Source organism: Diadema setosum, chromosome 18 (genome assembly GCF_964275005.1).
Source record: "Diadema setosum chromosome 18, eeDiaSeto1, whole genome shotgun sequence".
NCBI classification, from domain to species: domain Eukaryota; kingdom Metazoa; phylum Echinodermata; class Echinoidea; order Diadematoida; family Diadematidae; genus Diadema; species Diadema setosum.
Genome location: NC_092702.1, coordinates 6,504,853 through 6,570,789, shown reverse-complemented (window position 1 = coordinate 6,570,789; position 65,937 = coordinate 6,504,853). Strand labels below are relative to the sequence as shown.

General features: G+C 37.7%; 1 protein-coding gene across 1 annotated transcript; it reads right to left on the bottom strand.

Moving 5' to 3' along the window:
* Positions 1 to 10,955: 10,955 nt before the first annotated feature.
* On the bottom strand, positions 10,956 to 37,879 carry LOC140242077 (potassium channel subfamily K member 18-like). The gene is made up of 2 exons (XM_072321837.1): positions 37,279 to 37,879; positions 10,956 to 11,680 (listed from the first exon to the last, which is right to left on the bottom strand). Exons 1-2 carry the CDS (start codon positions 37,877 to 37,879, stop codon positions 10,956 to 10,958), a joined length of 1,326 nt encoding a protein of 441 aa, XP_072177938.1.
* Between the last annotated feature and the right edge of the window lie 28,058 nt (positions 37,880 to 65,937).

Below are 65,937 nucleotides of genomic sequence, written 5' to 3'. Positions count from 1 at the left end.
ATTCATTGTCGATGTTGCTGAAACATAAATAATTGCGTAATGTGTTATTTTAAAGCAGGCCCCTCGGCTTTGAAAAAGATTACCTTATGCATTTTTAAAGAGGTCTAAATGAATAAATGAATAAATAAATAGATAAATAAAAAATTGAATGAATAGAAAAATGAATGAAAAAATAAATAAGTTTGAAATTAATCAAATCTTACACGTGAAAAAAAAGAACTAAATATGTGTGTGACGTGCGATGGTACTTCGGTTCATGTATACTTACCCAATACTTACCCATTGCCTTTACACTGTTCGGCGAGTAGACACATGCCACAGCAACGTTGATAACACTCCGCTACACCCACATTTCATTTCCTTTTCACATGCCCTTGTTTTTGTTTATGGGTGTATTTTAATACCTTGTTGAAACTGTTTTTGTTTTTTTTGTGTCTAAAAATTAGTTTACCACGTTATGGTATTTTTCGTCTTGTATTTATCTTTGTATGTGTATTTATCTTGTATGTATGTGTATGTACTGTATCTATGTTTGTATTTTCAGTCTGTGTAGACCCCTCTGAAACCGACCAGCACTTGGCTGACGGGAGTGTTCTTCCCCATGTTAAAGAAAAAAAAAATAGAAATTGAATTGAACATGTTAAATTGGATTCATATCTGTATTATCTGACGCATCTCATCAAAATGATAAAACTAATCTTGCTAACAATCGTAACGCAAAGTATTTGCGCCTTTTAACATGCTTAAAGGAATTTTAAAAAGGGGTAAAACTGATCAAAATCATCATAAAGGGAAAAGGTCTTTTGAACAGGTTAACGGTAATGTTGAATAATTGAAAATATTCACGCTATGAAGAAAATAAAATCGTGAGTCCAAACTGGCCGATTTTTTTCACTGATTTTCGCTCAGGAGCGCGCTGCCTTTAGCGAGCCGAGACTATTGTTACGTCACTCTTGAGACCCAAATCTCTGCACAAGTGCAATGCAGGAGGTCATTATGCCTATCTTTGCCAAAGTTTGAATCTCTGCGCTGCGTTTCTTATCCATGGCTTTCTCTGAAGAACCATCAAACTGTCCAATTCTGACGTTGATGTACATTTCGACTTTGAGTTTAATGTCGTGGATTCATTCGACGACGACAGTGACGACGGAGGCAAAGTCGGGAGATATTTTGGTGTGATCCCGAGAACCTATCAGCCCGGACGCTAAATTATCTTTCCCACATAAGTTCCGGACCCCGTGAGAGAATGTATGAATATTCATTAGACCGTATGACGTAATCATTAACAAGACGCTCTAAGAATGAAAAAAGAACGTCTGCTTGCAGCGAGATCTCGTGTGGCAAATGGTGTACATTCAGACTCATACAGTCGAGGTCCCAGGTTCGAGTCCCACATTTTGCTTCAAATCCCACTTTTTGCTTTTTTTTTTTTTTTTTTTTTTGGGGGGGGGGGGTACTACGCACATTTCTTAATCAAATTATTGAACTTTTAACATTTTCAACACACCGAAAGTATTGCATGTAATACAAATAGTATCTCACATTATATTGCCGTTCATTCCGTCAATAAATTGAAGTTTTGAGACTTGGGGTCCGGAACTTATGCGGGAAAAATAATTTCGCAGCCCGGACTGTATGCCGGAGATACCGACAGGTTTTCAGGATCGCGCTCACTCGATTTGCGGGTACAGTGAGGTTTATCAGTCTTATAAAAAGTCATATAAAGAGTTAAAAAAAAAAATCTAGAATAAGAAAACCGTCGCTAGTGCGCTGTCACGGTTTTCCCTCTAACATGAAGCAGTAGTAGTAGTAGTAATAGTGGTAGAAGAAGAAGAAGACGACGAAGAAGGAGGAGGAGGAGAAGAAGAAGAAGAAGAAGAAAAAGTTACTCAGGTGAAAGATAACGCCCTGCACTACTAACCCCCGGTTGAATACATCGTAGTGTATGTACACTTATCAGTGGCGGATCGGGGGGGGGGGGGGCGGCGGGGGCGCACCGGGCGCGCGCCCCTCTTTATTTTTTGTTATTAAAAACAAAAGAAATAAAAAGAAAAATAAAGGGGCGTGCGCAACATTTAATTTTGTAAAGGTGCCTCCCCTTTATGAAATTCCTGGATCCGCCCCTGCTTATATTGTCACGTTTTATGTTGTCGTATGATCAAAGAAGTGAAATTCAACGTATTACAATTCCTCTATAACGAAACAGAGATCATACTACACATGATCCAAACTTTGATTTTGAACACGACGGCACACACAACAGAACTACACACACAGGAAACATGCACTGAAAGGCATCCTCTTTATTGTTTGTCAATGAGACGAAACAGTTCACGTATCTACTTACATGCACTTTCCTATAAGTGTTGGGTATAAATGAGACAAGTATAAGCAATTGACCAGCAGACTTCCACCACAATCATAACACAAAATCAATCGCTTTCAATCACATTTTTACTAAAACACATTATCTGTCTTGCTACATTTTGGACTCGTGTAAGCAATAAATGTGGACTTGAACCGTCAAGTCCACATTAATTCAACGAGATGTGATGAAATTTTGATAGGCCTCAATATCATGCAGTTTTGATCAATTTCGCAAATTCAGCGTTGTCGGTTTTCTGATGTTCATAACTTTCTTTTTTTTTTCTTTTTTCGGAGTTTAGAATCGACACTTATACCAGTACAGAAATGGGACATAAGTGCTCTTTAAAAAAATCAATCAATCAACAACAAAAAACAACAACAACAATCAATATGGCTCCTGTTTATAAACACTTCCTTCACCAACACTTTGAACCCATTGGTGACGAACTTGCTACAACACACATATTTCCCATAGACACCGACCCGAGTATAGTCGGGACTCGTCTTCAAAGAACTAACGTGACGTAAAAATGTGGATGGATTGTTGATTGCGTTATCTAAGGGCAAGGAGCACCTCACCCTGATCGACAGTACATCACCTTTTCCTGAACAAAGAACAAAAAAATGAAGGACGGCTAGTGTAGAAAACTGAGAGCAACTGTACTGTTACTGGAAAATAGTTATAAACATTTCTTTAAATTGCAACTTTCCAGACATCTATACCTTATCATCCTACTGTCGTGACAAGCACACAGTCTCTCTGTACTCATGTGAACTATAATCATGAGACATGCCATAGTAGTAACAACTTTGAAGTCGGTTATCATTTTCGACACTTTATTCAGATTATGGTAAGCACAGTGCTGATGTTTCTGAATCGTCGCAAGTTTTGGTGACAATAAGGATTGACAACATTATTCAAACCAACACCAGTGATCTTGATGTGAGTTTTTATCGAAGATTTCGCTTATGTCAACACGTTAAATATTCATTTGCTTTAACAACACTTTATAACCTAACGTTAATAGGCATTTTGCTGATGCAGAGCATTCGGACCACAGTTCATTGAGTTCGTTATTTTTTGCAGATGAAAAAGTTGATGATGATTCTGAACTTCCCCTATTTCTTCGCTTCTCTATATCGAGGGTAAAACAGAAAGAGAGAGAGAAGACGGAGAAATACTGACATACTTAAAAAAAGATAAGAAAAATACCAGTGATGGCACTGCAAAAGTTCAAGCTAAGGAGTTTTCAAAAAGATGTGTGGAGTAATGTTCTATATTCCTTTCTGGGTCCCGTTGCATAAAACTTTTTTAGCAACCTTAAAAAATTCAGGTTGGGATTTGCCCAACCTAAATTTTTTAAGGTTGCTAACTTAAGAATGTAAAATCCGTTGCATAAAAACTCTGGTTGGGAGCTTCCAACCGGAATTTTGTGATTTCAACCGGAAAAAAATCTGGTTGGAGTTTTATGCAACGGGCCCCTGGTATCAGCATGAAGGGGGAAAACATGCGAAAATCGTTGTTCTTAACGGTTTGTGCTATATCACCGATGAACGCAGGGCATGATCCTAAATATTGCGTAATTTTGTGCTAAAAGGGGGTATAAAGATTGCTCGAGACCTAATCCTTAAATGTCGCCAAAATATCTTTAATAAGGCTGTTACTGACAAACAGTATACACGTGACCATAAAATAATGTTCATTTGCCTTAATGAAGGAGAGATTGTATAAAGAAGGAGAGATTATTTATGACCAATCAGTACAAAGAGTTGGTGGTAGAGATGTATGAAACAGAAATGTTCGGTAAGCCCTTAAGTGAATGTCGCGTTATTTTGTTACATTCCGCTTCAGCAGAATTTTTTCACATAATATTGCATCATCTGCTACGAAGGAGCGAAAAATGATGAATATTGTTATATAAAACAAATAGAGTGCACCCGCGTACAATCGGGTGCTACCGTTATAGTCGTACCTGTTTGGGTATACTATGGAACCACACATGGCCAAACAGTTACAAATCCCGACGAAAATCTGCTAAAGATATTGTAGAGTACGATGGCAATTTATGTTACAGGCCTACAATGCCCTCTGTACCGGTAAACAGCTAGGTGGGGAATACTGTGTGTACGATGATGGCTACTGGCCCTGATGTATTTAAATGCGAGTGCAAAAAGCTTCTACGCGGTTATTTGCCAATCAGTTATAATTTCACTAGCACGTTTGCGAACGTATTCCCGATAGGTAAAAAAAAAACAAAAAAACAAGCAAAACAAAACATGATGTCTTCAAAGCATAGGAAGATGTCATGTATCATCGTTATTTCACCATCGATTGCTATTATGTGCTTGGCAGAAATGTTCCTACTTAAATCCATTACGATTTCTTCATATATATATATATATTTTCACACTGTTCATTCATACTAAGAGGGAATAATATTAACAACCTTTTGAATCACAGCAAGCTAACGTGTGTATAAAGTTGTGATAAAATTGCACATGTTCATTAAAGACCGTTCACTTTCAATTGACTAGAACCGCCTCAGCAATGCTTACTTTAGACGAGGGCTATAGATGGGAACAGTTTCATATTTTGCCAAAGCACGTTTACTTCTCCAGGAACCCGCCCCTCTCCCTCCCCCTCTTTTTTTTTTAACCTATGAGTTCGGGTGAAGGGTAAAAGTTTGCATGCACACTTTCATAGCACTCTTAGAAAAAAAAAATGGTTCATCTAATAACTTTGATTACATTGTTTAAACTGGAGGCAGGCACAAAATGTCTCTTTTTTTTCTATTAAGGTAAATTTAATATAAAGGTAACATTGTGAACGGATGAATCGAAGCAACGCAATCACGTGCGATTTGGAGTCTTGGATGCATTATGTTAAAAGAAAAAAAAAAGAAAAAATGAAACTGGACTCATGTTAGCCCGTAAAGTCCAGTTGGGGCATTTCATGAAGCGTTTTGGTCGGATATTTTTCTGACAAACTGTTACAAGCTACTGAAATCCTTGCATCTGATTGGCTCAGAGCAAATTTGTCCGACAACTTTGTCGGACAAAATGCTTCATGAAATCCCCCCCCCCCCCCCGAGCTGCTTATCATTATGACCCACGGAAGAGGCAATGGAAAGGAATGGCAAAAGCACCATGGGGCAAGGTACTCCAAAAAACACGTTTGTTTGCTTGTTTGTTTGTTTGTATACATGTTTGTTTGTTTTTGCTTCGTTTTCTATTCGACATCTATCGTATTTACCCTTATGTATTATATGCACACTACATCCAATACAATGTTGACTCATACAGATTAGTATACTTCTTTGATGTTATATATTTATGACAATGATAGTGATATTGTATCGATGTATATCTTTTGTATGTGAATCTACGTTACAATGTATACGTGTGCTTTGTAAATGTATAATGTATCGATGTAACCGGATATGCATGCAAACAAAACAAATTTCCGGAAACGGACAATAAATTTGAACTGAATTGAATCGAAATTGAATCTATCCCCAATAAGTGTTCTGGCATCCATTACTACAGCTATATACTGCAAACACATCATTTCATCGTATTGCACATTGCCTCTTCTCGGAAGAGTTATAAACCCGAATAATAATCCTTTAACACAATTCACGTATGTATATACAACCTGAATAGACAGTGCATGAATTGCGTGCAAGCTTTGCAGCGTATTTTGCCTCAACTCATCAATCCGCAGTGCACGATTATACAAGATAACAATATATAAACGTGCCGGGCCTGAGAGGTTCTGGTTGAAACTATATGCATGGGGTGACTTCAATAGCACTATTTTCTGAGGGGCGTATCCCCGGAGAAACTAGTGCTAGTTTAGTCATGCACCGAAGGCACGGTAGTTGAACCAGAAGCTCGAACAATGGCCTGGTATATTTGTTTTGTATCCCTCCCTATGAATTTTTGAGAGTAACAGTGAAGCGAAGTGGGTGGTTTACTGATCTAAAGTTATGTTGTTGTTTTTCACCCACAAAGTTACAATGTGAAAGTGGATGCATTGACCGCGCGGTGTCCTTCATCTCTCTGTAGAGAAGACACCCTATATGGTATATACCTTTGGTAGTAAACGCCATGGCTGCGTGATATTTTTTTTTTCAGTATTTCCCTAGGGAAATAGTTGGACTTGGATTTTCATGGTAGAAATATATTTTGTCACTTTCGATACCCTCGGCCAGTCAAGGGACAAGAAATTATTTGTGAGGGATGAAATGGACATTACCTCAGGGCCCATATAACGGGCTTAGCTGAGAGGTTCTGGTTAAAATTATATGCATGAGGTGACTTCAATTTTCCGAGGAGCGCAGCCTCCTATTTTCTGAGGAGCGCAGCCTCGAATAAAATACAGTAGTACTGTTGAAATCGCCGGAAGCACATAGTTTAACCGGTGCCTCAAACAGTGGCCTGTTATATTCGTTTTATATCTCTCAAAATTGTTTCAAAAGTAACAACAAAATAAGTGGACCTCTCACTGTGAACAGTTCGCGGTTGACCGAATACCCCAATTCAATTCTACGCACAAAATTTCACGTACGAGTGCATTATAATGATGCATTTGGGTGCGGTGGGCGATACCCATTTATTTGTACATGAATACTTAGGAATTCTTGTTGCGAAGCAAAGACGCCGTGTTGGTAGAAAACCATACAGACCAGTTCGTAATTCCACTCTGAGCATGAGTAGAAAAAGGTAATTAGTACCAACAGGCACGTTGGTTTGTTAATTCACTAAGATAAGTATCTGTGATGTGATGATTATTCATGTGATCCTTATCTACATGGTGCTTGGCAGCGCATCCATCGACAGGAAGCCCGGTATTGGCAATATCAAAAAAAAAAAAAAAAAAAAAAAAAAAAAAAAAAAAAAAAAAAAAGGTTGTTGCTGCATTCAATACAAAACAATGAAATGAATGCCTGCTATAATGTCAACTGACAGACCATTTTTGTCACCTGGTATAAACGCAAGTTCATTCTTTGTTTGAACACGAATTCCATAGATTGTTACGATGGGAAGCTTATGTATTATTCCACCCTGATAACGAGTGAAGTGCCTAACCAACTGAGGAAAAAGAAAGGTCATTTGTACCAATGTGTACATGAGCTAATTACGAACTGGCTGAGAGGGGTGCGATACAGTGAAATGCGAGCCTCTGATGCATTAGTGGTACGTTTAGCAAATCACCAGCGTGATATAGTTTTTCATTCTTTCCCTAAGGAAATAGTTGGACTCTAAAAAGATAAGGATTTCATAGTTGAGCTATGTTTTGTCACTTTCAATTCCCTCGACCAGTCAGAGGACAAGAAATAATTTATGAGGGATATAATAATGATTATCTACCCGATAGTAACTTTAGAACAGACTGTTCTAAAGTTACGGAGGGTGGATAACTTTACAAAAGCCCGACCAAGCAATGTGCCTTATTCGCTTTTTAAGATGATCACATGATAAATATTATTTCTACTGCGCGGCAGCCATTTTCGTAGGATTTCCAGGCCAGCATCAGCTCCAAGCTAACTGAACCGCGCACACACATTAATCGGTGTTGTGACCGTGCATCACAAAATCAACAAAAAGTCACACGCCAAGATTTTGCTTGCAATGAGGACTCAAAATAGGTGAAAGGAGTGAAGCTAGTCAATGTTTAGTTTTTGGTATTTTTGAAAGAACCATCCTTCTTCTACATAATTCTTAATCGTGGGATCATAAAACGAACGGGAGGCTCTATGTTTTTGTAGTTTTTCTAGAACACTTTTTTATTTATTTATTTTTTTTTTGCAGAAGTGTGAGTACATTTCGACCTCGATTATCCGGCCTCCTTTTATCCGGAAATCACTACTCAGTATTATCCGGACGCGTTCACGCAGTGAAGGACTTTTTTTTTTTTTCATCCAAAACTTGGGAAAAAACAGTGACTTTAACATCTTTTCATGGATCTATTTCACTAATTTCATAAGATGTGCATGATAGGTTTCTCAATATCTAATGAAGTAAAATAAAGATATACTTTATTTTTGTGAAGAAGGGACTACAATTTTGCGCAGGCTAGCATAGATTACACCACCGTTGCGGGGTACGCTACCTGCCTAGCTGCCAGTGCACTGGGACGGCAGCTTGGACGGCAGCTATATACATTAACATTGTGTCTCCCATATCCGGCCGGATGAGCGCCGGTCCCGACATGGCCGGATAATCGAGGTCGAACTGTAGTCATTGTCTCAGAGGCTCCGTTTCATTTCTATGGAAACCCTTTACACGCTCTTCATTTTCAGCTCTAACTTTTGAAAGGTTATTGCTACTCCTTTGAAAGTTGGTATCAATCATGGACAGAATGTGCTAATGGTACATGCTTAAATTCAGTTTAATTTGATAATTCCTTCTTTGTTTTCCTTTGTGGTTTACGTTCCTTTCTTTTTTTCTCACTCATTGCATAGCTAGCACGGCTTGGCTTCAGAGCCTTTTCTTAATTCACACTTTTCAAGAGTGTGAGCTTTCTTTCCAATATTTAGATGGGTTAGGAGAGTGCATTTGAATTGAATTATACATCATTTCAAAGCTTAAAGTCTGCTCTTTCAGAATCTGTCCTTAATCAGAATTCATGCAAGGTAACAACTACGATGCATTTGGACTACACAGGCAATGCGGCTTAGTGCGGACGAGCGGTGGTTATTATTGGTCATAAGAAGCTAACAGCTTTATACAGTCAGAATGAAAAACTGATCACGTGGTCAGCCAAGGATCCATATCACCATTACATTAAAAAAAAAAGAAAAAATGCGCACTGAAACCGAGCGCGCCCAATTTTAAATAATGGCTCATCATTGTAAACTATTTTCTAATTCTCTTCTGTTTGATTACGTTTCATTTCCCCTGCCATCAGTGTAATAATGTATTATTTTTCTTCTGAGCCACAATTACGCACGAAGATCCGCTACAAACATGCATGAGGTACGTCTGTTTATGATTGCACGTTGAACTGTGTGTGTGTGTGTTTGTGTGTGTGTGTGAGTGTGTTTCTGTCTTTGATTTTGCTTACAATATCTGAGCCCGTGCATGTCGATGAGGTGGATGATTCGTAGATTGAACGTTTGCATGCCCGTATTAATGATTTTCACCAAAGTGCTACAAAGAAGTGCTCACAATGTGATGAGTGAGACCACTTACCATTCTGTCTCTCACATTCTATGACGTGCAATATGGAATATGAATGTTTTTTGACCATTCCTAAATGAAATACGTCACAGACTGTTCATAAAAAGAACATTGCTGTAATTCAAGTTTTCATACAACTTTAATTATCACTTATTGAGACGGCAATGTATACATCACACATGTAGGATATCGTGCATTTCACGCGCAATGTGTCAGTGTCGTCCAGTCGTTATTATGAAAGCGCCACTGCAGATATGTGATATCAAAACGTATAAATATCGATACAAATAAGATAAAATTAAGCACACACTGTCTTTGGAGGAAAATGTCTTCGTTCCACAGTCAGCCTTCCACAACGAAATACATTACAGGGCAATACTTCCGGCCAACATGAATGAAAAGATGAATAAATTGAGAACAGAATAATCAAGAAAAAAGAAAGAAAGATAGAATAAAAATTTCAGAGCAGCTTAAACCTAACTGGCAAACGTGTTGAAGTCACGGCAAGTCATGCATTTGTGTTTTCAAAAAGAAAAGAGATCAAGTTTAATTGATTGATAGTCCAATAACGTTTGTAATGCAGTTTGGAGATGGTTCATCTGCGTATTAAAACATAACCTCGTTTCGTAAGTCCACAGTAAGTGTAATTGTACGGATGGCGACGTTGGAGTCTTCTGCGAGGAGGAATACCCTCGTGTAAAAAAAGGTCAAAGTTCAGCCTGACTACAGCCTTTGAAGATGATACGACTTCCACACGTGCAATGTCTCTTATATGTCAAAGCGAAACACCTTGACCAAGTAGATAATTATATGGAGCGTATGACTATTGCGGAGAATATTTTCCGTGTAAATCTCTCGCTTTGATACACCACCAATATTCAGCTGAACCCGACATGAGCAGGTGACACTGTTATAGTCAGGCACTTTAAAAGTCATCACTTGTTTTTGTTTTTGTGTTTTGTCATTTGCAGATGAACCAATGGTAAAGTACTAAGTCACACTAAATGTGCATCCGAACACAACACATCCACGGCGTCAAACTATTTCGTCTCCTGCTTTGCAGCTCCAGGGCGTAAAACGTTCCTGCGCGATATGTTCCGTTGATGCTCTGCCCTACCACCATGGGATTATTGTGGCTCGGTCACTGGACATCTAGTTGCAGAGAATGCAAACAGACTCGTTCGCAAACTCATTCTGACCACACGTCTTAGTCTGAATCCGTGTCCAATCAATAATCGTTAACGTAAACAAATATGAAGCTGCGTTCAGTTTCGAAGGCCAGCGATTGCACGGTTTACGCGAAACTTGACGTTCGTTGCGTGTCCTCTCAGCCCCGTGGATTCGAAGAGCGCGTAGAATGACCGAACGCGCACAACCGGAGCTTGCTCTGATCTCCACGCGCGTTAGGAGCTCTCCTCGTCGGCGGAGCCTTTCCGCTTGTTTGCAAACGCAACCCCGATCTTTTTACTGAGCCACGAGACCTTTTGAATAATCAACTCCTGGGCCAGAGCTATGCACATGGACATGATAGCCATACCTAGCAGGATGAAGAAAGTACACCCGAGGAGGTTCTTTTGATGAATGGGAACTAGGTCTCCGAAACCGATGGTGGTTAGCGTGATGAAAGAGAAGTAGAAGGCTTCGAAGTAGTCCCACTGGTCTTCCCATACTCTCAGGAGCAGGGCCAAGAAGCAGATGTACAGGAAGGCGAACACGAGGACGATAAAGAGCGGAATCTGTGGTTCTTCCGGTGCTGGGGGTTCGTCTTCCTCCTCCTTCGTCCGTCGTTTCCGCGCCGTGCCTCCACTCTCGCCGTTCTTCCCTTTGCCTTCTAGTTCGACCACGTGAATGGGCGCGTCTCCGTCGGCTTGCTTGTCCGCCGGTGGCTTCCAAATCTCGTCGATGATCTCCTGCGAGCGGCGATCTCGCTGGTAGGTCTTTTCCTCGGGACCTTCTCCCCGTGCCGCCTGGATCATAGTATGCATTCGGCGGTAGGTCAGTGTCGCCCCTCGGGCTAGTAGCGTACCTATGCTGGCTAAGACGAGGAGCAACAGGGCTATTCCAAAGACAGCGTACACCATACAAAACACACGCCCTCCCGGGGTGACCGGTGCTATATTTCCGTAACCTGTGCATGAAGAAAGAAAGAAAAGAAAACAACAAATATATCGTTACCACTCTAATGACAATAAATGTATGCATGACTTGAAAAGACGTGAGCAAATTCATAATACATCACTGTTTTTTCCATGCGTTTTGATGCCGTGCCCCAGCCAGATGATACTCATTCCAACATATCATTTTGTGTTATCAATGGTAAAGCTCCCATGTTAATAAACACGGCACTACTCTGCAGGAATAAATAACAAAATTTAATACCTGAAAAAAAAGGAAAGTACTTATGTAATCTTAATATTGTTTAGAACGTGCCATTTTTTTAATCACATTACAAAGGCACCAGAGAGAACGCGTTTGATCAAGACATATTTCCCGATGTCACTTTTCTTCCAGACATCAATACATGACTTGCAAATAAATCCATCATTGTTTTTTTAGGGTGCTTCATTATATCGACAAGAGAGGGCAGTATTTCACCTTGTTGCCTTCGTTTATGGGTATACACTGCGACTGTTCGGAAGATATTCTTATAAGTAATTAGTACCCAAAATGCTCATTGCGTTGATGAATAATCACACTCCGACTATTTCATCACTTTATCTATTTGTTTATTTATCTAAAGTGTTCATGAATTTATGTAGCTATATATCTATTCATGTATTTATTCATTTATCTATATATTTGTTTATTATACATTTTATCCATTTATCAAGACCTTACGAGTCCCCGAGCGTTGCTTTTCTGATTTATGTTCGAACAATTTCCAGTGATATATATTGTCCCCTTTTTGAACGTCAAAAGCAATAACAATAGCAACTAGTTCATAGCACAACGGTAAGCAATCCAGTCCCAAGCAGTCAGAACCGACCTAGCATATTCAGACGCAGATAAGAGTACAAAGGTTCATCGCAAAATATCAACTCAAAACATAACATATTTCTTTAAAAAAAAAACAACTTTAAATAGTATTTGAAATTCTTGGACTTTGATATTCGAAAATCGGAAAACTTTTAGTTATCCAAAAATGTCATTTTCTATCAGTGGATCTGAAAATTGGTATAACATTTCATTATTTATGCAAATACCTATATAACACTAAAGAATGCATTTTTTTTCAAAAAGTATTACAGTGTAATTGGAATTATTGGGGGTGTTCGATGTGAAACGATCATTGCAAAATATTGGACAGAAATAATGATTATCCACTTGTGCTCAAGCAAAATAGGGAATAAATCACTATCAACACCCAAGTTGTCTGCATTTATGACGATGTGTCTCAACTTTGATGTATATCACTGGCTCGATGGCTCGTTGACAATCCTGTTAAATGTCTAATGTATCTGCTTTCGTTGCTCAGCGATTCCTTCCATAACGGCTGTGGTACATGCGATGTATTTAGCGAGAGATGAATCTATATAATGATCACTGCTGATTATACAAAATTCGCTGAAGTTTCAGATTATCAAGACAAGCTCTCAGCTAGCTTGCGTATTCGCTTTTATTTGTGTATTATTGTATCAATGGTATTTTCCTTTTTTTGTAAGAAATAATGTGGTATTAATTACTTTTATGAGCTTTTATCAATGATTATATTTTAGGGTATGTGTCACAACAATTATAACAAGTCTATTTTGGTTTTCTACACACGAAATACTTTCCGATTGCTGCACACAGAACTTTGATATCAAGCTTATGTTCTCTTGTTTGCCTACTGTCAGCTTATACTATCTGTTTTTCCCGTTCTTTTTTTTTCCCCATAATCTCTCCATGTCTTCACTGTCTTATGTCTGTACTTCGGTATATGATTGCTAATGTTAACATATATTTTATACGCTAATGAGTTGAAAATGAAGATTGAATTATAAAATAAAGTGCATTGCCTTGCACTATAACAGTAATTTGCGAAAGATCAAGTAGGTCGTAGCATGCACAGGGTGGACGGGATGAATAAGATCAGTTTAAGCGCACGAAAATGAATTTTAAAGAGACTGGATTTTTAGAAAGTCAACATTTAATGATATCTTCTATGTCTAAAATTACTCGCACAAATTCATCATGTTGATAATAATCAGTGGAGGAGACACAGCTTCATAGTGCAACTGTATGCCATCGACCTATACTCGAACTTCTAATGTTTACGTAACCACTTTGTACTTATATAAATGATATATCATATCATGTTTTCCCTATGCCTCCATGGCATCATGATATGCGTAAAAACTTCATAAAATTGCACCAGATGTAAATTATGATCGTCTGAGATTAGCATTAAGTCTGCACTTTTTTGTGTCTAATACTAAAGACAAGAAAAACCACAAAATAGAAAAGTTATTAACAAAATGCTGGCATGAACATGAGAACGAGAGCAGAAATATGTATTTTAAGGGTTGCATTTACCAAATAAGGATAATGATAATGACATATAGTAATGATAATAATAGATTTTGTATTATGATCATCATTATTGTACTGTTAATACTGTTTCATACAAAACACATTTCGCAACTGATTGAAAAATGGCCCTACATCGACGTAAATATACGTTAATTTCTCAGTCAGTTGCAATGAAAACATCTCGACGGAAGAATGTCATGAATTTGAAAAACCCATATTACCTAATCCATTTCGAACATTGTTAACATTCACAACATTGTTAATACACACCTTACATTAATTTTGTTATTGCGTTGATTAATGATTCTTGTTAAATTAGACAAATTTGCTAATCAGTACGAAGATGAAATGCCTCTTCTATTTCTATATAGACTAAAATAACAGAAGTAAGATAATCCTACGGGTAAATCTCGGGAAAGAAGAAAAAAAAAGTTTAAGAAAGACTTATGACGACATTTCTTTGAATAAAAAATTTTATTATTTTTGATGCAGAACAAAGGATATGGTTAATTTCCTGGCAGGAGCCCGCGCAGACACACACACACACACACACACACACACAGAATCAAGTCCTCACATCAGCGCAATTTTCTCAAAGATCATTGTCCAGGAACTCAAAATGAAATCAGCGAGGTTTGTAGTGCACATGCACGTCGCAAACTGTTTATCATTAATGGTGCGTAAACAAAATGATAAATGAATTAAATTGAAGTGACGCAAGCATTCATTTCCATTGTTGATAGTCTCGGACTGAGTCCAGAAAAAAAAAAAAGAATCGCCGTGTAAATATTATACATATTTTAGTCTCCAAAATCAATGACTAAATCTATTTCTTTTATAAGTAAACCTGTTCAAGGGGAAAGAGTATTGGCAGCATTTCACGCGAAATTAATGCTTTTATCCTTGATTACTTATGAGCGTGAAAATCAGCTTAAATTTGCTCGATTATATCGCATTTGCTTTTGATATAATTTTCTTGTATGGACGAATTATCTCCATATGCGGTTGATATGGGTCCACACACAGCATCCCTGATAACATTATTGACTTTTTCAAACAAACACTGCATGAGCTATGTGTATAATTACATGTGTATGATTAAGAGATTCAAGTGATTGGATAATCAATCACAAATACCGCAAGAACACTGATTATTTGTATTTAAGGAAGAAGAACAAGCTTCAAATGAAATATATATAAGGTTGTTTTGTTGAAATATGCTGAAACCCGAAACAACAAGTCGACAGAGACACTGATAGCAAAATATTATATCCACTTCCTTCGTACTTCCATGTATTTTGATGATATGACGGGGAAAAATGAAATTAAGTCGAGAGAAAAAAAAAATTATTGTATCCTTTGAGTTTGTACCCTGATGGGACCTCAGTACTGATCACGTATACTAACGGTGACACATATAAAGCCCCATATGCATTCGCAAAATGCAAACAAATGTAATCATTTTGATAATCTTGATATTGGTCCTAGAACGATGTTCTGATTTAATGAGGGTTTAGTCACAATTTACATAAGTAAGGAGTATAACTTACACAATGTCAAAGTCGCGTGATCATTACCGTATAATGATAGTTAATCATCTGAATAAAAAAAAAAAAAATATATTGCCACTTCACTTACTTAGATGCCTTACTGACTAGCAGACATAGTTGTCCGTATCTTCCTGCCTTGTCAAAATTTGTTTTACTGCGCTCCTTCAACTCAAATTTCTACCTGGTGTAAATTTGCGGCTAATGACGCGTGAGGGCGCTCAACCAGGAAGGCTTTACGATGTTTTTCTACGCACTGGGCCCTAACAAGACATCGGCTTCTGTGTGTCGTATCAGGCGACGGTTCTAGTCTATGGTCTATGGTTTTAAGTTATGCAGCCAAGAAGTCAGGCGGTTATCAATCATATTAGGTTTATTTGCTGAGGGAGAGAGAAGCGAATCAAATTTACCCCGTCGACCTAATAACTATTTCAGCCGTATGGACTGAATTATTATTTCTGCGGCTGTCTGGCACAATGCGCTGCATCACCATCAGAAATGACAGTGGTCGTCTTTACCCATTAGAGAAAGAGTGCCATCATATCACGTATTTTGATGTGCTTGTTGCATGTCATTTTGAAGTATTATTAAACCGATGAGATGCTACAGCATGATGTCAAAGCTGTCGTTCGTGTTTTGCTGAGAAAGAGCTTGTTAAAGTTGTATTTGCTTAGCTCATCACATCGTGACAAGGACTAAAAAGCAAATAAAACAAATAAGCAAACCACAATACAAAACATGACAATGTCGCCTGTGCGAAATCAACGTTACAACATAAAACTAGCATGTAAATGTATCTTCATATGCTTTTTATTTATGCCTCAGACGGAATTTATTCCCAATGATTTTGGTAACATTTGTTTCACCAGATGGATGAAATACTATAATATAGCTAACTCTGTCAAATTCGTCTAAATAGGAACGATGAAGTTAATTGGAATTCCCTTCTAAACACACACACACACACACACGCACACATACACACGAACTTAATGATGACAATACATCTATAAGGAAATTCAGACTGATAGATAAAAAGATAATATTGCACAAAGGCATAGAGTGTCTGTTGGAAAGAAAACAAAATATACCCCTTCGTCAGCGAGAGGAGCTAGTGAATTCTAATCATAACTATATCACCAATTTATTCTCTTACCTTTACTCTCTTACTCAATTCTCTTACTAATACATCTACACCGCTATTTTCTGTTATAACAGCCTCCATTCCCTCACATGAAAACTACTGATATGAGTAATAATTATGTGCACTTTATTTCTCCTTACGTGTGGAATTCATTGGCCTTTAAAACTATTATACATTTATTTTTTTAAGTGTGCAAGGAGGCAATATTAGTTTGAAGGAGGAACCTCAAATATAAACTTTTGCATTTGCTTCATGCACTCTTGTACGGCGCCGCTCGGTTTCCCCTCAAACAGGATACATTACTAAATATTACATGAATAAGGTCTTTTGACACAAGCGGAACACACCATCATCCCTCTGACTTATCGCCAGTCTTAATGCTATTAACGCTTCTCTACAGCAGCTGGTATGACACTGAAATACATCTCCTTCCCCCCCCCCCCCCCCTCCCCTCTCCGCTCGCGCGCGAGCGTGCGTGCCAATGATGTTTATTGACTGCCGTTGAGGAGGCGGAAGAAGCATACCCCGCAGGTGTGTCAGACGAGAGAGCATAGCGTATACGTACGGGGGGCTCGACCTATCCCCGGCTGGTGGGTCCATCTCTCGAAGATGGCATTTCCGTCTAGCTTGTCAAGAGACGTTACGTCTGCCGTAAGATATGTGACATGATCATTTTTGCCTCCGGGGCCCTTTTCACTGACTTAATGCACTTGTCTTGAGGAGGTAATCAACTTTCACCGTCCTCGCTCATGTTTTTGTGGGGGGTTTTTTCTTCACCAAGTCACGCTGGCTGCCTGATTATTCCAGCTCCGTCAGACTGGAATACTGTATTGCAGTGTATACACGAGAGCTGCATTTGCTTAAGTAATGCAATCAGCTGCGAAATAGGATTTTGACGCCAACCCCCAAATGAATCAAATGAATTAGCTGCATGAGAAAGAGAAAATTAGTGAATAAAGGAAGATAGCGAAGACGGGACAGATCAACGAACTGGGAGTGAGGAATTAAGACAGAATGAGAGAGGGGAGGGGAGACGGGTAAAGACAGATGATGAGAAAAATACGAATTGAATGGAGAAAGAATGATTATGACGAAACAATGTCACGAGGAGAAAGGATAACGAAGAGAGAAATAGATAGAAAGTATCATTACAGATATAAAGAGGAGAGAGAGAGAGAGAGAGAATATTAAATAGATGAAAAGAGAGGAAGAGAAAGAATATGATAAATAGAAAACAGAGGTAGAGAGAGAGAGAGAGACGTTACAAACAAGAAGACATAAAAACATGCAGGCAGAAAATCATGAGATCAGCGGAGGATACAGTGAAATCTCGACCGAATCTCAAATAATTTTTCGAGAAAAAAAAAAATGTTGACGTAGCTAGATGCCCCATACATTGAAACTAGATTGAGTAGTGTAATGAAAGGAAACACAATGCAAAGTAATGTTGTTGTTGTTGTTGTTGTTGTTGTTGTTGTTGTTTGAGTTTTTCAAAACAGAACATGATTACATCTACCATGCGCAGGATATGTTAAACCTCAATATATTAACATATTCAAACTATTCTTGAACAGAATAGTTATTAATCCGTGTAGGTGTACATGTATGGATATATTCAGATCATTATTCATATACATATAGAAAGGCAGATAGATAGATAAATAGATAGATAGATGGATAGATGGATAGATAGATAGGTAGATAGGTAGATAGATATTGTATATTATTCACATGGACATACCGCTATTCTATGATTACACAGAATTAAATGCTGATAGACTTGAAGCCCAGAGTTGGGAAAGATGTAAGAGAGTTTGGTGGGGATGGAAAGAGACCAACCATCCGAACAGTATCCTTCAAACATTGTCAAATGTATGACATACATACAGTGTGACGTCATCGATAAAGAACGTCCCATGGTTCGATGTTGTGATGATCGTCCTAATAAGAGTAACTTAACACATTTCTTTTATTTTATAATTTTGCATTAACAAAGGACTGTTGCTATTCTATAGTGATTAAGGGTAATCGTACTTTGAACTGAATAAAGACAGAAAGATGTTAAAATACTGATCCGTTGGACTTTTCGTGCTCTAGACAGTTGTAATTAATTCTATGATTACCATTGCCCATCCTGGAGCGCATAGCTTAATAAAAATAGTACAAGCAATGTCTATTCCAGCAGGTATTATCTTTTGTGTGTGTGTGTGATTGATGTTGAGCAATCTCCCTCGGAGGAATCAGAAACATTGAATACCAGACTTCATTACACGAACTTGCTGATCTGCAATTGCAATTCGCGATTGTTCGCGTTGGGTTTCTTAATTTCGCCCTCTCATCACAACGATTCATCAGCGCTCCAGTATCGGGTGAAGCAACATGCAAGACGGTAAGGTCGTTACCGCCCTCAACGGGCGACGACGTTCCATTAGATGTTAAAAACGAATGTTCCCCTGAGCGGGATGCTATTTCCATGTTCGAATTTGATAAGGGCTATTACAAACGGCTAGATCGTTTCTGACCACAGAGATGATATCTCTAATGACTGGATATCCAACGCATTGCACAAAACTGTCCCACCATCTGATCGAGAAGCATTATTTTGATGACGACGTTTTTGGTGCAAATCACTCAGCACTACTCCACTTAAATTGCTCACCTAACAATGAGGGAGCGAACTCATTTTATCTCCTGATATACGTTGCGCATTAAAGGCTCTCTGAAATACAAATGCATGTTGATTTGTGTTGATTTATGATACCCTCAACAACACAAACAGTGGAATGCACTTTCCCCTCGACTCAGCACAACTTGCATGTTTCTGTGATATAAATGTGACTAACAAAAGTCATGGCGAGGGAACATGCATGTTTATGTAGGTCACACTACATGATGTGAAATTAAGAAAAATCGTCTGGAGTTCCCCTTTAATACAACGATGTATCTGAAAGGAGGAATGAGACGATAGCAAACAAAATCACAGTAGAAATAAAAGTCAAATAACGTAAAAGTTAGCACCATCAATGTTTATGTCGGAAAATCATTTGACATAATAAACCATTATGGAGAACCCATGAGAAATGCCTTGGCCATGTGATTATGACGTCACTATACTGAGCAGTACACTGACTCTACATGCTAACGCACTTCGTTTAATTCACCACTTTCTCGGAAAGATGATTTCTTTCTCTCCTCTAATGTTCTTTCAACAGACATGGAGATGACTTGGAGATGACGTGGGAAGGGTCCTTCGAAATTGTTTCATTCATTTCTGATTATAGTTGCTGTCCTAATACCCTGATTTTTTTCTTTTTTTTTCTTTTTTTTTTTTGGCGCAAAGATGCAGAGATTATCCAATGCTTCAGCTTTCATTCGGAGCAGGTGTTGAATTGAGATATTCGTGGTTTGGGTCATTGGTAGTGAGAGTCGCAAAGCTTAGGTGTGATATTTTCTCTTTAACATACTTCAGAGATGTAATGTCTCATTCATATTATCATAACTTAGCTGGCGATGTTTGATATTTCCCCGCCACACACAAGACAAATTACATCTGCTGTAATGAACGAGAACGAATGCGATGGGATTGTTAAGTAACTTATGTCTGCCCGGCTAGAAAATCATCGACATAATTGCTGAGCGGGAAATAATTTCGGCTCCCTTCTTTCGGTCGGTTTGGGAAAGAAACATAATGCGGCAAGGTCATGGTTTATTGTCGTCGCTTTCACAGTTGATTACTCTTCAAAAATCGAGACTAAACATAGCAGACACACTAGACGCTTGTTTACGGAGGCTGCCACGAACTCTTTGATTATATACTGAGAATAAAGGCATACGACCCGGCGGACCATAAACACTGTGAAGACAAGCAGTACAAACTAACATCCTTCACTTAATGATATGCCGTCAAAATAATACAGACATTGTCATTTTTCTTTATCTTTTTCATTGTCATTTTCATTTCGTTTTCATTCCTTTCCTCTACTTGGCTCACCATTCTGCCCCTTCATTATTCAAGACTGAATTGCATTCTCACTTTACAGGTTCAAAACGGATGATATCGAATGCATCAGCATATTAACAATGACTTATATGTAGTGTACATGCCTTGCATGCGAGAGCACAAAACAAAGAATATTTTTATCTCGATAATATTGACACTGTCTATTAAAACACAAGGATTGCGACTGCAATCGTTGATTCTTAATCAGGTATGGCATTCCATCACGAATTTGACAAATTGATTTCTGCCTCGCTTCGGGTACTCAAATATAATTACTGTTCTCTGAGGCGACAATTAGTGTCACAGCATTTCCAGAAGACATTTCTCGGCTCATGATATCAGCTCCTTTGGAGAGAAAAAAAATCTCTTACGTGTTGAAATACTTTTTTGTTCAGGGTTTTCTTATTATCAAATAAAATAAAAAGTATAAACAATTATGTAAATCAATAAAGAAAGGTAGCAGTCAAATTAGTCACACTGAATTACAAACTATATAGCTATTATGGCTATTCTCTCGAAATCTCTTTAAGCGATGTTATCAGGAAAGAATTTGCCAAATTAGATCCTAACTCTAAAAGAAAAAGAAAATAAACAAAAATGTATATAATCTAAATTAGATGATATGAGTCCAACAACGAAATGTGAGTGTTTTAAAATCACCTTTCATCAACGATTGGTGCTGCTACAATCGCCTGCATACTAACGTGTGGCATTTATTTAATAGCATAATCAAAATTTTGTTATAAAACCTTACACAATTATATTACTACAATTACAAGCTCAAGCACATGAACAGAGAGAGAGAGAGAGAGAGAGAGAGATAAATATGTATTATGTATGATACATACACGTATGTATCTACAACATATCACTATTTCAAGCAAAAAGTTGTCAATACATGTTTAAAACCCACACACACACGCACAAATTCGTTTTGACAGATTGGGGCTATACTGCTGTAAAAGCATCAGCAAACATTTCATAACCAATATTATATCTGTAGTGGCCATGAATTTTATCTCATTCATTTCGCAAAGTTCCATAAATGCTCGTTCTCGTTGACAGACAGGCAAAAATCAAAATGAATCCACAATAAAATGACGACAAATTGATACAATACGAAGGCCATGGGTACTCTGATATTAAAAACAACAACAATCTAACATTGTGGACCTGGTTGAAGATAACAGTTACATGTAAGAATTTGACTAGGCTTTTAATGCATTTATACGTGTTCAACATTAACTTACTTTCTAAGCCCGAGATTAGTTTCGCCAGCTTTTTGTAATACATTATCAATGTATGTTCTCTTTTGAAGATGACTGAATGAAAACAAATAACAAATGACGAAGATATTTTCAAGGCTTCCTCGCTTGACTCTTGACGGTGACAAAACAGGGATTTAGAATCAATATTGTAATACTGTAAGAGATCAAAGCATACAATGTTTTTTATGCTTCTATTTGATTTCGTAAGCACATATCATATCAAACATCTTAAGGAATAAACTGGGAACCGTGCATCCCACCCAATAAAAGAAGAGTTCGTCTCTCTCGTGCAGTCTCTATCTTTCTCCCCCATTGATGTATATTTACATATATATATATATAATATATATATATATATATATATATAATATATATATATATATATATATATATATACATATGCGTGTGTGAGTGTGTGTGTGTGTGTGTGTTCATGCATGTATGGCTATGTGTTTACATCTATACTCTAAATCGTTGTGCATGAGAAGCACCTATAATGATGATTCAGACTACATCAGTGCTTGCAAAATTTCACGTACATTTTTTTTTCTCTCTCTAGCCACTGAAACCAAAGAGGTGCTCGCCTACTGCCCCCTTGCTGAAACCAACCACCAGAGACATATTTCCTTGTTTACGATGCGCTGACACTGTCGTCTGTATTTGCTCAGCTTCAGATAACCATAAAGTTATTGATCACCCTCGTGGCCCGTCCGAGTTATTGGGCGCACTGTACGTGTATGTCGTGTTCGCTTCTGTAGATATGAAAACACTGTTTGTACTACCAAGTGGGGTCAATACGAGGGGATGCTACATGAAAGCGCGCGGGAACATACACTTTATAGACAACAGATCCACCGAGTAGAAGATTCAGAAAAACAACGCGACTCAAGTAGCCGTTATGATTGAAACTTTCTGGACTATGATGATGGATATTCAAGTGAGTAAAAACAGAGAAAGGAGGTAGGGGGCAGAGTGGGTAGGGGTTATACAATTGGGGCTTGCGTCGTACTTCGCTGCGAAGTGCTACACTATAACAATTTTATTTGTGTTGAAAACGCCAAATCATTCATTTGCCTGAATTGACCGATATCCCTTGCTTCTTTCAAATCTACTGAAAAAAAAAACTAAAATCTGCAGTGTTTTCTTCTTATATAACAAAATGAAGACTCGCATCATAAATGGCGTACAATGGTAAGATAATAGGATTTATTTTTTTAGCCTTTGTATATTTGTACAATCTTTTTCAAAAATGCTAATATTTTAAAGTTTCTGTGTACCTAACGATCATCTCTCCTATTCACGCATAGTATCAGTAATTCTGTTCGTCAGCAGACTTAATGTTATGTACATTTTGCTCCGAGGAACAAGCGATGAGCTATACCACCACTTTGCACACACACACACACACACACACACACACACACACACACTCATGCCCGTACCTGAAATACAGTACATTTGTTTCTTGTTTCTTTTACCATTTCGGCCATTGACCAACTCGACCAATCACTGACCGAGAGGACACTGGAGCCACAGCGAATTAGGAACAAACGCTGTCCGGAGCGATTCCCTAGCTAGTGATAACTGAGGGTACGTTTATGCTCAATTTGCCAAGGCAGAATCAACGTTTTGAAACGCTGATCCACAACTCCGTACGCAGGGGTACTGTGTATGCTCAGTTTTCACTTTCTCGGAGGTTCTAAATTGAGACTGAGTGCATCGTTCACGTTTCAACTGGCTACATGTTAACAACATGTCTATTATTAATACAGTTTGATATCATTTTCATTTTTCGCTATAGAACACCCGTGTGGGCTCAGACAATTAATGTAGGTAATACGGGTATATATCTTGTCGACCACTGTTGACGAAATCGTATTGTATTGTAGCGAGCTGTTCAAGCATTCACCTGTTTGTAAATTATATACTAACATATACCAACAGGGAGCTCGAGCTAAAAAGAAAACATGTACGAATTTTCGAAAAAGTTCGAAAGCAAGTTCGAAAGGGCGGCTGCCATGGCCGGGCGCGCGCATTTTCACGCGAACCGGGGAGACGTTATGATGATGTCATTACAAACGTCACATGCGTTTTGCGTTTATGATTCTCTGTAAACGTGATTAGAGAGAAACTCCGATTCTGGTCCCGAAAAGTTGAGCATAAACGCACCCTCAGTTTATTATCTGTCTCTGACCGGGCCAGTAATGCAGTTACCTTATCTAAGTCAAAATAGTACAATACGTCCTGTCAGTCAAGCCAGTTAGATGTACCTCCCTTATGGTCAAGCTAAAGTCTGGGCGCTGCGTCCCGTTTTCATGGGGTGCAGGGAGCAACTGGGCCGTCTGCGTAGATAGTCTAGCCGCGTGCGCATTCCAGAGACAAGCTTGCCAGTGGGTGGCTGCTGTTAATACGCCTTGACCTGGTATCACCGCAAGCTCTGGGGGAGCGGGAGGGGGAGGGCGTGCTCACGATCAAACGGTCAGATACCGGACAATTCATATCGTGTCTGGCAATACACTCACACTGGTTAATGAACCTAATCAAATCATTACGTTCAGATACAATAAGCTGTTTTCACAATCAACGACAAGGAAGGGGCTGACACTCGCTAGCTATCCGTAAAAGCGCTTCCAAAGAGCAAAGTCTTCCACATAGCCCTTAATCATTATCAAACATTTACGCATACATGTACAAAATATGGGAATACATGACCACTGTGACATCTTACGGCACGCACAAAGAATGAAGTCGTGGTATAACTAATGTGAAATACAACAAAATGTTAGACGTCAGAGTTGTTCTTAAAAGGATAATGAAACTACAATAGTACGTCTACAAGGAAGCGCTCAACTCAACGTTGAGAGATGTACACATTATCTGTAGAGTACTGTAATGCCAATATTTGGATTTTGAAAAAATAAGCAAGAAATTCCCAAATGGGAGTATACAATTCGCTCTGACGCGCGCCGTGGATGAAGACGATTCAGTGTTTGACTGGTTTTTACATCATAAGAGCAGAGGATAAATTTGTTGTTCCGATTTAAGGCTTGTCATTTGAATGACCGGTGTGCAGATGTGTTGTAATTTCCATGGAGTCATATTGTAACATATAGTAAGGACCTTATACTCAGTAATATGTTTTTTTTTGGGGGGGGGGGTTTTTTTGGAATTTTTCTTTCCTGGAGGCGCACACAGTCAGTTATTGATTATTGTATCATCATTGTATCATATGTATTTTTTTTCTTCTTCTTTTTCTTCTTCTTTTGTTACTGATAATATGCTGGTTTTGTTAATGTTATTGTGTTTTCTAGTTTTCTAGTCTTTTTGTATGAATAGCACAAGTGCGCTTAGAAACACCAGTATGAAGCGCCATATAAATGCAATTATTATTATTATTATTATTATTATTATTCTACCATAGTTTGCATCTTCATATTACTGATAGGTTCAAATGAGTTTGAGCTGGATCTGGTGTAAACTATATAGCTACGAAAAAGGGCGCAATAAATTCGATTATATACACTTCGCCAAGATTGGCCGAGGAGTCATGTTGGTGTAAACAGTTATTCCACAATTCAATCCAGAGAGTGCTGGTATCATAGTTTTGCCACGCACTATACACAAAAAGAGGAGACTGTTTGAATTTTTTCCAGGGCATCCAACAGATCAATCAGTACAGAATATGCTGAAAATGTGAAGGAATTTCCTTCTCTTTTATTGTGGAAGCCTAACATCGAAGTCCAACAGAATTTAAAAGGACGGATATGGCACAATATGAGCTACACCTAAAAAACAACAACAACAACTACAACAACAACAAACATCTTTGCATAGTAGTGGTGGAGGTTGTTAGATTTGCAGTAAGTTAAGCTTCAAAAGATTTTTGGAAATAAATATCAAGAACAAGAGTGTCACCGTGACTGAAATGCAGCTCAAAGTAGTATCTTTAGTGCTCTCATAATTCTTGCAAAGAAGCTCATTTTCGTCAATCACACGTAGCTGTGTATAGATGCATCGCTTTTGTGTTTTCTTTTCCTATGCATTCATCTTTCCATCGACGTTCTTTTCCAGAGGGGCCCACATACATGTACTACAAGCTCTGTCTTTTTAGTGGGTCCCTCCATTTTTCGCACTTTAAGCAACGGTATACATGTACTACACTTTGCTCACTTCTGTTTGTTTTTTACTATACAATGTATGATTACTATCAGTAGGTTCTCATTTATTGTTGTACAGTCTTTTCATTTCACTATGTTCTATTTACCTTATTCTCTGTTATCAAAGGAAGTGAAACATATGTTTTGTCAAAAAATGAAATAAACTTTGAATTGAATTGACTTGAATTCATTTCCTTTACTTTACAACTGTGTAGTTATTGATGCAAAATATCAACAAATCGCAATCTTTGATGTCCATTTCCACACAACAAAAATCGAATTCATCAAGACAAATTTATGGATTTACAGATGCAAATCGCATCCTCTCGTTAAGACAACGGAAAAATATAAATGCACAATTAAGACAAGTCTTCATTCGTCAAAACCGTTAGTATGTTACAATGATCTTCCAGCTCAGTCACTAATGTTGATGTCCCTTGTCATCGCGATAAAGATTGGCCGATATAGCTCGCTGTCGTATAGTTTCTCGAAGTATTTATGTTATGTTATCACTTCTTTTTCCATAGCGGGGATCTCAAATGTCTTCTCTCGATAAAAGAAAAGAAAACATAAATAAGAAAAAAAATCTTCGCGCTGCTCTCAGTCCTGGAGATATGATCAATTCCTCGCATTGTTGGGATCTTTTCAATGTCTGTCGTGGTCTTTGAACTTGTTTAAGGGATAAAGACTTTCGGCGTAAGAAGAGAGGGAAAGGGGCCTTCAAAAGCATCTGCAAGTAAGAATTGTTTTAAAGGACAAGTTCATCTTCATTAACATAAGGATGAGAGAATGTAGCAATACTAGTAGAACACATCAGTGAAAGTTTGAGGAAAATCGCACAATCCGTTCAAAAGTTATGAATTTTTGAAGTTTTTGTGCAGTCACCGCTGGAAGAGAAGACTACTGCAGTGTATGATGTCACATGCGTACAACAATATCAGGAAAAATATAAAGAGAATTTCATAAAATTTCATCTTTTGAAAAAAGTACACATTCCCTTGACTCATTACTGACATAATGTTATGGGTAATATATCATTCCCATTGCCTTTAGAAAGAGGCAAGTCAAGTGCTCTTTTATTATGCGAAAAAAAGTGAAAATATGTTGAATTTTCTTTACATTTTCTTTATACTGTTGTACTCATATGACATCACGAGCCTTAGTAGTCTCCTCATCCAGCGGTTCCAACACAAAAATTTTGAAAATTCATATCTTTTGCATCGATTGTCCAATTTTCCTCAAACTTTCACTGATGTGTTCAACTAATATTGCTGCCTTCTCTCAATGATCCTTATGTTTATGAATGTGAACTTGTCCTCTAATGAGCGCGCGGAAATTTGTGGGTAGGGGCTGTTCCTACTGAGAGACTCTTCATCGTATTTTATATGTATGAAAGGGGCAACGATTGAGGAAGGAGCTTGCACACAACGGATGTGGCATCTCAAGCAGAACAGTTTAGTGGGGGAAGTACATCATGGTTTCGTGTGCGGTAGAGTTTCGTGTGAAGTGGGCAGCGATTGGCTACCATCACGCGGGCTGATGTATCGCTCGAATAATCAAATCAACTTTGCCGAGTTTGTAGAAAAATTGGAGCATCACTCATTTTCTTTCTCTTGTTTGAGTGTTTTCTCCCGCTGTCTCCCCATAAAACCTACCCATTGATTCATTAGATGTCTACCAAGTTTTCCGTTTCACAATTTGACGTAAAGTAACATTCTATGAACATGTGGGTATAGGGGAAACAACCCGGACAAAAGCATCTCTTCTTTTCGAGGATACGTTTATCATAATTCAAGGATCAGCCACAGTATTGCAACGAAGATCAAAGGAAAGAATAATTTGATGAGTTGGGTCGCTCTGGGTTCCACAGCGACATGAGGATTTCTCAAAAGCCATGGATAAGAAATCTTCAAGGCAATGTCGTTTGACGTATACGGTCCAATAGCACTGCGATCAATCTGTGCAGAGCAGAGCGGTATGTGTGTGGTACTCTGGTAGATAGTAATACTGAGAGGCATGGGCTACATGGGGTCAGCTTACAATATCTTAAAGTGCAAGTCCACTCTGTGATCAAGTTGACCTCAACACCCAGAGTACAATCATCCGAGCGAAACAGTAAAAAGTTCGTGGAAATCAGGAGAAAGATCATAAGAAAGTTATGGGATAGTTGAAGTTTGATGTGTTCCCTCCCCCCCCCCCCCAAAAAAAGAAGAAAATCAGATAGTAATATCTGTAACCATGGTGACAAGCAAAATATGAAGTTAGTAAGGTGGTGATGTCACGGCACGAAACTGTCTTTGCTCTCTTTTGTTAGATTTTCCCAACTTTCTTAAATTTTGCTGAACAGGGATTGGTATATACCATGCACTTAAACAGTCATTTAGTCTATACGATCTAAGAGTGCATGATGTAAGGAGGACATCTGTATGTTTCTGGTTTGCTTCCTTTCATTTAAGGAATTAAAGACTTAATCATTTGCACTTTCTGCATGTATAACCCAATAAGTTACTACAAGACAATGACATAAACTTATAATTAACAGTAGGAAAATGAAGGACTTACATAAAATCATACAAAATAAATCTTAATTTTGCTTGCATTATGAAAAACAAAAACAAAAATACCAGTGCATATTACAGCTAGAGAATGCAGATGACGTCATGTTCAGCATTAACCTGTGATGTTCAAGCAATCACTTTCACATTATGTAATCTAATGTTTATATGCTTATGATATATTGTTAATTAAGTTGTCTCCAAGACGTTGAAGACAATGTGCAATTTCTAAATTGCTCCCTGCAGTTTCGTTAATGAATAAAGTAATGCTTTGGGGTGTTTTTTTTTTTAGTCTTTATATTTACGAAAAAGAAACCCACATATTCCGGTCAGGGCAACTGACAACGGTTCTCTTAGTTTACAAAGCTATCCTCACGTGTTCAAATCATTGCAATCTAAGAACCACACTAATTTAAAATGTCTATATGAGCTCGTCTTAGAAAGTGGTGTGCATGAACAGGATATGGGTCTTTGTCTTTGATGAATAACGGCTTTTGTAAAACGTTCACCTTAAAGGGGATGGCTAGTAACTGATCAGTGGGAATGCTTGGGGATGATTGTTCCAATCCTTGTGGGATTCATTTAAGAGTACATTACATATCTATTGTTGTGTGAAAATTATTTGCTTCAGAATGGTTTCATATTCAAGTAATGTGCAGTTTAATGTTTCCATGTTAGCATGCCTATACAGTGACGGGGCATTAAACTGCACATTACTTGAATATGAGACCGTTCTGAAGCAAATAATTTTCACACAAAAATGAATACATAATGTACTCTTAAATGAATCCCACAAGAATCTTAACAATCATCCCCCAGCATTCCCACTGATTCCCACTGATCAGTTACTAGCCATCCCATTTAACATTCAAGGTAATATTATATACATATAACTTTTTTTTTCGCAGACTACAATGAAGCAGGGAATTTGCAGCAATGCACTGATTTGTTCCAGACTATTATCATGCTAAGCAAACCAAAGAAAATGTCCCGCGTTCTGTTAGTATCGGATTGTCCGTTTGAAATGGCAAGTAAGGCCGCTGTGTAGACATTACAAAAACACATCGCATATCTTGAAAGGCACGCAGACGACATGCTGTCATTACTCTTTATCTTCGCCAGCTTTGCGAATATGCTATGGATGATGTCGTAATGTTGATCTCGATACACAGATACCACATGGCCGTGATTGACAGTAAGAGGTGCCCTCCTTCTGATTAGTCACCTGGGCGAAAAGCATGCATGGGGTTAATGGAATTCAAATAAGAGACCAGCAACCTCTTGGGGGGAACGCCAGCGAAATGTCAGCCGCCTTCCGCCCCGTTCAGGCCCCGTTGCATACCTTCCAGGGCAGGGCTTAACGACACGGGCGGGCCCTGTACGTGCTCGAAGAACAAGTTTCCTCATATTATACCCTGGCATCACTATACCACCAACTAATCTCCAAATTCAATGATGCAATATACACAAACAGGTTATTTTCTTTCAAAAGCAGATGCCCATCAATAGTGCCAAATGCAGTTGCACGTCGATATAGCCAAATATGGTGCAGCTGGTCCTTTACTCGAAATTAAGTCTTTTTTTATTTAAAGTGAATGTGGCAACGTCTGAGGCCTTTATGTATATGAATCATATATATATATATATATATATATATATATATATATATATATATTGTTAATAGAGTGTTCAATGTTGAGATGGCAGAGCGTTCAACGTTTGCACATGAAAGGTTCATCAGTGCTTTATTGCAATAAAACACTGATGCATCTCTTATCATGCCCCTCTACAAACGTAATAAAACGTTTATGTACACATACTGTATATTTTACGATGCGTTTACGAGTGTTTTTTTTTTTATTTAGTGTCCCTGTGTGCGTCAAATTGATGTATGCACATTTCCTTTACACGATTGAAGCGTGTATTTCTTTCATGGTGTGTGCGAACAAGCATGACAGAGTGTCATTTTGTTAACACTGTAAGCGAGGCTCGCTTGAAAAGGTATAACGAGAAAATATTGTCGTATGGAAATGGACAGTGAAAGAACGGAACAAGGAAGAGGGGGGGGGGGGGGGAGAGGTAGCCCTCACATTCAGGAGAACAAATTTGACTCCATCGTCGGCAACTTTTCACCAAGCGGTATCCAACGATTTTACAATGTGCCGGCCAAAGCCCGGCTTGGTAATTCAAACCAGCATTGATGGAGTGACTGTCGCATCGCTTCGCTCTTGTCGATTAATCAACATTCTCCTTTAAACCCTGTGCGTGCCCTCCCCCCTGTCCGAAAAAAAGTGCACCACTTTCCGACAATGGAGGGCTCGTTGGAAACGCGTTTCATGGCCAATTTGTCAAACTGTAAAGGTCCTGCAGTAGCATGAAACCGAAACCATACCGGATCCCGTTGGATACACTGACAGCTTGACTACCGCTGCGGCAATATTTCAGACGAGATGAGGTGGTCCGCCATCCCCGAACAGAAAACTATAAACAGTGATAACAGAATGACCAAATGCTGATAGACACAACTCGTTTCTAGTTGCTACTTAGTCGTTCAGAGTACTTGGGCCACATGAACGCACTGAGAACAATATAATCTGTATCACCTGCAGTCTCTATCAAACAAGAAAATAATACAGAATACGGACACAATAGGAACATAAAACAGTCCAGTTAGATGTGAAATCACCGTCTTTCGAAAACAGCGCGTGTTATGTGATAACCTATGGATGAAAGATAAAGTAAACTATATTAATGGCCTCTCTGTACTGTGCAGTTTCCACCATTTCAATAGAGCGAAGAATCACAATTGTTCCTCCCTTAAACCTCTTGGTATAAACACTGCTTTACGTTACTCTTTCACGTTTTCATTCCACTGCTTTCTAGAATCAGTAGGATGGTCTCGTGTTCAACATTAGTGAACATGACAGTTCAATGAAAACGTGGGTCTACTTGGTTTGATTATTATTTTTATATCAATATCCATCTTACAAGTAAGTTCGACGCATCAGATGCATTTTGATTCTGATTAACTGGCAATTGTTCTCTCAATTTCTCTCTCGTCCTGCTGTCTCCGAGTCATAAGTTGCTCACTATATCATAGCAGTGTTGTTGTTAGTAATAAGACTTAAGTAATCTACTTAATAGACTTAAGTAATCTACTTAATAGACTTAAGTAATCTACATTTAATTATCTAGCGATCCACGTCCTACAAGCTTAGCTTTTTAGTGGATCGCTATTTTCTGTTATTTTTTTATTTTAAGTTATTTTCTGAAAGCTCGCGAAGTATACATGTATACGCATCGTTCCTTCTGATTATTGTGCATAATTATGTTGATGTATGTAATTTATTTCGTATATTACATGAACCTTTTGTAAAAGTTTAGACAATATCATTTCATGATATGTATACTTTGTATTACGTTTTGATTTTCATTGATTGGAAATAAACTATGATTGATTGATTGATTGAATACCCAGGTACCTAAATCTCGTGTATCATAGTGCTACAGTTAGCCCAAAAGATTATCTCTTTGAGTTGGACTAGTCATCACCCCATCCGACCTGTGCTCCCTAGCTTCCCCACACGTTCCCTCACACTCTCTGGTTTGTTTACAGAAATAACTTCTTAAACATACACACAGTCGAGCGCAGCGTCCATAAAACACGCCGGTGTTCACACCATAAGTCTGGGTCTAACCCCATTCCGCTCATCTTTCCGCTTCATGCGCGAACTTCAGAGCGCGAAATAATGGCCCTGACGACACCCCAGGGGTTGATCAGACTCGTGTGATGATCGCCGCAACTACACCTCGCAATATAAGGTATGACCAATGACGTGTCTCACTAGCGTTTAAATCCTTTGTTTTACAACCTCGGCATTCACATCGACGTTGGTACTCTGCGCGGATGTATAGCACGTACTGCTCGTTTGACATCTTAGTGTCTGTTGCAGAGCGAGCACCAGCAGTTGCCGTTAACGTGAGAGAAACAGTTAAGCGGGATTGCCTCCATGGTTATTTCCAGGAATTATGACTAACTGGAGGGTTCAAAGCCAAGCGATTAGATAAATTGTCGCTCTACGCGGAGATGAGGATGTTTACATCCTCGGACTATTTCAAATATGCGACGAGTGGTTTCACAGTCGCACGGATCTATCTCTTCTACTAACTGCATATATGAGACGAAATTCGGCGGGAAGGCTTATCGATTTTGCAGACTGCCGTCTCGATGTAAATGTGGCTTCCATCGGACATCCTGTGGGATTCATGTCGAATACGTGTTCCAATACCAATTCAACATCTAGGCTATGAGGACAGCGATGGTGGGGAAAGGTTCGACGTACTTTTCTCACAATCAATGACCAAGCATATGACGGCATCACATCCTACGAGCTTCATAATATCAACCCGACAGTTTAGCTTATTTACAGCTCCTCTGGCGTTCCTTTGCCAACATCACTGATCAATCATTTGTAAATCACCTCATTACGATGAAAACAATGACACATTCCATCTATAGTGAGATGGTCCAGGTGCAGGGCATGCTTTATTACAACTTTAGTTCCTCAATACATTGGCATCTAGATATCTGATAATTTAACTCCTTTGCATCAGTTTTAAGTCATAAGTCGGTCTTCAGCAGAAATACATTGATCATAGGTCACTGTTTATTTCATCGATACAAATTGACTGATATTCTTTCGATGATATCTGTTACTTTTGCGGAAAAAGATTCAAGCTTTCATTATAAGGTTAGAACGCACCGTAAGGTCATTACGCACTATATCCATGTGATATCTGTGCAATATTATGCATACCTACATACAGAAGAAGCAATCGTATAGTGTTGATTCCTTTTCTGCAAAAACAAAAACAAAAACAGAAGACGATAAATTTTGACAGGTGAATTGCGGTGCTGCAATATTGTCGTTTTTTGATACATAGAATAACAGACCTTAGTTGAACGATGTAAAGCTGTACAAAAGGAGGCGACTATAGTCTTTGTTAAGGTATGAAACATTGAAAGGACTCTTTGACATCTTCATGCTGAGGAGTGTCAGTAACATTACGCGGTGATTCCCTTGAAGCTATTCAGTTAATAGGTAGTAGTGGTATAAATTTGCATTAAAAGCAAAATGACCTCTTAGCACTCTGGTCTCTTGTTCCTATCTGTTCCGTTCCACAGTATATCTCGTACCTAGTAAATCACATTTCGGCATTAGCAACTAGATACATATTTATAGAATTTCATGCTGAAGAGATAACCATCAGACAATGTTAAGCTGGAATCAAAAGATCAATTCTTCTTTAGCTCTATCGTGGGGCTAAAATGTTAATGACTTTAATATCTCTCCGGCCTTTCACTGAAATACACGTGAACTTTCAGTGTAAAAACTACTCGCATTAGTTTCAGCACATGCCGAAATCCAAGCATGTGCTACAAAAATGGGGAGGCAGGGCCGTTGAAACCAAGACTCAAAACTCACGTGACTACATTCTGATGACCGTCTTCAACTGCAGCATGCCGAGACAAACGCAGCATGAATGGAAATCATTAGACAGTAGTTTGGCCAATTATCCCGTAATTAAGATTCAACCGACGTCCAGTGTCATCCGACCACAAATACTTTGCAAAATGAAGACTTCTATGAGGTATATTAATTGGAGAGTGTGACATGCTGGTAAGAAACACACGTCCGTTCGTGTACTAAAAGCTCACAATGCAAAATTGACTGTTACGGCCACTAAACTCTGTCATTGCCATAGTCAGGTAACGGTGTGGGATCTAAATGATATTCTGAAGTCATAGTGCTTTAACCTAAGAGGGTAAAATACATCAAGAATGTGTTATTATACCTTGTTTCCACTCTCATGCGCTTATGTTTGTACTGATAATAGCGAACTTTAGATCTGCGACGCGAACTCCAAACACGACATTGTTTTAATGCTAAAATGGTGTTCTGCACATGCGCGAGACAGCTGTTTCCATTGTTCAACCCGTGAGGCTGCGTCGTCTTAGCGTTCGCGTCGCATATCTGAAGCTCACTTAAATGTCGCTCGTACGGCAATGTGTCTCACCAAATGCCATTAGTATCTTTGTCTGTATGACTTTGTGATGCAATGATATAACTACTTTCATATCTTCTATAGATGACATATACCAAAATGTCATATCTCTTTCTAATCATCTCCTCTTACGCATCCCTCCGTTTCTGTTCTATTGACGTCATCTTGTCATTACGACCATTAATGTATTACTTTAGAGACAGTGGAAAAAGAAAGGCTGCTTACGTAAGCATTTCAAATTGATTCCAAATGACTGTGAGTAGACAAGTTATAGACACAGACTACAGATCTTAAAATCCTTAATGCATCACTCATGGCCCATTATCGTATTTACCTTGAGTGCGATATACCTTTTGATAGAGAGGTTTTGTTACTAACTGTGACACGGGAGGTTTCATCTCGGTAGACATTCCATGGGGCACATGTTTTTGCTTTCTTCGGGGGGAAAATGAAAGACTCACTATGGAAACGTGTTCTTTATTCGCTAGGCACTGGAACAAGTCGGGTAAGATGTATGACTCATGTTTCCATGAAGCGATCACTGATGATGTTATGGCTGAGTGACAATACTGAGTATAAACGAAGACAACTTTTGAAGAACATACGTATAAGATCACATGTATTCATATATAGTCATATTATGTATGAGCTTATAACCCTAAGTCAAATTGGAAGGCACACAAACTGTTCATTGTATAAGTTTATGTATCGTAAACATAATATGTACGTTTGCATAATTATGTATACATTTATGCATGTATGTGCGAATTTACAATCACCAACTCTCATCCTTTTTACAACTACTCCCACACTCTGCAGTGAAATTTATCTTTTTCTGGTTCACAGAATATCCCTTGTCAATATAACTTCGACACCAGTTATAGGGCTCTGTAACAAATAAGATTGAGACCACATTCTTTCCTGATTTCAAAATATAAAAATATATCAGCAGTCCTTATCTGATGTCCAATGTCATAACTATGTTGATACACTCTCTATACATCTCTTTCCCCATCACTTCATCAACCTCATTCCTTTCGTTCAGTATTCCTGCAAACTCATGTGTACAATTTCCCTTCAATTAATACATCGCCAAACATCATTGCTATGCATTTCCACTGTGAGCTCAAAGATCTGAAATAGATATCTTTGCACACTTGTCATTTGAACAAAAAAAAAAATGTTGAAACTAATACCAGGGGTTTATTTACAGCGTCAGCATTACTCGACTGAAACTTCAATTTGGAATGACTATTCAAAAGGCTTATCTAAAATTATGAGTCCCATTCAAAATAGTCTCCGACAGTACGTGCTGAGGAAAGTTTATTTAAACCACACTCTGCCGTAGAACACAAAGTGTGACTTGTGGATTATTCGGCCAGACTGATCGACGGTAATTCCAAAGCCTTACACCTCGTGATGAGCTCGTAAAATTGTCGCATTAAAAGGGGATGGCTAGTAACCGATCAGTGGGAATCAGAGGGAATGCTGGGGGATGATTGTTCCAGTCCTTGTGGGATTCATTTAAGAGTACATTTGTTGTGTGAAAATTATTTGCTTCAGAATGGTCTCATATTCAAGTAATGTGCAATTTAATGTTTACGATCGCCCCGTCAATGTACAGGCATGCTAACCTGGACACACTAAACTGCACATTACTTGAATATGAGACCATTCTAAAGCAAATAATTTCCACACAACAACAGATATATAATGTACTCTTAAATGAATCCCACAAGGACTGGAAAAATCCTCCCCCAGCATTCCCACTGATTCCCACTGATCAGTTACTAGCCATCCCCTTTAAAAACGTACAGCTAAGCCTCCCATCGTAAGGACACACTCAGTTACCCCCTTCCACACCGCAGCCTTCAATCAGTACGACTCGTTATGTAAGACATGTTTCGCGCCCTTCTCTTGTTCGGCTGCCCTCCAAAGTGGACTCAAATGCCATTGCAGGGAGCACGGCTTGTATCTGACCTTCACCTAAAACCGAGCGCCAGGACCTTGTGCAAAGACAGGTCGTGGATGGTGTGGCTTACTGTTTCCGACACCGACTAATGGAATCTGTTTACCAAAGGGTCTGGAGAATGTCAGCAGAGATAGTGTGTTGTGTTTGAATGATACAGTGTTATAGAAGAAACTTGCTAGTTGTGTTTGTGTTTAGTGTCACACAACCAGTGACCATGGTGACTGTCAACAAAGCCAAACAGGTTGGAAAACTCTATGATTGGGCCACTAGAGCATAATTATGAATAAAATGAAGAGGAACCTTTTGGGATTGTAAATTTATGGTACATTTGGTTCTGTCGTGAAATGTTGCGCAGTGCTGTCCGAGTAGGCACTATAGGTGTATGTCAATATGTCTAATGTGTGTCTTTTATATTGTTTGGTATACTCATGTAATCTTGATAGTGCTACCGCCAACATTGTCACTTCTTGTTGATAGTTTTTATGTAGAGTGTGATTAGCCTTACCAATCGTTGTGAGGATGGTGGTGGCAAAAAACATGGAGCCATAGAAGTTCCAGCTGGACTGGAACTTTTCCTTGTCCCTCAGCACGACCACACCCAGCTCGTCCTCGTACCCCTTGAGGTGCCTGCTCGCCCTCCTCCACCACTGGCTCTCGTCCACATCGGCCCAGTGCGAGATGTTTTTCATCTTGCGGAGAAACAGGTTCCGGTGATCGAGGCGCTCCAGTCGCGTGGTCTCCACGGCGTTCTCCTCGGCGGGACCCTCGAGGCGCTGGAAGACGACGGCGCCCATACATGTGTACGCGATGAGGAAGATTATCAGACCACCATTGGTCAGACAGTGGTGTAATACTATACGTAGCATCGATGGCTCGGGTGGAAAAGCAGGTGGTTGTTCCTCCTCTTCCTCTTCCTCCTCCTCTTCCTCCTGATCGCTGTACTCACCATCCACCGGATAGTCCCCCGTCGCCGCGTCATACGGAGGAGCATGAGGTGTAAGATTGTAGTCCTCAACGTTTGGTGGGACGAATTCTATCCCTCTTGGAGTGTGGTTCACTCTCTCCAGACTGTACTCACCGCTGGGTGGCTCAAAATAATCTCCCATGTTTATTTGTATGTTGTTCTCTTTTCACGTGGTAACAAAATTCGAAATTATAGCTTTTCAAAACATTTTTCACACCTGTGTCGGAAGTGAAAAAGAGAGTATGTTATGGGCTATTTCTGTCGATGAACGTAATATGCCGTAGTTTTGTTTCATTCGTGTTCCGTAAAAGAATGCCTTTGAGACGTTAATTTCCCATTTCAGGCCGAATTGATTTCTCCTGAAGATCACGCACATATGAAAAGGGCATAAATCCAGTCTCCATCCAGAGTTAAGTAATCGATCAGTGAAAGTCTTCTCATATCACGTCCAGTTCCAGTATGGCAAACATAGTTGGTAGCGTAGGTAAACACAAGCCGATGAGGGACGAAACGCTCAAAAAAATCATCGGCGGCAATTTCTTGCCCCTTGGCATACCGAAGAGAAACAGTGTCAGTCCCCTCCTTCCAGACGATCTTTTGAGACTGACGCAGGGAAACTTTCTGCGGGCGGGAAACGGACTAGGAGAAGATGCGCCGAAACTTCTCACAGCTCATTAAATCCCACACTAAAGTGATTGATGTCTTCATGAGTGGCGCGGAAAAGAGATACAGGACTTGGCGCGCGCGCTCGTAAGGAAGAATTACAGATGCTGCAGTGAGAGTCGAGGTGCTCAAAACGACTCTAAGCCAACCACACAGCTTGGAATAAAACAAAACATCTCTGGAATTGTGATGGCGCAACGCGATGAGATGCGAATGCAAATATCCAATCGAGGACAGCGCATTACATAGTTATTCCCTCCTCGCTTGTTTGGAAGGGGGAAATTTGGGGAAGATGAGACGAATGGGTATTGTGGCGCAGCCAGAAGGCAGTTGCCAGCCTTGGTGGTATTCAGGGCTCCAATTACCCAATGCATCGAATACTCGGCGAAGAAGGAGAGACACCATCCCTCCCAACGAGCAAAATGTCACAGTTCGCGGGCCTGACGAATAGGACTGACACGCGCCACGAAGAGCGCCGGAGAGACACTGCCACAAACGAGGCCCTTCCCACGCCGACTTTCATGTTGCGAGTGTCACTAGACTGGCATCAAGCTGGAAGCATTCCAATTATTCCTTCGGGACGGGGCAATGGTATAGGCTTTTGTAACCTCCCTCCCGCCCCCCCCCCCTCATGCCCACCAACCCGCCACACACACACACATGCACACACACACACACACACACACACACGCACACACACACACACACACACACACACACACACAAAAGCATGATACGCTTTCTCGAAATGGCGCACAAAGGGAGCCAGTTAGTTTCATACTCATCAAGACATATTTGAAAATATAATGTGGCGTGAAGACATATCCCCCTGTCGCTTATTTTGAGTACATCATACAGAGAAGCATGGCGACTGTTTTATTTTTTCATTGTTGTTGTTGTTGTTGTTGTTCATAGTGAAAGTAATGTGCAATGTAATGTGACATGAATGTGATCAGCAAACGGCTTTTTTTTTCACGACCGGTCAGACAAATTGTCAGAAGTATAGTAATCTTGGTTATACTTTCTAGTGATTCCTACATATTCGACGATAATATCAGTACCACGGCATGTGGTTTAGAATGCACCGCATCCTTTTGATCTTGGTTGCTTATTCCATGAGAATTGAAACAGGATTATCATTGATTGTGGTATGTGTAATCGCATAATTCGTTTGATTTGGAAAGTGGAAATTAATTATGAAATAATCCGATTTAAAATCAATGAATGATAGAAGACGGATTTTTGTGATGTCTTTGGGTTTCTTATTTAATATTATCACCCATTAAACCATCCCAGTTGGATTTCGAAAATGATTTAAACTACATCGACAAAAAAGAAATAATACTATCAATTTCGTAATCTTAGCTGTTCTATGTTTGTATTGCAAAATGGTGATGGGAAAACATGAACGTGATTACTTTCTCATCTACAAGGAATATCGGTACTGTAAACATCATAGGAATTGAGTCGATTGAAGGCAATTGTCTTTTCAATTCTGCCACTAATTGTCTTTATCTAACATATCAAAGAGCATAAGAATCTAAAGAAAGAAAAGTTTGCACAGAACGGGGATAACTGCGTGTCTGTTTTGCCTCGAGTGGCCATCTGTCAGAAGGATGTTTCCTTAATTACAGGTGGACGATCCTACGCCGGGATGTAGAAATAACGAGAGCAGCTCGGAGGATTGTATTGCCATTAAAGTTCCTTAATCGAGCGTTCCGCATACATCGTGATCGAAAAGTAAGCTGCTGGCGTTCCATTAGCACGACTAACACTAATTATTATTGATTGTGTAAGGTCGCAAGAATGCTAGTTGCCCTGTATTGGTCATTCTCTTTGCACGTGTTGTTGTGGTTTTTTTGTGGGTTTTTTGTGCTTTTTTGTGTGTTTCTGAAGTTACAATTAGCACTCTTGATCTCTACTGATCTTCATCTTTAGGTTGCAGCCGCTATCATGCCTTTCTGTGTGACTTCAAAATTGAAAAAAAAAAATCATCCTTCAAAACGGAAACAATCTTACACAGATTCTATAGTCAAATATTTTCTTTTGCCAAAGGGCCTCTACAAGATTGACTTAGAATAAAAAAAAAAATTAAAGTTTCTCACGCTCGAATTTAATCATGGAAGTGAATCTGGAGTTGCTGAACTCACACCCTGAATGTTGCCGTAGGGGGAGGGGGAGGGAATCGAAGTTATCTACGTGTGACTTCAAACGACGTTTTGTCTTTAATCAGTACAGCGGGCTTTCACGCCTCAAAGTGCCATTTCCTGGGTGTATGTCGCTGGCCTCATGCTTGAACTTGCCAGACAGGATTAGTGTGATGCTGGGTTCTCCTACAATAATATTACGACTGTTAAAGCAGATCAGTGGTCCTATTTCTTGAAACATGGTAAACTTTCAGCGTGTATGTAACGAGGTTGTGAATAAACTCCAAATAGGCAAAGTAAAGCCAAAATAGGATTGGTCGTCAGGTAAGTTCGCAGTTGCACTGGGTGCATCTCTTCATAAACATGCAGTAATTAAATTTCGTATTGATTTTTGGTGTTTAAACGAAAAAGCAGTGATAATTTCTAAACGTCTGGTACATGTGACGCCTTTTTCTGGTCTTGTTTTCAACATCTGAATGTCGGTCGTACTTCGATGATCACTTTGTATGACATAGGCGTGTGCTCGAAAATGTGATGTTCTTGTGTGTGCAAATTACACATTGGTAGGATGTACTGATTTCTGAATTAAAAGAGAACGGAGGATTTTTATAATGTGTCTTTAATTTCTCGTGGGTGTTCGGTGACTAGGAGGAAAACATCATCACCTCACAAACGACCTGGCTTTGATGTAGTCTGGATGATGGAACGCTGGCAGCAATGGTGAAGAGTACTTGAACAGAAGAAAAAAATGACTTGCAGAGTACCGACGTTGATGTCGCTGTTTGTCAGTGTTTGTCAATTTTTTTTTTCATTATAAGTTTTGTTGTTGTTGTTGTTCTTCTTCTTCTTCTTCTTCATCTTCTTGTTTGTTTGTTTGCTTTATTTTTGCTTTTGTTTTTGTTTTTGATTTGTTCGTACGGAGTTATGATACATTTTTGTTTGGTACAGTTAAAGAAATGCCAAGTCAGATAGTTTTGCCATCTTTTGAGCCTCGACCACAAACGCGCCGCTCGACTATTTGATGGATATCATGTAATTTCCCAGTAACTCAGTTGAAAGCAATCACCTTCAGAAACGACGTCCATCGTGACTACGGCACTGTATCAACAGCGGTCTGCAGTCTATAACATTATTCCCCTCTGTTTATAGTCCGTAAGTATAATGATAGATTAGACCCACATCTGACCAAGGCAGCAATGTAGTCAGGCCTAAAGTTCACGTTGCTCTTTTCTTCATTTATTCTCATTTAAATCTATCATACTCAAAGACAAGGCTATGTGTGTACAATAGTAATGCTACTTTTGTTGCAGTGCACGATTCCCAAAAGGTGAAAGGTTAAAAACGAATCTTGAATATGCATTTCATATACAGGAAACAGTTCAAGTTTTTCAGTTCAACAGGGAATATCTTTCACTTTGTGTAAAGTTGCATGCCGTTGTTAACAAAGAGCGGTTATTTTAGAAGTAGGCAACTGTCATGACGGTTTATTTATTTCTTCCAAAATTTTTGCTCAGGCTCTGCTTTGAATTCCCGTTTTAGCTCGGCAACATTTTTTGGTCCACTTTGCTCCGGATTCCCCTATGCAGTCATAGTTATTATCCTAAAAAAGATGATGACAGTAATACAACTACCATAACAATACGAATATCATCAATATTAAAGAAATAGAACGAAGAACAATACTAGTAGTACATTTATACAGCGTGCTTACAAATCTCTCCAAGAAAAAATTCGAGGCGTATACCAACATACATGATAGACAAGAAGTTCTGAACATATTGCCAGAAGCAACTGGGAGCGCTCTACATGTACGTATCAACCAAAAGGGGAATTGCGATATCTTGAAACCAACGAATTAACAGTACATTCGTTGATAACACTGAACATGAATGCGAGTTGGTACGCTGAATATGGATGACACAGTTGATACACTGGACATAGATGAGAGGGATAATGTTTTATATCTTGACAAAATGTTAACTTGCAAGGAAAAACAGGTAGAAACGGGCAATGGGAATTTCAGGAATGTTCAATTAAGAGCGTTATGTATGTTTTGAGAGGGAAATTTTAATTGGATTAAAAGATGGAGACATAGCCGGAGATGGAAGATTGTTAAATCAATATTACGTGAAATTATTCATAGTTTAGTAACGTATCAAGCAGGAATGTAGACATTGCGGTTAGTCTACCATGAACGACTTCTTTTCTTCTTTTTTTCTTTCTTTTTTGTTGTTACCTGTACTGCCGTAAAAAGGCGTGTTATTCCATGGATATTTGCGACGTGTAGGCCCTATACTTTCACCGGGTGGAAAATCTGTCTTAAGGACCTTTTCACATTCAGTAGGCATTGAGCGTTGTTTCGGTTTGTTTGTGTCTTTTATCTATTCACTTGGTTATTTCAAGTTTATGATTCGAATGAACATCATTCTCGTGTTTGCATGTTATTGTTCATTGATAGTAGTTTGTTGGAAAGAGCATCTGCGAAAGAATGTCCATGTGGTACACCGTGTCAGTGGGGGCCCAAAGTATCCCGTTATTATCGATGGGGATTACGGACAGAGCAAAGATGGTCGGCATACTTCCCGAGTCAGATGCCATTTCCTTTGTGGCGGATGGGGCCTCCACCCGTACACCCAAGAGGGGGCAGCATTAAACTATCCTATACGTCCGTCTCCACATGTTCTCGATTAGTTTGTGTTACCGCGCTCAACGCACGAGCGACGCGCAGACAGATGGGACATTGCCGCGGCATTCGGTAATTAGGCGGCGGTAAAGTACACGGTGAGAATGATGTGAACCTCTTCATTGTGCATCAAGTTCTGTGGGGCTCTTTATCTAACAGTCACCAGAAGACAGTGATACGATTGGCAAAATTAGAAGTTTAACTCACCTGTCCCACTTCTGAAAGTCTCTTGGAATTTGTGTTGCGTTGCGTAGTTGGTGCTAGTTTTGTTACGGCTTAGGAAAGTGTTGGTATTGTCGCAGACGAAGTCTACTGAAGACAACATAGGTATTATTTCACTTGCAGGGATTTCTCTCAGATTCACATCATTGAAAAAAATACATTGGTTTCTTTTTTGGGGTGGTTGTTGTTTTCTGTTGGGTTTTTCTTTTTGTCTGCAGTCCTGACGTAAGTGCGTAATTCTAATTTCTTATTTCTTTTTGTTCGTAGTAACTGAGCAATAGCCGGCTTTTAAATCATTTGACGCTCACGGATGAGAGCTACACATAAACCTAATTAACGGCTATTAATTGCGCATACACAACATCATCCATCAAACTTTGTACTATTCTCCTTTTTTTCTGTATGTGTCCGTCATCACTCTGTCTCGTAAATGAGAACTAGATTTTCATTTTCCTTCATTAATCATTTGACATTTATTCCAATATTTTCCATATTTCACCAAACGACTCATAGCGGCCAAGCATAAAATGTTTAATATATAACTATAAACTCTTAAATAATCATGCCCACTATTTATATCATTGATTCTAAAAAAAGTTAAACATTCCACTTCTTTGGAAAAAAAAAATGCTTGCGGTAATCATTTAACATCCGCACACACACACACACACACACACACACGCACACACGCACACACACGCACACACACACACACAAACACACAAACACACACACGCACACAGACACATATAAAGGTCTCGGTGACAACAGCTCTACTGCATTCGGGTTTTGTTTTTTGATTTTAAAGCAAAAGTGTAAGATAAGGAAGAAAAGAAAGTAAGGTTTAACTGTCAATTTTCAGATCTAAAAGCGCAGAAGGCCAGCAGAAAAGGACAAAATAATTGTCTTCTCCTTTTCCATTCTGCTCCTCTGAGGTCTATAGATTGCCAAAGAGGATGATGTAAACAAACTTATGGCTCAAAAATCGTTTCAAAACTGTGTCAAGGATTTACCTGGTATTCCGATGGGGAAAATAAAAAATAAGTTGTGGCTGAGATCGAGTCTAGCTCCAGGATTTATGCACTCCCCAGTGTACCAGAGACCCAGATAAACACTGATATCTCGGGGCTTTGGGGAGAGTGGGTTCGAAGTATCACAACCCACATACACACATGTGGAAAAGCGACTTGATTTGATTCTTTTCGTATGGGAGAATGGTTTTAGCGTCCTTACTTCTATTTTTTTTCTACTCTGATTCTAAAGATAAACTATTTTGTCTAACAGAACAATAAATAATCAATATTGAAACTTAACCAAAAAATTCATACGCTTTTTCTCTGTGTATGTGTGTGTGTGTGTGTGTGTGTCTCTCTCTCTCTTCCCCTCTCTTTCCCTCTTTCTGCTTATGTATTATATAGATACATCAGAAACTATATACATATATACATACTGTATATGTAAATAATATATATATATATATATATATATATATATATATATATATATATATATATATATATATATATATATATATACATATATATTATATGAAGAGTTTGTTTGCAAAAACCGATAAGTCCATTTTTGAAGATTTTGAAGTATACGGTCTCTGTCATAGAGTACAAAATAATACCTTTTAGATGATATATTGGTCACTACATAATAGGTACATTTTTGAAGTTATTGTCAAAAGAAGCAAAAATTTTCTTATTATTTTCTTTATTTTTCTTGACCTTTAATCGCAAATATCTACATTTGGCAAATATGGACTTATCGGTTTTTGCGAACAAACTCTTCATATACTATTTATATATATATATATATATATAATATGTTTGCCGCATACATTCAACACACATTTATATATTTTGACTCCTACAATCCATGCTTGTTTCTATATTCCTATATCTATCTGACTTTATTCGTGTCATTGGTTCACTAATAGCTTCACTTAGACCATTCATCGGGACTGACAAACACCCACTATAACGAACATACGTTGATTACCTTGTGACGACTATTAGTATTAGACTGCAGCTCCTATCAAGTTGATTATTGCATGCATACATTATGGGATAGTGTCCCCAACAGCTCGTTAAGTTCGTGAATTATGGGAAAGTACATACTTCTCTTAATGTCAGGCAGCTACATAAAGGCGGAGTGTCGTGTCTTTCATGTGCAGTGTAAAGTAAGACTGACTTTACTGACCCTTTTCAATCCACGCAGAAAAACGAGACGGATGCGTGTGTAGGTCACGTGCTCTGAAGATGCAGAGACAAATTGTAACACTTGGCAGCATAATCGGTGGAACCGTGGGCGGGATTTAGATGTAATCGCCGAAACTTCGGAGCGGCGAAGACGTCTCCTTTACGGCCCATCAATGCGCCTGTTCCATTCCAGCCATAGTTACGGGCTGAAGCATTTTGCAGAGCTAATCTCCGCCGCTGCCATTACAAACCGGCAACACACCACGTGGTTGCCATAACTTGTCAACTCTATTTCTGGACCTCTTGAGACATCTAGCATCACAAGGAACAATCTCGAAGAAGTTTTAGACATCCTTACTCGCCTTTCTTTTTGCGCGAGACTGACACGAACAAGTATGACATTAAAGTGTAATATGTGGGGGCATACAAAACTTTTTTTTTCTCTTATTAAAAACAACGTAAAATTATAAGAGTCCATCTATTAAAAGCAGTGCCACGTCGTGCGATAATTTATAAGAATGCTTTGTTAGAAGTCATAATTATGAAGAATTAAATAACTAAAGTTCCGGAAACCACATCTCTGTGATTTGACGCCGCATTTTTTCTTTGACATTTTAGCATTCATTGCTAGTAAAATGAGATAAACTGCACGTTTCATTTTTTTTTATTTAGCCCTATTTTTGTCATAATGTCGCAGTTTATTTGCACAATACTCCAAACGCCTAAAAATCATTACATTTATTTTTTAAATGCTCCACAACTTGGCAGCACAGAACAGAACTTGGCAGCATTGAACAGATTAAATTCGGTATTTCTATCTGAAGCTCGAGCATTGGCATCCTTTTTTTTTGTCTTTCATCTTCACTCCACGTGATAAGTTTCACACACGCACACACACACACACACACACACACACACACACACTCTCTCTCTCTCTCTCTCTCTCTCTCTCTTTCTTTCCTCTCTCTTCCGGCAAGACAGCGACTTGGTGTAAGGATTTGTTCAGGGTTTTGTTTCGGATTAGTTAGGTTAGTTATAGGTCTTTCTGTTTTAGTTTCTTTGTTTCTTCCACTTTTTATGTATATCAGTCAATCGATCATATAATTTCTTGTATTACGTGTGGGGGAATGCACCCTACAAGCCCAGCTTTTTAGCATTCCTCCCCAGTTTTAACATTTCCGTATACTTACAATTTTTTGTAAACTTATCCTTTATTTTGTATTATGATGAAATCTATGTATTCAATTTCTGTAATATATTCATATGTTTCTGTTGGAAATGAAAAAATGAATGAATGAATGAATGAATGAATGAATGAATGAATGAATGAATGAATAATGAATGTATGAATGAAATGAATGTTACCTTTGTTATTTCCTTTGTAATCTCGCGCCGATTTCATTAATTTAACCAGTCCTATCTTTTATAGCAAGGGACAAGATCTTAATCCTGCAACAAAAAGACCAAAGGACTTCATGGATGCTGATATGACGTTCTCGATGATGTTTTTTTTTTTTTTTTCTCGCATAAAGAAACCATTTAAAAGGCCTCCTTTGAACGGTTAAAAATGATGGATGAATCTCTGGACTCTGAACAAAAGGTCAAGGGTTCGAATCTAAATTTTGATTTGGCATCTACATCCGTGGTGAGCAAGATGTTTTGTCCACTGTGAGACCTCTTGACCATTACAGAACGGACAAGAACGTTATGTTGATAGTACATAGCATCAACAAATTTCCGCCTACACCTGGTGTTTAAATTGTAGTCTAATACTTACCCTGGAGATAAATCCTGCCCTTTATTTTTCAGGATAAGAACAATATATGTTCTGGAAGATGGAGAAGTTAATAATCGAGACAAAGAATAACGAAAGCGAGGAAACAAGCAGGTATGCATCAGTAGAGGGCGCTAGTTTATTTCATATCCTTTACGCTTATTGAGCTCACTGTACGTAAGTTGTAGTCATGGTACAGTTTTATGCTGTACGGTTTGATCGCTTTATTGCTCAACAACTCCAATGCCTGCTTTTTGGCTGACTAAACTAGCGCCCTCTGCGAAAATTGTTGCATATTATGTGTTTGCTCATGTGTGTGTGTGTGGGGGGGGGGGGAGGGAGGGGAATGTATAACTGTAGGTGAGCGAGTGCGAGGCATGTGTCAGACAACATGAATATATTCTATGTAAAGCTGCCGCAGTTCGCAACAAGACGGCCTAATTAAATGGTGTGCTGACATGCTTTTCATGATTTCATGCCCTCGTATTGCCAATAATGGGCGGCTACGAGGCAGTTCGGTACATTGTGCTGGAAGAAAAACACAACAGGTTGCATGGTGCAACAACTACAGCAAAGCAAACCAAAACGCACACATCCACCATAATACGCAAACACACAAACGCGCGCACACACACACACACACACACACACACACACATTATGCTTTGACATAATCTATGCATACTTTATTCATGCCGTTTATAAACAATACTATGATGGAGTTTCCCAGCTTATTGTTCTATATGAAAAGAGAATGCGACGACATTCCGAAATCCAATAAAACCACCAAATGAGTTCTATGAAGAAATAATGAAACAAATTTGAACAAAATTACTAGTAGAACCCTTTATGAGAAAGCATCAAATAGACATCCGACATATACTGTTCCTATCTTGATAGTGAAAAAGTTTAGAAATATTGTGTTTCCACGGACAGGACAAGAGAAGCAAGAGACCTCTTCTCAGCGCCTCCATAATTGAAAAGTTTAATATTTTTCGTCTCTTTGCGTAATTTGTTCTTTGTTTGTCTTCCAAGTTCTCTATACCTGGTGTCTCCAATTTGAGGGGACAGCTATAAAGACGATTCATGTAACATATTTCATTAACTGAATAAAGATGGGAAATAGCATGTGTATAACTCCTAGAATAAGAAAAAATATATATATATATTATCGATATACGCGCATGCATTGAATTTTTTTCTCCGTCATTTTCTTTTTAGAATAATTCCAGTAACGTTGCATGTGATGATTAAAATTTTGCATTTAGCACATTTTAACCATTTACTACGACCAATGACGCCTGACTTAAAAAAAGAGACAATAGTACGTTTGTTGAATGCAGCTCTGTTCATTATTCTGTGCCATTACATGATTAAATATGTATTACACAAAATCATTTTCCTATCCTTTCCGCAAAGGGTTACGAATGATAAATGAATAAAATTTAATGATATGGTTTGGATGAGATGGGGAATTTAAAGTTTAACTTATTGTGAGATGATGATTAGAAACTCTTATGAAATGTTAAAGAGCACATACAATTCTAAGAGGATTTGAAGGTTTTTTTTTTAAATAAAAATCGCTTTAAAATGGCTGATATATCGAAACACAAAGTAAAACAAACTGATCCCAATAAAAGCTGGGCCCTATCTTTTATGAGGACCTCGTTGTTTTAGATATCTCAGCCATTTCAAAACCAATATTCATCAGATAAGCTCTGAGTTCCTCTTGGAATCGTATGCTCTTTGATTATCAAAACCTCTTATGAAATATTATTTCATAAGAGGTTTTCATTATTTCACAAAAACGTTGGAAACCTGAAGTCTCATCTTAATCAAAACTATAACCATACATATCATATATTTAAGTTCATGTAACAATACAACTGTAATGAAAAACAAACAAACTGAAACACTCCCTAAAATTGAAGTATATTGGGTTCAAGAGGATAAGATGAGTACGCCTTTCATATCTCCCTATTTCTTCTTTATTCTACGTAGATCATTAAACACCTAGTTTTTTTTTTCTTTCGTGCATGTGGGTGTGTGTTTCATAAATGCAGCATAAGATCACTTAATCTTTTTTTTTTTTTTTTAATAATCATTATGGAGTGGATGAGTACGTACGAGTAATTATTCCTGCGTCATCCCGCTTGCACGACGTTGACCCTATTTTTTCACATCCCATATGAAACATTTTCAATCGAAATATTTTGTCTCCTCTCTCTATCGCCCACTATTATCATATCTCTTTCTCTTTCTTTGCTTTCATTTCTCCATTTTCCTTCGAGTCATTCTTTTTTTTTTCTAATCAGAATCCCCTATCCTCATTCATCATCATTCTCTCAAAACATATCGAATGTCAGAATTGCAATGTGCTTCTCCCATGCCAATACCGTATACCCCTCCAACAGGGATTTGAGTTCTTTTTTTTTTTTCAATGAACTGTTGGAAATTGTCAGAGGTTTAATCCATCAAAAATAACATGAAAAATGCGCCTCCGTAATCTACCTTGCAACAGAATGCAAAAACTTCAAAAATACAAACGACAAGGAAAGTAGAGTAAGTGAGAGAAAAAAATATGGAGAAGGAAGGGGGGAGAAAGAAAAATTGAGAATTTGATAGAGAGAGACAGTGAGACAGGGAAGAGGAGAGAAAAATTGAGTGAAAGAGAAATGGTTGGGGCATTATGACACGCAGAAGGTTTTTTTTATAATGGTAAGTGATCAAAGTAATGTGGATTATACATTTACTTTTGAAATGTGATAGCAATTTAGACAAGCTGCTCTAACGGTTCATCAGAAGGCTCAAAAGATTAAATTAAATGGGATTCTACAGAGTCAGCATTGTCGCCTGCCGTGATTCAATGTCTATTTGGTTCCGTAAAAATGCATTTTGTTGATGAGCAAACTTTAAATCCGTGCGCATGTTATAGGGTATCTTTTAATCAAATTTATGCAATATTGTAAGCTCTCAGCAGCGGCTTACGGAAGGGTGAGCTTAAGGTTAAAGTTAAGAATGAAAATGGAAATTGCGAGGGACTGTGGGAAAGAGAGGGGAGGGAGGGAGCAAGAGAGGGAGCGATAGAACACGAACACTGGTTGCACGGTTAGTGCAGGTTCATCAATATTGGATTAGCATTGTACTATTGTCCTTACACGTCCTTTCATGGTACTCTGGTTACCATGGAAACGCACAACACATTGTCCTATAGGGTGACACGACATTTGCTGCTGCGACATATTGCTTCGGTGTTATTTTCTCCAAGGACTGAGGGTCAGGGTTAGGGTTGTGATAGGGTTTTAGGTTTAGTTTGATATGAGGATTAGGATATTAGGGTTAGGATTATATTTGTGGGTAAAATTTATGTTTGTCTTAGCGTACAGATATTTCATGGGAGCACTTGTCGCAGGAGCAAATGTCATGGAACCCTCCTATATAGGTCTTCTGTTGATGATCACATCTATAGATGATTTCGAACACAAATCCATGAAGGACATATTATAACGATACGTACTTTTATCCATCTGCGGTCATCCTAAGGACTACATTCTATTTCACATTCCATTATTCACTCGGTTTAAATTTTGGGGTAGGTTTAAATTCCCCATAAATTAGAAGAAAAAAGTAAATGCAAATATATCCATATACATAAATGTGTGCATCTGTGTGTGTGTCTGTTATGTGTAATGTGCAATGCTGACCAATGTTTCCATCACAAAGGTATTCGTCCATGTATCAGTAACAAATTATTGGTTATATACTTGGAAGGGAGGAAGGAATACGTCCACATCACTGATATTGTTATCAGTGATGTCATCATTTATAGCATGTTGCTTTGTAACTATCATCTTTAATATTGTTAACATCAGGATTGCTATTGTTTCTATCATTATTCTTTTTCTCTATCCTATGCACGTAAAACTATTGATCTTGCTGCGCATCCTACTACACCGAGATTTGCATCAATGTATTGATTGCAATCCATCACTCACAAATGATTATCAAAGCGCCTCCTTTTGTCGAGGCAACCAAGGTCCTATGTCCCAATTCTCAATTAATAAATAATAATAAAACGAACACTTGTAATGCGCCGGTATCCATCATGAATAGATGCTCATGACGCAAGAAAGAGAGGCAGAAAGAAAATGCCAGTGAAAAAGAGGTATGAGAAAAGGAATAAAGGAAATGTTTACAAAAAAGCTTGTCTAAATAACCAGGTTTTAAGTGAGCTCTTAAACTCACTTAGAGAGGACAGATTACCAATGTTTTGTGGGAGTCTATTCCATAGGAATGGGCCAGCATACAGAAATGATCGATCACCCCAAGAATTATGAGTTTGTGGTACAGCAAGTAGAGATGAGTTTGAAGACCTAAGGCGCCTAGAAGGATTGTAAGGGGTAATCAAGCTACAGTTGTAGTGAGGAGCAGTTCCATGTAGTTGCATTAAGTTTGAACAATTCTTGCATACAACGCGATTTGCCAGCAGTCAATTCACAAAGCGCACATGATACAGGCCCCCAGGTTGAAATTTTCAATGATGTTGACACCCCCCCCCCAAAAAAAAAAAAAAAAAAATGACAAAATTCAGTTTTGAAATTTCACACTGGATATCAGTGAAATTTGTTGCTTTTTATACTTTCCTTATCTTGGTTGGAAAAATGGAATTTGTTCACCATCATTTGTTGTTGTTGTTTTCTCTTTTCAGTTGAGACAAATTTACACGAAGAAATCCTGGACACATGCAGCTAACTAGTTCTTATCAAGAGGGCATCCTCTATTTTTTATTTTTGTTATTTTCTTTTTGTATCTATTTTTGTTCTGTTTTGCCTTGCTATGTTTCAAATATATTCATAACCATTTTGTACATAATTATATTATCTATCGTTCAATAAGAACATTAAAAAAATTGTACCCTCTATTTCCCACGAATTCTTATTTCAATTATCATTCACTATCTTCAGTAGAGGACCCATGAGGGTTGAATATTCCTGAAGCACTGTCAGCACCCAGATGGTGAGATGGTTTGGAGAGTGGCCTTAAGGTTCACAGAGTCCATCATCACCTGACAAGAGCCTCTCAGTACAGGTTCTTCTGACTCCATTTCCCTTAAAGGTAGGGAATCCCATTTGCATGCCTCAAATGAAGAATTGTATAAATACAGTGGTATGTTGAAGAGAGTATCATTTTAGAAACTCCCATAAAGTATTGAAAGTGGAAGGTAACATTTAGTACATTTTTATTGACCGTTAGATTTTGAATTGAATATTTTTCGGGGCTCAGCGTAAATTCCAGTACATTACTAGGCTACCTTTGCAGACTCATGCACTGCATGTGTGTCCATCATGTATATTTTGTGAAGAAAGTTCATCAAAACTTACAAACATTTCTATATACATTCTTGCCACACAATCTATATGTTATTACATCAGCTCTTATACGTTTGGATTTGTGTTCATAGATAAAAAAATACAGAAGACTGCAACAAAAAGGCTTAAGTGTGGCTGACACACAGAACTACTGAGTAGTTGAGTTTTGTGCATTATTCAAATTGTAGATAACAGTTGACTTCCAAATTTCTCAGCAGTGGCCTAAACAAGTCCCCTGAGGTTCATATATAATGTTTTGCTGCATTTTGGGAGGTCTGTAAAAGGTATCCCCTACCTTTAAAGTCCCCTTTGAAGGGAAATTCAACTGAAAGTCCAGGATGATTTTAATATCTATAGAGTGAAATTACGCGAATTGGAGTGGTATACTGTATTCATCTTCATAAATACATTATCCATAACATACTGAACACCGTCGGGAATTTCAATGTTTCACATTTCATCACAAAATGATAATGGTCGCAAACACATCTATGCAAATGAGATAAGGTGATGATGTTATCACCTTACGAGTTTCTTATTAGATTGTAATAATTGCAAACTGTACTTTACTTATTGAAGTAAACTTGAACATGAAATAGAATTGTTTATAATCCTTGATTTTTCAGTTTAGTATTTTCGGTCAATCAGTGACGACATTTTATTTTTTTTAATCCTTTTTCTTGGCCATTTGGTAAATTCTCCCTCCTTTTTTCGCAAATAAGTTGTTAATTTTCACATATTTCACTTTACTCTTATTCGTATCTATGCACTAGGAATATAAAAACATAATGTATTTACAGTGTCTTATATTTTGTAGTATTTCTCCATTCCGCAAACAATATAATTTTTTGTGTATTATGTAGATAGGTCCCTGGGCTGCCACGTGCTCAAGCTTTTGCTCATAGTGGCAGTCCTTCTTCCACATAATTTCTCAGATGATTATTTGGAAATTTGGAAATACGAGTTATATTTTGTTAATGAAATTAATTTACACATCGATTTTCCTTCTTTGAATCATGTACATTGTAATCTGCTTACTGATATTCCATGTGATATTACTGAAAAGAATCTTGATTTATGTATGAAATTGTGTTGGAAGAAAAATAAATCAAACAAACAAAATTATGTTTGGTCCTCAGTTTCACAGCCTCACCTTCCATACGCAGACTTTGTGAGCTTATAATCATCACGTTCATTATGCACTAAAGTCTCTATGACATCGTTTCGTTCCATAGCTGCTTACATCTGGAGTGGACAGTTCATAGTCAAGTTCTCCACCGTACTGAATTTCAGATATTTTAGGAATAAGTATACATTTGTAATACTTTTCTTGTGGGGACCTTATCATACGAGCAATCAAATTAACCCGCCCATGATGGAAGATGCATTTCAATACTTGCAAGCCAGTCTGCATGAATTAATTTTTGCTACGTAGGGCAAACTTTCAGGTTACTGGAACAATATTTTTTTGTAAAGGTACATGCATGGCATTTTGATATTGTATATTAACTAACAGGTATACTGTCCCATTTTATACATTCAAAATGATGACCAACTCTCGAAACAGTACACGACTGCAGTCTTTTACCAATCAGCTTGGTATTCTTGAATCACAATCGCTCCACGGCGATATTCTAATTTCAACTATTTTACGGAAGCAAATGAAACGCATTGAAGCATCTTCATATGCACATAAAACATCTTGAGCAATCGAGGTTCTTATCGAGTCTGCCTCAGGTTCTTCAGACTATTCCAACAACTCACTCCGGTAAATGGCGCCACGGGGGTGAAAGAAATTGCTCGTTGTTGAGCGCTATTTGTCTTTCTTTTTTGCCTTTATAAGCATCCATACATTATGATTTGAATACCGAAAGGAAATTGGTCTATCAAGACTGACGCAGAAAATGATTTTCGTCGAACCCCCGCGGCAATTGAAGAGACCGAACAAAAGTACGTGGTGGATGGTAATTTTCGCTCTCGCGGCTTACAATAATAATATGCAAGCCATGCGGAATCAGTATTAAGATCTCTTGCTCGGAATTCTATGGCTTGGCTCCCCTATGTGGAACAGACAAGAATGTAAACATGGTTTGAACATTCTCTAGATAGCTAGACAGTGACAGTCGTGTAGATAAGTGATGTGATTCATTAATTGTTTTATCAGTTATCTTAAGCATGTTAAGTATACGCTCTTCGTTCATGTTGGCTGAAAAGGAAGGACATTTACCAGTGAGTAGTAGTAGTAGTGGTGGTGGTAGTAGTAGTAGTAGTAGTAGTAGTAGTAGTAGTAGTAGTAGTAGTAGTAGTAGTAATGATTATTATTATTATTATCATTATTATTATTACTGTTGTTATTATTATTATCATCATCATCATCATCATTATTATTATACAACGCATTTATATCACGCCATCTGTCTAGCACAACTATATATTCCGAGGTGCATTGTGAAGGAGGGGAAGGAGAAAAATACAATATGCTACGGACAACTACGAACTGGGGTCGCTCAGCTATGTACTGTATGCTTTTTGTGAAAACGACGAGGAGATCATGACCTATTTGTGTACCGACATTGTGATATGCGCATCGTGGTACTGTATTTCACCTTCCAGAGTAGTATCGTGTTGGTTTATAAATGAGAATGACCTCCACCCATGATGTAAACGCGCAGAAAATGACAAAGTAAATAATGCTATTCAAGGGTTCTTATAATGTAATTTTAAATGCTATTGATCACCTTCGTTTATCAGAAGCTCACGGCACTCCTCTGCCCGGTGAGTATGAAAACACCAACCGGGGACCAGACAACACTGATATTAATTGGCGAGCAGGTACACATGTTTTCGGAATAATTATTGCGTGCTAGCTCTACACTGACATAGCCACGTGTATAACGGCGAGCGTATTTCAACAGAATGCAATTTCACAGGTCAGCATTCACAGACTACACGGTCAGCGCACCAAGTCTAGCGTGACGTGTGTAACAGCTGCAATACGAGGATATTGCCTCCTCCAACACACATTTCGAACACGCTCGCTCTCAAATACTTTTTTTTTCACAGTGTCTACCATAATAACATAAAAAATTAAGCAAAATGGATGATCTTTGTTGTTGATTTTTTTTCTAATTTCTAAGTATTGAAATCTGTTTATTTTAGTATAGTATGGTGTTATATTTTTCCAGCTTTTTTTTTTATATAAATTAACCGATTTATAAAGTTAGTAATTATGTTTAAATAATATATATTTTCGCATTTATACAAACTCTGTTTGTAATGTAATTGATATTTGTTTTTTTTTTTAATAATAGTTGCAATGTTATTAGAATGAAAATATGATGTAACCCTGATATTACACACAAAGTCCGTGTTTATTTTAATTTTTCCGTTTGTAATAGATTAGGAAATTTTCATAATTTGCCTCTTAGGCAATAAAAGATTGGGATATAGTTACGATCGATTTAGTAAGAAACATCAGTATTATTAACTTTCTTTCTTTTTTTAATATCCTTTTTTTTTTCCTGTCCCATAATAATTTTGATTCTATGAGATTCAATTACAAGCATTTTTTCAACATTTTTTTTTCCCTTTCGTTGGTTCCAGGAAAGATCTGTTATTCATAATGGTATGTAATAATGGTACACTAAAATTTTTCCCTGTGATAGTTTGATAGGTAATGAAAGTATCAATGAAATTAGTGAACGGTACAAATTCTAAGAGTGTAGTTTGAACATAAGGTTATTTTACTCCTGCGCTCCTTTGGAGAGACCGATGTGACTCCTTAAATTGATAGATGTGTAAGTCCCCTTATGACGTTGATGTGTATGAGTATGTGAGAGTATGAGTATGAGTCTGTATATGAACGTGTGTGTGTGTATTTGCGTGTATGTTTGTTTATGTGTAAGTATGCATGTGTTTGTATGTACCATGTGTGTGTATGTGTGTACACACTCTTTCTTTTCATTCCCTCTTCTTCTTTCAACAGGTCAGCAGATTTCTCATTACGTGCGGAGTGGTTTTGTTACGACCGTCAGGGTCTTCCAGCGTTAAATCGATTTAATGGCTGATTCGATATGATTTTGACTTCAGTCGTTTGAATGAACAGGATTTTCATGATTTATTTGTATGTGATTCAAATAATCCGAATGCCACTGCTTCACTGTCATTTGACAACCTAATATCCAAAGATATCAATTTTCATACAAATGATGTTTTTAATGATAAAGTTCAATATATTTTTTCACCATATGTCACTGTTAATCAATTAAAGTCCAAAGATGTTAGCGAAAAGTTCTCCCTGATGCATATGAATATGAGAAGTCTAAATAAAAAAATTTGAATATTTGCGTATTTTTAAAGATAATTTCATAGACTCATTTTTTCTGTAATTCTTCTTACAGAAACATGGCTCACTGATAATACTGCCTCTTTATCTAATCTCCCAGGATATCATTTGATAAATAATGACAGATATAATAGAAGTGGTGGGGGTGTTGCGTTTTATGTTAAATCCAACTTTGATTTTTTTCATTCGAAAAGATATTTGCCGAATGGAAAGTTTTGTTGAATCCTTATTTATAGAAATCAAAGTGCCTAATCGGAAAAATATTCTATTAGGCGTAATATACAGACCCCCTGACGCTAATATAAAATTATTTTTTGATTATTTTAATGAATTACTGCATGAATCTTCAGTTTTAAATAAGGAATGTTATTTAATGGGTGACTTTAATATTGATTTAAGTAAATGTAATGATTTTTTATTATCCCGAGGCATTTCTCAATATTATGCTCTCTGCATATTTCTCACCCTTGATTTCAAAACCAACCCGCGTAACAGAACAATCTGCCACTTTAATGGATAATATTTTTTTTTGTAATGTAAACCCTCTTCCTGATTCTGCTATCATACTTACGGATATATCTGATCATTATGCTATTTATATGTGTTCATCCTTACAGTTAAAGACTAAAATAGTTCAGAATTATGAAAGAAGGCGTAAGTTTACACCTCAGAATATAGCCCGGTTTCAAGAATCTTTGATGGAAATTGACTGGTCTGACTTATATGTGGTGCAAGATACGAATGTAGCTTATGAAATTTTTATAAATAAGATTGTTATTTTGCTAGATACATATATTCCATTAGTTAAAAAGAAGTTGGGTAGTTATAAACGTGATCCAAGATTGCCATGGGTGTCAAAGTCATTATTACGTTCAATTAATCGTAAAAATAATTTGTATTATGTAAGTAAGGATAAAAAAACACAGCAATCCCGTGATAAGTATACTGCATATAAAAATACTCTCACCAAGGTATTGCGTAAAGAAAAAAGGAATTATTATATGACAAAATTAGATTTGTTTAAAAATGATATGCGTAATACTTGGAAATTGATAAATGAAACATTGAATAAGCATAAGGAAAGAAATGTTATTTCTAAAATTAAGAATGATGGATTTGAAATAAAAGATTTACGTATGATAGCAGAAATATTTAATTCACATTTTTCAACTGTTGGCCGGAATCTTTGTGCAACTATCCCGTTGTCTACTAAAGAATTTTACGATTACCTGGATGTAGGTAATCAAAATTCAATCTTTTTTTTTCCCCTGTAACAGTATATGAGATTTTAGATATTGTTCATAATTTACCTTCTAAAAGAAGTTCTGGTTATGATGATATTGATAATATACTGTTAAAAAATATAATACCTTATATTGTTGATCCTTTGTTTCACATTTTTAATTTATCAATATCACAAGGGCAGTTTCCAGATGTTGTGAAAATATTAAAAATAGTCCCAATCTTTAAAAAGGGTAATAAGGAAGAATTGAATAATTACAGACCTATTTCTCTTCTGCCTAATATATCTAAAATATTAGAAAAGATAATATATTCTCGAGTTACAGAATTCTTAAATAGAAATTACATTTTGTCAAAATATGAATTTGGATTTTGCAAGAAACATAGCACAGCACATGCAATATTATCTTTCACTGAAGAAGTATCGCGAGCCATTGATAAGTTTCAACATACTGCAGGAATCTTCCTGGACCTCTCCAAGGCCTTCGACACGATTAACCACGACATTCTTCTTTATAAACTTAATCATTATAGTATACGTGGGAAGGCCTTGGAGTGGTTCAGAAGCTATTTGAAAGACAGAAAACAATAAATTTGTTTGTATAAACAATGAAAAATCTTCTTTGCGTTCAGTTGATTGTGGAGTTCCACAAGGAAGTATACTAGGGCCGTTACTTTTTCTGCATCAATGATTTTCCAAAATCTTCAAATGTTCTTTCTTTTATATTATTTGCAGATGATTCTAATCTTTTCTTTTCTCATTCAAATCCTCATACATTACTTGATATTATGAATGTAGAATTGAACAAGATAATGCAATGGCTAAGAGCAAATAGATTATCGCTTAATTTGGAGAAAACAAATGTGATGTTATTTAGTAATACTCTTGATAAATTGCCACATGATATAATTTTTGAAAATGAAGTGATAAAACAGGTTTATTCCGTTAGATTTCTTGGTGTAACTGTAGACAGTAAGCTTTCTTGGAAACAACATATAGATTGTATATGCCGCACAATTTCCAGTAACATAGGTGTAATTGATAAAGTAAAGTTTTGTTTTCCTGTTAAACGTTGTTAATTTTATATTCAACGTTAATTTTACCTTATCTAATGTATGGAATTATAGTATGGGGAAATACACATTCAACTTATTTGGATAGATTATTTTTGTTACAAAAAAAAAAACACTTCGAGTAATATGTAATACCTCCAAATATTCCCATACTGACGGATTATTTGTGGAGCATAAGGTTTTGAAAGTAAGGGATTTGTATTATTATTACCTTGGTCAATTTATGCACAGTTTGCATAATAATTCACTTCCTTTAGTTTTTGAAAATATGTGTAATAAGAATAAAAATATTCATAAATACCCCACTCGTCAAACAGATGAGTATCATTTGCCCCTAACCCGAACTTTATTTACAAAATCCATGTTTATTTACAGTGGCTCAAAATTTTGGAATTCCCTCGAGAAAAATATAAAAGATTCTATTACTTTGAAATCATTCTCTAGTAATCTAAAGAAATATTTGATTAGCTCATAGCACCCCATGATTAGCATTATGTACCCCATGATTAGTTTGACTGTTTGGAATTGTTGTTCTTTTTTCTTCACCCTGCATTGAGAATGCTGACCTGCCCTCTCTACTCCCCCCCTCCCTCCCTCTCTCTCTCTCTCCCTACTCTCTTCTGTGTGTGCACAATATATGTGGATGCATACATGTGTATGTACGTGCGTGTGTGTGTGTGTGTGTGTGTGTATGTGTATGTGTGTGTGTATGTGTATGTGTATTTGAATGAAAACTGTATACTGTAAACTGTATACGGTACATGTATCGTTGTATTGTGTTATAAAGCCATGTATAATTAATGTATTGCAGTAATGTGACGTAAGTGAGGGTACTGCACTATACAAGTTCGCTTTTTAGCAGCCCCTCAATTTTCATTTCCATGAAGTTCTTTTAATAACCAATATGTATTATTATGTTCCAAGATATGTAATCATTTGAAGTGTATTATCTGTGTATGTTGATTGGAAATGAAAATAAAAAAACATATGTGAACCCAAAAAAAAAAAAATGAATAAAGCTGTATGGAATACTGACGCACGAACCCACACGATTAAGATGCATACTTCATTGCATGTTTCCCTGCAATGTCATATTTGTAACATGGTAATAAAATGCAACTCTATCACGTCTAGAGGACGGTTCTTTCAAATAGATGTCCTTTGTTAATCTTTATTAGAGTATACTCTACTTTAGCAGGGATTGACAGATGATATCATTGACAAGGAGTGTGTGTGTGTGCGTGTACAAGTAATCTGAAGGAAAATGTTAGTAATAATATAAAACACATGACCCCTATTCAGATTTCCATTTGGCCACATATATAAGCGATGTTGATAACATCATGTATCAACACAAGTCAACATGCATATTAAATACAAAGGTCATTCAACTTCAACACCTGATAGGTTTGAGTGACTTAGCTGATTGAATCATTCTCTCCAAGGATTCGATCATGCGATCTATCGTATAAAAGACTTATAAAATAGCCTACATTATCCATTCTATCACAGGGGCCCCTTACAGCATAAAAACAGAAGACAGGAAGAAAATGAAGGACCACAGAAAACACAGAAAGGGGTAAAATAAAGATGAGGACGAAAGAAGACATAGGTCTAATATTCAAAGAGTAGAGTCCTACAGATTCAGAAACCCAGAAGAACATTGCGCATAACATTGCGCATGGAAAAAAAAATCTTTAAGTTACCATATGTGCATTAATACAACTCATCAATAGAATAATAGATATAAACCTTTTTTCCATTGGTGTTTATTTCAAACAATGAAGTAAAGTTGATAGCTTGTTCGGAAGGTAATTCCTATTCAATTACAAAAACTCATCTTAGATTAGCATTGGTGATTGTGACAGATAATTCTCTACGTAAACACTTGTCCGAACTATAGAATTTTTTGCTTTGTCATTCTTGGTCAAGCACGTTCATTGGCTTTAAATATAATGTCTGTATGATTTAGCCACGTGGAGTGGACCTTCTCATTAAGACTCTTCCCATGGAGGTTCAATAATGGCGAGCTTTATTTAGATTGGCGACGCTAACGCTAAACGACGCTAATTAGGTCAAAAATGGTGTTCTCCACCTGCGAGAAACAGCTCTTTCCACTGTCTAACCCGTCGCAGATGTAAAGCTCGCTAATGTTAAACTAAAGACGATAACAGACATTCAATTTCTACTACTACCGTTTCGCATACTTCCGTGACTGAGTCATGCTGTACTCGCGTACGCCGCTGACAACTATAGATAGCAAACATTTTTATTGACCCCCTTAGGACCTCGCAACGATCCATTCAATAGGCTGATAGGCAAATGTTTTAGATATTCATGGCACCCTACCCCCCCCCCCTTTGCCAGGAGTAATATTTTTCGCATGGATGTATGGATAAAGTTAGAATATGACGGATATTAGTCTATTACACTGAGGCACTTCCCAGAAACGTCAAGGATAATTTGATTGATATGCTACTACACTGCGAATATTATACCTACGTGTACCAACATGTTATCATGAGCACATGTTGAGCACATTTGGTATACATGTACTTATTATATAGGGCCTTCCAGCCTTTTAAGGCAAAAGCAAAATGACGTATTTTCAAAGGATGTTGAACCCTAGTAAGGAGTATAGTATCACCATGTGACCTCCAAATTCTTCAATCAGAAAGTGGACTTGGAACTATTTACGGCGTGTGACGTTTCGCCGATTAACAATCAGCTTCTTCTGCTATCCTTCCAGTGGAAGAATTTGGCGATTACTCTTCGACTGCATGAATAACAATCTACATCAGTTTCGTATTACCATGGTTACGGATGATTACATGCGTACAACTATCATAGTAGGACCTAATAGAGTAGAAAGTGGGTATCCGATAGAATGCAATAACTTCTCATCAACCATCTCGGGATATGTTCATCACAAAATATCATTGCTACCTATATCAACAGACTGTCGGTGGTAACGTTAGAGTTAATGCGAACGAGTAAGCCAAGATGTTTTAATGACATTGGAAGCTATCCAAGGAGTGGTAGTACTGAGTTACATGACACGTGTGCACTTCTATGCATGCATGATATGCTGTGTCCGGTGACTAGACTCTACGGGGAAACAGAATGATGAATGACATATAGCTGCCGTCACATTAAATTGTATATCACTTCTAATAAAAAACGGTTGAAGTTATTGCATATAATATGTATGTATTTATGTATGTATATGTATATATATATATATATATATATATATATATATATATTTACATGTATGTTATGGAGCTAATAGCTATACTGCTTTGTTATGGAGCTATTTTAAAGCAGTGTGCGATTTGGAAGGAAAACAGGACAGAATGCAAGCAGAAGACCTGAATTCAGATCACTTCTTAAAAGAGGATACAAATTAAGAAAAAAAAAAACACGCGCAAATAACAACTGATAAAACAATGATAATACTATCCAGACAGTGGAAATATATAGTAAGGAGAATAATAATGGAGAATAATAAGGAGAAAAGTCATGATTGGAGTTGATATTAACTATACAAACAGTAAAGGTTACAGAAGGCCTTTAAGCAATCGTTAATGTACGTCAAATTTTATAATGACCATTCCCTCTGTTATGAGCTGTGTAGATGGATTGGACGCGGCATTAGGTCGACATTTATCGGAGAGAGCATATTTAAGAAGAAATTCCATAATGTAATCAAAATAATAAAATACATCGAGAAAGGTTGGCTCTGCCAATATACAGAGCTACGAGTTCTGGTCTAAACCAAACGCAGTTTCCTCCGTGTCAAAGATTTGCAGAATATGGACGTTCATTTCTAAATATTCTACTTGCATCTTTACCTTTCGCCACGACCCAATTTCCATCCCATCTGCAAATCAGTCAGTCCCTTGAGTGTCTTTGGCCATGCCAAGCCCTGTCTCAGTGATGGCTCTATCATTAGACACGAATATTAAACACGTCCGTCCATTACAGGAAATAATCAAAACACATCTCCTTTAGCTGGCTACTATAGAAACGCCTCAAATTGCCTCATTTCCATCCCTTCTCTCTCCAGCATTATAGATAAAGATTTTAAGGCGCTCTTTCGGCCATCTTGTTTGGGGATTCCACCAACGCACATTGCTCCTCCATGGCTGGTAAAAATGGAATTACAGTTGTACTTATTTTATGGTTGTCATGGTTTCATGTGTCATACGGTTGTCGTGCTTTCATGCTTTGCTTTTTGCGCCAACCTCTGCAACCCCATCAAATATTATGTAATAGAAAATACAATTTATATTGCACATTGATATCACTGTATCATATCTTAACCGTAATGTTTATCACAAAAAAAAAAAAATGGGATGTATCCCGAGTTTAATCATACTGTACGTGTTTTCTTTGTGATTTCTTTTTTCATCGAAAAGTTGCGCATTCAAATGAATGATATGACATGACATGGTATGAATTAAAACGAAATGAAATGAAATAAATAAAATGAAAAGTACTCAACAAAATTCGATTCAGAACCAAGTTAAATGGACTTTCATTATTTTCCTGAATACGAATAGATGATGCTATGAGCCAGTCAATCCAGCATAGATTAAAGAACATCTCAAGTTTCAATGATATGCAAATACTTGATAAGTATTGAATCTCTTCTACACTTGTAAAAAGCAGTCGGAACGAAAACGCAATCTGAACGAAAATTCAACGTAAACACTGACGATGATTGCAAAATGCGGTAAACGTAATCATTAATGAATTCTGCTAGGGAAAGCAAATGAAATCTCAATATGTTTTTCAAATAAATTTTAAATGAACTTATCGTTCCTCACAAATAGGGTCTGAACTCCGTTTAATCAGGTCGTGCTTCCCCAGGCATCATACCAAATTTTGCCGTTGCCCCATTAATTTCTGCAAACCATTAAGTCGCTGGCAGCGATTTATTTTCAAATCAGCCTTGCGCTTGACACGACACGGTTTAGAGATATTCCCGTCATCGGAACGAGAGGTCGAAAACGGTGACAATCGGCTAAGCGACGATCAATCAGCGAGAGTAACTGGTAACCCCCCCCCCCCACACACACACACACACACAATTCCCTTAAGTTCTCTCCAGCCCATAGCCAACAATCTCCTCCGAGATATTATGGTATTCTAACGCTCGTACCGCCCAGGAATCCGACGAATTATTTCAAAGACTGGAAGGCGAAGGATTAGATGGAGCCAATTGACAATTCTTGGCACGCCATATTTAGTTCTCGGACAAATATGACGTTGTATTAGGAACGACGACGGTATGGATAGAAACGGAGCCGTCACGTTGAAAGAGAATGAAAAAGAGGCTATAGTTAAATGAAAATTATGAAATGGTATCCCTTTGATGACGAATAACGTATAAACCTTTTTGTCTGTGTGTCATCTTTTATACTTTTATTACTAAGTAGTCATCGTTTATCATCTCTATAATATCTTTCTATATAATACTTTGAGGTTTTCCGTAACAATATAGAGATAGATAATTTCTTGAAGCAAAATGTCCCTACAGATTAAGGCCTATGTAATTGACCTGTTGACTTAAGTTGCAAGCGGCATAAGAGTTTCTTCAATATTACATACTTTACTACTTAAAGAGTGTGTAACAATATTTTTACATTTATTTCCCGTTTTATGCACATTTATGTATCCATTTATGTAGCCAATATGTTGCCAAAATTTTTTGATATATTTTTATGAGAAAAAAAAAGAATATTCAAAATGATAGGCAGATGAATGAATGGCACAGTCCCCATTCCTTCAGCTGGAAACTGATGACGTAAACAAAAGATATCTATATTGAGAAATTAGACGATTTTCATGCAGCATCATGTGTATGTGTGGAAATTAGCTGCTTGGCGGAGATCTGCGCTCTCAGAGTGCTTTTGTAGTCATTATTATCGTTTTTGTTATTATTATTATCATGATTATTATTATTATTATTATCATGATTATTGTTATTATTATTATCATGATTATTATTATTATTGTTAAAGTTGTAGTAATATTAGTGGTGGTAGTGGTGGTGAAAGTAGTAGTAGTAGTACTGATAGTTGTTGTTGTTGTATTAGTAACATTTCTTCTAAAGATTGACTAAATTAAACAAAATGGGGGGAAAAAAGGTCTGCAGAGATAATGTTAATTGCACGATTCATGATGAGCCAAAGTTGCCAAGAAGACGATATAGCATGCTTCTAAGTGGCCAAAGAACAAGTTCCCCTTTAAACATTGCAGCATCTCCTACATCTACTGCAACCCTTGCTAGGCTGTTGTTCTCGTAGACTTGCATGCCAGTCATTCCGTTGGTATTTAATCCCCCTCGAGTAGTATTTCTTACTCGGAGTCGCCTTTCGAGAGCACGAGGCGACGAGTTCTTCGACTGATGATAAAACCAGACACGTGCAGTAGAGACAGCCTCTTGATCAAGACAAGCAGTTTTTT

Bases quoted from the DNA above. Each gene is read 5' to 3' on its own strand.
- LOC140242077 (XM_072321837.1), bottom strand. From the start codon at position 37,879: ATGGGAGATTATTTTGAGCCACCCAGCGGTGAGTACAGTCTGGAGAGA. The intron at 11,681-37,278 runs GTAAGGCTAATC...CTTCATGCACAG, and splicing joins CACCATCCTCACAACGATTG to GTTACGGAAATATAGCACCG.